Source organism: Dasypus novemcinctus, chromosome 12 (genome assembly GCF_030445035.2).
Source record: "Dasypus novemcinctus isolate mDasNov1 chromosome 12, mDasNov1.1.hap2, whole genome shotgun sequence".
Taxonomy (NCBI): Eukaryota; Metazoa; Chordata; class Mammalia; order Cingulata; family Dasypodidae; genus Dasypus; species Dasypus novemcinctus.
In genome coordinates, this window is record NC_080684.1 from 75,249,107 (window position 1) to 75,321,195 (window position 72,089).

Consider the following 72,089-nt stretch of genomic DNA (forward strand, 5'->3'; position numbering starts at 1 on the left):
CATTGCTACGAATAAACCTGGAATGGTGGTCATTGTCATATCTCCATTGAATTCACCAGTCTGATCCCTGCAAAAACAAAATGAATCCTGGATAATGATAGCAGAAAACTACTGCAAGCGCAGCCAATTACTAGCGGCTGTGCAGAATGTGGAGTCTTTGCTAAAGCTGATTAATAAGGCCTCAAGTCTATGGCCTGGAGCCATTGATTTGGCAAATGCATTCTTTTGTATTATCATTAGAAAAGGGCTTCAGAAACAACATTCGTATCCGAAAATATTCACTTACAGTTTGCCTCAGGGATCACCCTCCCCTTCCCTGTCATGATACAGTGTGAAGAGATTTGGACCAATCTGACTTCTAACAGATTATCACATGGATCCATTATATTGAAAGCAACATGCTGATTGGGCAGGAGGAACAAGAAGTGGCTAGTATACTGGAGATCTTGTTAAGATAACATGTACTTCAGAGAATGGGATATAAACCTTACGAAGATTTGTGATCTGTTGTAATTGGATAGCCCTTGAAAAATAAAAGGCAAGTTGTTGCATCTTGCATTTCCTACAATAAAAACAATAGCACGGTGCTGGTAAGGTTCTGGGGCAACACATTCCACACTCGTGAATGTGTAAGTATATGACCGAGAATGGTTCATAAGCACTTGACATAGAAGGTCCATCAAACATCCCCAAAATATTGATACCCTTAATTATCTCACATTATATAAGACTCTAGTCTAGCAGACTAGAGCGAGATTCCCGCACTGACTTTGGAGAAGTAAGCTGCATGCTTCCCTCCATCTCTCCATTTCTCCCTTTCTTCCTACCTTCCCTCCTTCTTTCCTTCCATCCTTTCTTCTTAGATCGTGGTATTTATTTAGCTGTTACCTAAATGCTTGCATTTTTTTCCCTTTGCCATATAACTTCAGTAGAGCCTTACAAGTATTTATTTTAAGGCTTTGATTATCCACTTGCTCAGGAACAATGACCTAATTAAGTGTTTTCAAATTTTATTCCTTTATTTAGTAAGTATAAATGAAATGCTAAAACATAGATCGACTGCAGAATGAAGAAAATGGAATAACTCCCCATTATTTTTACCACGGAGAGGTAGAAAGCTAAAAAGAAATAAAAATAAAGGACATAGATACATCCAGAATTGAAAAATACTACAGGACATTTAGCTTTAAGGAATGATTTAGCCTAATCAGTACAATGTTAAAAAATGGAAAAAAAGAATAGATGAATAAACACATGAATTGTGTAAGATAAAGTGTTAAGAAAGTTGCCATCAATTAATATACATGCATGTTGAAGGTAAAGTTAACCATGATAAGTCAGTTAGTGGGCTTGAGTAACTGTTTATCTTATAAATTTTATTTTTTATATGCAGAGGACTCACGTGACTAGAGGATTAACATAGCAATCCGTTATTTTTAAAAAGAAATAACCTTGGGAATAAGAATGGACACAAGGATAATCCATCCCTTTGCCTGATTTAAGTACTGAAGCCACCTACATTTACATAACTTAATTATTAGCACTGAGAACTGAAGCTCCTTGTGTCAACATGACCTAAGTGTGTGTTCCCGGAAAATCATCACTGAGAAAGTTAAACTATAACCAATAATTTCACTCTTTGCTTCAGAAAATTTCTGCAAACAAATTTAGGCAAATAGCTTGCTCATCTGAACTTTTATGCCATGAATTTTGCCCATTCCCAAGGAGGTCCCCATCTGAAAAGACCCATCTTAAATGAATTGTGAGCAGACCCCAAATCCTATAACATCCTGGTCTGACCGTGTCCTTCAGAGACAGAATTAAGATCGTCCAAGTGATGTTCTCTTACTGCAGTAGTTTTGAAAAATTTAGCTTTGCTTCATTGACAGATACTGGAGAAATCAATAATGCTAGCTAAACCCTCTACTCCTTCCCCACTGCTGCCCTTACTACTCACACAGTATCGGCTCCATCAAACTTTACTGAGTCCTATTGGACTAGTAAGGGAGGGGTGGGGGGAAACAGATTAAAGTTGAAAAGAGAGAAATTCCTTTATATTCACTCTTTCTTGACCTTCTGAATAAGGCTTATTGAGTAAGTAAACTTTGTTAATTTTACACTTAACTGATGCATGTGGATGTGAACAATATACAGGAAATGATATCTAGATTCAGTCAGACCCAGGCTGAAATCCTGGCTCCTGTACATTCTAGCTTTGTGACCTTGGGCAAGTTACTTAACTTTTCTAAGTCTTAGTTACCTCATCTGTAAAATCATGATAACAAAAATAATGATAATTGCTAATACATATGCAGCACACACTACATGAGATGTGAGAACTGAAACTAACACACTTTCCTGTTTGTCTGCTAAACAATACTGAGACCAAGCAAATTAACTTAACTGCATGGACCAGGAAATACTTGTTCCTGGAAGATAAACAATCTGGAATATCTGATTTAACAAGACTAACAACGTCATCATCAATACTTGTGCAAAGCCCCTTGCATCACTGCAATCCAAAACTCTCATGTCATAAACTATCCAAACCCAATCAGTATCCTGCCTTTCAAGACCCCTCTAAAACCCATTAGTCCAGATTCTAATACCTGCTATATATTCTACCTTGACTTTTCCCTTCTGAGATTCTTCTAAGACTCTGTAGAATGGAATTCTTCTTTACTGCATTAGGTTTAATAAATTCATTACTACTATCTCAACAGGTTTCTCTAGGGTCCTTTTGGGTTTTGACAGCTAACATAGGCCTCATCTTAAACACCCTACTGGTATCTAATATTATTATGCCCATTTTACAAAAGAGGAAACTGAACTCCCTAGAGTTTAAATAACTTGATGAAATGTTTCTGTGAGGATAAAATACAATAATGCATGAAAAAGCCCAGCATAGGTGTCCAGCATAAAGTAAGGTTTATGAAGGCTGGTTATTATTTTTATATTAGTAATAGAGGGAACAAAATGGAGGAAAAAATAACTCTCCACCATCAATACTTTAGTGCTAAAAGAATTATATACACTTTTCAAATCCCTAACATGTTTGGTCATAGCAAAACCAGGAATTGGGAAATGTTATGTTAATGCTAGTTTTTCACTGTTATGTAAATTGTTTTCTAATAATATCTTCTTTTCTTTTTAATAAAAATCTTCTTATTGTTCATCCTTTATATTCTTCTAATCCCTGATCTAGAGTGGGAATGTGACAATCAGAGAAGTTTTGTATTATTGCCAAAGTTAAGAATCTGAAGTTCATTAGCCACATATTGTCTAGACCAGGAGTCAGTAAATTTTTTCTGTAAAGGGCCAGGAAGTAAATATTTTAACCTTCGCATGCCATATGTTCTCTGTCACAACTATTCAACTCTGGCATAATAGCTCAAAAGCAACCACAGTTTACACATAAACAAACAGGTATGACTATGTCCCAATAAAACTTCATTTACAAAAATAGTTGGCAGCCTTTTTTTTTTAAATCTGAAGGCTATAGTTTGCTAGGCTCCTCATCTAGATACAATTTTGAAATAATCAGTAGAGTTGTCTTTTACACTCCTTGGATTCCTACTCAAATTTGACAATTTTGAGAGGTGTGCTTTCACACACGAAACATTGCTTCTCCATTATATGCCTTATCACTAACTTTTCTGGGTTGTCATGACATTTAATATTGTTTGGTGTCTTCAGTAACAAAATAAAGATATTATAAGTAAATCCTGGCTAAGAAACAACTCAGCAGGCTGTGACATATAAGATCTGAAAGTCTGGACAGTAAAATGCTGGCATTGCTCTGGGCTGTCCTTTGGAGAAGGCAACCTCTCTATGAGCTTAGACAACAATTTCACTTGGGATAAAATAACTATTTTGTCAATGCAACACTCAATCCAGTTTCATTATTTTAGAATATAAAGCTGTTTGGTGATTAACTTTGTTTACTCTTGGCAAAGTATTGCTTCCTTTTCTGAAGGGGAAAAAAAAGACACAAAATCTTATAAAAATTTCAAAAAGCTTTTGACTTCAAATAGTTCTTACAAAACTGCATTTTGATGAGTTAAGTGTGGAGGAATCAAAACCATATGGATTATACTTCTTTTAAAATAAACACTCATTTAAAAATTGAGGGGGAAATTCTTGGAAGAGTAAGCTTTTAGTCTTTACAGACTCCAAATAGTCAAAAACAACTTTAAGAAATTTGATAAGCCCAAAGCACAGCTGGGTTTACCCATTCTTAATTATAGTGTTTTCATTGTATATCATGTAAAAATACCCAGCCTCAGGAGTGACCTATATTCAGCTATTTTAGGAGAGTTTGAGGATTTACATATATCTCGAGAGTAACCTTTCCCCAAATCCTGGATTTGAGGTAAATCATATTATATAAGATTTGAAATGTTAAAATGTTAAGTACTTATCATTCATCAGGTTTTATTTTCAAATACCCAGTCTCTGCCCCAAATCAGAATTAAGAAATACCTATATACTTCTCATAAGGTGGTTTACTCTGATTAGTCATCAGAAAATGAGGACTTGGTATGCTTATTTAATTAAAATAAATGATATTTCTGTATGGGGATTAATGTTCATCACAAATAATCAGAGACAACTTTTCTGAACCACATTACTTATTCAAGTTACACACATTCAACTATCTACTTATTCATTGCCTATCATGTTGCAGAAACTTTGCTAGGCTCTGAAGGTTCATAAAACAAGAAGATAATGGTCTCCTAGAGGAGCTCATGGAACTAAGTTGAAGTACAGATAGGCGAACTATTATAATACATGCAATATTTCCAAAACACATGGAAATCTAAATAATTATGGCTCCAGATGAGAGATGACTAGTTCCCTGGAGGAGAAGGTAAAGCTTTCTTAGATGATGGGACATTTGAATTGAGTCCTAATGGGTCAGTAGGATTTTGCCTCAGGGAAAAAGGAAGCAAAGAATCACATATAAAGGAGACAGCATGCACAAAGGTCAAAATGATTTGGGAGATTCTGAAGCATTTCTGCTCCATGTGGCTAGACTATAAAGGAGATGGGGGAATGGTCAGAGATGAGGTTAGAATGTCAGGTCAAGGCTATATAGAAAGAACTTTGAAGAACATGCTACAGATTCTAGAGTGAATGGGTAGTTGTGACTTTTTAAAAGTCACTATCAAACACAATGAGAATGACAATTCTGATAGCTCTTCGGAGAATAATTTGCAGGGTATGTGTGCATGTGTTTGTGTGTGCAGGAATATGGAGTCATGGGTGTTGGAGACAATATGGCACTTACTGGGACATGGAGACTGATTGACCACAAGCAAAGAATTTATTGAGACGCTTTCCCAGTGGAGGAGGTCTGAAGAACAGACTTCGGCCCCCCGTGGAAAGGGGGAACTTGCATTTATACAGAACTTTCCTAGGCAGGGAAATGATAGATGGTGGGAGGGGTTGAGGCTCTGAGTGAAGTACAGGGGCCAATAGGAAGCCCTAGAGGTGAAAATTTTTCCTGATAGTGAGTGGGTTAGGGAGTGGGTTAGGGAGAACAGATGTTTCTTTGTTCTGTAGGAATTTTATCTCCCTATGATACATAGGTAGGGAAGGTTCCATTTCCCTTTACTCCCCCTCTATGTGGTTTCTTTGTTTAACCTGTGGGAAAGTGCCATGCCCTTAGGCACATAGGCTTATGGGGGATGGGGTTAACCTTTTCCCAATGCATATTAGGGGAAACTGAGCTACAGCTTGTTAATTAATACAAATCTCTAACAATGGGCAAGCTCAAAAATAGAGAAGCTCATTATGATTCTCCAGAAATACAGACTGACAACGGCAAAATGGCCAGTTTTGGCAAATGCAGCTGCTACACTCTGTCTCCTGAGAGCAGGATCTGTGAGGGTCTAGCTTATTTCCTGCTTTATCCCCCAAAATTAGCAAAGAATATTGCACATTCATATATAGTGTGCAAAAGAGCTTGCCCAATGAATAATGACAAATGTGGAGGTCATGTTTGAGAAGACAGGCTCCAGTTTAAAATCCTATACATGATCTTTCAGGCCTGACTGGGGGCAATTGCAAAGGCTTCACCTGGCAGGACTCACAGGCAGATGTTGTCCTCCCACACTAGAATTGGCACACTGGCTGTAAGGAGTAGTAGTCAAGAGCTCAGTCCTGGCCAGCCATCTTCTTAAACGTAACTGCATTTCTAGACCCCAGGCCTTTATTTAGAAATCTCCTTATCAAGGGGCCCTAGGACAAAGTCTGCCTGTCACCTCTGTCAAGACCTCCTTATGAAGACTGGGCCGAGAACACCCTTTACTCTGACTCAGTACTCACTACTTTTCCAATCCTGGTTCTTCCCTCCCTGCTTTCCCTCTGGTCCCCAGGTCAATAAAGCATCAGCAGTCATTTGTTTGGTGCTTCCTTGGCAATGAGATGATTTCCACCATTAGCACTGATACCTTCGACCCTCACCCAAGGTTGGGGAAAATGGAAAATTAGAGAAGCCAGCACCTTCTTTCTGGCCTCGACAAGTGTTAGCAATCTTATCCCTTTATTTCACATCTAATTGCCTACTGCCTACTATGTGCCAGCTCCTGAATTCCTTTTAAAATAGAAGGGTATCTTCAGTTATAAGTTATTTGCTCTTAGAGGACTTTATGTCTACTTGTGAGATAAAAGACTTAAAGGTTTTAGCTGCTGTGCTCCAAAATCCATCCATGCCTTTGTACTGAGGCCACAACTCCCAGAGGCTCTACCCCAAATCCCCTCCTTCTCTCCATCACTAGGACAGCTCACTCAGTCTCTCCTAGCTCCTTTCCCCTTTCTTCTAGTACAACTTTATTTCCTGAATCCCATCTTGGTCTCTACTTCTTGGAAGAGTGGAATAACAATAAAAGATAGTTATAAATTTTCCCACTTTCAGAGGTCAAAGGTGTTAACAACACTTTTGGCAGTTTACAGTTTCAAAATGAAAATGTGTCTTTGCCCTTATTTTCTCTTGCGTTTAAAGCAACCCTTCACTATTCCAGCTCCAGAATTCAAGGTCTATCACTATTCCTTCTCTCTTAGACCTCCTCCAGTTTCTTAAGCAGAAGAACCACCGATACAATTGTTTCATTCCACTGGCATATGTCTGAGTATTGGAGCTGGTTAGATGTATACAATCTCTGGCCACTCTCTGTGTGATTCTTTTTGGGTTCTGCACAGTGCTTAACTGAGTGTTTGAAACACTATAGGGGCCAAGTTCAATTTTTAAATTGTCCTAATTCAATAAAAGGTCAAATCAGACAGTGTAATATAAAGGAATAATGTATAGTCAAAGTACTACAATTTGGGTTTAAATCCCGTTCTATCTCATACTAGTTGTATGACTTAAGGTAAGTCACTTAATTTTTCTGAAGTTTGTAAACTGGGGATAATAGGCCTCATATTGCAGAGACTTTATGAGGATAAAATGAGAGAACCCATTCATTTGACAACAAACTGAAAACACTACAAGCCAGGCACTGTTAGGTCCTGGGGATACGGTAGTGAATCAGAAAATCAGGGAGCCTTACCTCAGAAACTTTTACCTCAGTGTGTAGAAAGACAATAAAAATTAAACAAATAAAAAATAATTGCATATTATCCTAATTTCCATGAAGGAAATAAACATAGTCCTGTGCTAGATAACGTGGTAAGGGGAGGATACAAAATTTAGGTTGATAAGGGAAAGTGACTGAGAAAGAGCTAGGCACTGCATAGTATGTGCTCTGTTAGTAGTCAGAGTTCCACCAGACAAAAAGAATTAACTGGAGACTACCTTAGTTTTCCAGTGCTCCTATAATAAATACCACACATGGGTTAACTTAAACAATAGGAATTTATTGTCTCTCAGTTTTGGAGGCTAGAAATCCAACATCAATGTACTGGCAGGGCTGGCTTGCTCCCAGAGTCTGCGGTGTTCCAGCAATCTTCAGTCAAGTGGCGATCTCTCCCTGTATCGGCTCCTCTGATTTCCACTGACTTCTGGCTTCCACTTCTGTGTCCAATCTCCTGTGCTTGTAAAGAGTTCAGCTATAATGTATTAAGGCCTGTGCTCATTCAGTTTGACCACATCTTACCTAGTAATAACATTCTCAAAGGTCCTATTCACAAATGAATTCACACCTACAGGACCGTGGGTCAAAACCTAGACATATCTTTTGTGGGGGACAAGATTCCATCCCTAACAGTGACATACACACATATTTATTTATGTGCAGATATACACATTCATCAGTTTTAAGAAATTGATTGGAAGGGATTGGCTTAAGCAATTGTGGGGTCTGGCTAGACAAGTCCAAAATCCTTAAGGCCACCTGTCAATAAGGGAAGGCTGGAAATGCTTGGGCAGGAGCTGAAGCTACAGTTCACAGACAGAATGTCTTCTTTTTTAGAGAAACCTCAGTTCTGCTCTCAAGATCTTTCAACTGACTGGACCAGTCCTACCCAAATTATCGGGGATAATCTCAATTACCCAAAGCCAACTAATTGTAGAGGTTATTGAATCTGCAAAACCCTTTCATTGCAACATCTAGATTAGTCTTTAATTGAATAACTGGATTCTATAGCCTAGCCAAGTTGACCTGTAAAATAGACCACCACAAGCTCTATGTTGTTCATTCTTTTACTATAAATTGCTCAAGTTAAAGCATAACTTTGAGGATCTGGATATATAATCAGTTTTACAGTGAGAATTCTTCTCCCAGAGCTTTTAGTACATCTTTCACATCAAAATCACAATACATAAGGCTTTTAAAAAGAAATGTTTATTTTTCTGAAATTGAAAAAACACAGCAATCAATCTTTCCTGTAGTAAGATTCTATACCCCAACAGCTGTACTGGCTGAATTCTGGGCTATTTATTGTGGGTAAATAGGAAAAAAATATGAAAAAAGATTTCATTTGTGTAAAATACCACACAGGCAGCATAACTATCAAATATCTTTAAATGATTAATAAGGAAAAACTCTATTTCCTTTTGTGTGGCACCTCATATTTTTTATTCTAGATAAATATGTTTTTAATACTCATTTTATCTTGATTAAATACCCAATGCCTTCCATATTAAAACTAAATTGAAAGCATATTTATTTTGCAAGTGAATATTAAACAACATGTGATTTGAAAAATTCAACTTAAAAATCAGGGTAGAAAGTTAGTTAAATAAATTTACTTGTAAATTGAACACAAAAACATATAATCTTATTCCTCTTCATTTATGAAGCATGAATGCTTATGCATTTTATTTTCTTCAAATGAAAAGAAAGTTATAAATAACAGATTTTTTTTTCTTTGTTCTTAAATTCCAAATAGTAGGGTAAACTCTTGGTTGTATCAGTGTGGACCTCGGTACTTGCTGCCAACTTTTCAGCTGATAGTCAGGGAGCATCACTTCAGGCAGAGCTCCATAAAGATGTGAGTTATCACATTGATCAAGGAAAGCGGAATGGTCCCATACTCACTGCCATTTAATAGTGAACAGCCCACTCTTTCACATCAACTGGAAACAAATGTTTTCCCTAGAGTTTGCAGTCATTATTCTTTTGTGTACAAGGAAGTTTTGATTTAGTTCAGCTGTCAAAACATTTTTAAGTGCATATCTAGCACCTAGTCTCATCACAATATTCTGCATCTTTTGAGATAGTGTATCTAGTAATTTTGAACATGCTGGTTGTCACCAACAGTCAGAACCATGGGGTCCTGATTTTTTCTCTGGCCACAGAGCAGAAGATTGGGATATTTCTATCATTCAGAGTTATGCTCTCCTCTAAAGTTATTTTGTTTGCCTAACATCATTTCCACCTCTGCTCCCTACTCCCCAAATTATTTTTTAAAACATGTTTTAAATTAAAAGTAATCCCATTACAACAAATGCAATGAATATCTCATGATGATGGAGGAGGTCGTTGTTATGGGGGGAGGAGTAGGGGGAGGGAGGTGGGGGGTTTTGGGGGACCTCATGTTTTTTGAATGTAACATTAAAAAAATAAAGACAAAACAATTTGAAAAAAACAAACAAACAAGTAATCCCATTAGCTGCAAGAGGAAAACATCTCTCAAGTTAAAGAATATCATGCTGGAATTTTAGGATTATTATAATTGCTATAAAGATAAATAATTCACAGAAGATGAAAAATAAAGAATATTTTATTGAGTAATAAAACATATGCTGAAATCTAAATATGAAATTGGAAAAATTATGCCAGAATAAAACACATGAGGAAACAAAGGAATTTGGAAGATACCTGAAGGCCTCGGCGCACTGGGAGGCAGGACGATTTTTAGTGACTCATTACTTGTCCAGGGTTTACTTCATGAGGCTGGTATTTTTAAAAGCCTATTCTGAAAGTGTCCACAAAATTCTCCATGGAAAAAAATTTTAAATTATGCATGTTTGGTAGATGTCATATATGGTAATTTCTCCCATATGATACATGATACATATTAGCATATTAAAATCTCCAAAGGTAAGAATGTTGAACATGTGTTTCCTAAACTTATTTGACTATCCCTTTTTTTTTTTTTTTTTTTTTGGCCAGTTAATATCCTGAAGAACTAGAGTTCTCTGAAATACATTTTAGGAAATATCATGGTAAACCTTGCAGTTGTTGTAAAGGAGAGTCAAAAAGCCCTAGGGGCAGAAGAGGGAAAATAATATCCATAGAATCCAAGGTGAAAGGAAAGTTTGAAGGGGGGAATGACAGTAGCAAAATACACAGAAAGACAGCAAAAAGAAGAGCTGAGAAAAAGAAAATCAGTTTTTAATTGGGATGGGAACACTAGTGACTGGTAGGGTAAAGGTGAAGCCAAAACTAGAACCTGGGTATGTAAGCGTGATGAAAATATATCAGCAGCAATTTTGGTCCATTCATCTGGCTATGGGCAGAAACAGAAATAGGAAAGATAACTGTGTTAAGTGAATTGGGTATTGTTGTTTATTTTAATGACAGTTCAAGTATTTCATGTTAGAAGTCAGAATGGGAAAACTAAGGTAAAAGAAAGTAATTAAAGATCATAAATAAAGCTTCTAGTAAAGATATCAGATTAAAGCACAGAGGTTTATCTTCTTTCCCTTCTGGAAGTCAAAATTGTTAAGCTTGGATTCAGACTCATTATTGTTAAAATATCAGTTCTTCAAAATTGGTGTTTAAAATCAAAGCAATCCTAATCAGAATCTCAGCAAGATTTTTGTAGAAATTCACCAGCTGATATAAAATTCATATGGAAATGCAAAGGAACTAGAATAATCAAAACATATATATTTAAAAATAAAAAATTTAGAGGACTAACATGACTGGATTTCAAGACTTGTTATAAATGTACAGCAATCAAGACAGTACAATAACAGCATCAAGATATAAAAATCAGTAAGTCAATATTCCAGATATAAGGGAGTACTTGAGTTTATTGCAAAAACTCCATAATTCATTTTCAGCATAATCCATATTTATGCAAAAATAAGGAAATTTTAGAACATCCAGATTCTAATTCCTGATAGCTGAGCACAATATCTAGATCATAATTCCTATTACCTAAACATAACATCTGTGAGCTCTAAACTTTCCCACTTTTATATATAAATCCTCTTAGGAAACAAAATTATTTTAAAATCAGAGTTCACATATGAGACTGCAAAAAATAGAATTAAAATATGTAAAAAAATGGGGACATGTTAACCTTTCTTTCCACTCCCCCCAAAAAAGAGAGGTTTGAGAGACCACTTCATAATATCAATTTCAGTAAAAGACCATAAGGTCCAGACTGTAAGTAAGAATGTTAAAACAGAAATTTAGAAACAAGAGACTACATGGAATGGCCATCATGGGAAGAGAGACAAAAAGTCAATTACTCCAAATAAAAAATATCTTGGACTAAGCACAATGTATGTCATCTGTGATGCCCTGTTTTGCTTAGTTGTTGTGTTACCACATACCAGCTCAGTGTGTACCACTAGAGAATTGGATTGACTCTGCTTTGAAATCAGGACCTGCATGGCTTCTTGGACATTATTTTTAAAGATGTCATATAGTCTAAGAATTTTGTGCATGTTGAAGATAATCTATTCAGTGCCAAGTGTTCAGTATTCTCACAGTCCTTAACTGCTGGCAGTTCCTAGAGTTTGGATCACTCTTCATCATGCATCAGAGGATTTTTCAAGAGTTTGTTCATGAGAAAGATCTGCAAATCTTCTCATGATGGCAGATGATGTTGTTTTCACAGGCATCGCACAACATTCTGCCTCATCATAGCATAAATTGTGTTCAAGAGGAAAAAAAATTCTCGGTTCATTAACAACTCCATGGAATTCCTTATTATTCGAGTGGTTTTCTCTTATTAAAAGGTATGTCATTAACTGATTTCTTCTCAAAAACATTTTTTTAATGAATTCAGGAAACATTCATTCTTTTTTTTTTCATTCATTCATTTTTATTCAATCAAGTTACACTTTATAGAGCGCTGAAAATGTGCTTGGCAATGTGAAATGTTCTGGAGAAGTCACAAAAAGTTTAAGAAGAGATAGAAGTATAACCAAATATTTAAAATAACATTGACAAACAAGTTGTGTAATAGAAAGATGTAAAAAGTGTTAGAAGAGCACAGTGGAAAGACATTAGGAAAGGCTTTCCTCAGAATAGAATATTTGACCTGCTTCCTGGGGCATAAATACAAGTTTGCCTGAGAAGGAATGAAGTGAGTCACAAACAGAAAGATGAGTAAGTGCAAAGGTACAAGATTAAGATTTTGGTGTTTTTAGAAGAGCATGGAGTTAACCAGAGTTGAAACATACATGTACCTGGGGCAGGTGGGCAATGCTTGCTGACTATCCATGGAAAGTTTTGCTTAAAGTCAACTGATTGCATGTGCTGACCACGTTTACAAAATAACTCCAAGCAAAATCTAGACTAAGGTTTGTTGAAAACAACTGGACACCATAGCCTAGCCAAGTTGACTACATAAAATTGGCCAACACAAGTGGTAAACAGGAGGGGCAAATAAAAAATATGAATCTCTGACAAAAAGCTTTGATGTTGTTAAGATCCAGCACTTACGATAAATGTGCTTCTGGACTATTCTCTTTCTAGGGCAGGGGTTCTTAACCTTTTTTGTTCCATGAACCACTTTGCCAGTCTGGTGAAAACCACAGACCACTTAGTAAGTCCACACTATACTGTGTATTATTTAATAAATACATCACATCCACACCAACACATCCTCACAAGAATGATGCTTTTTTTTTTTTTTATTTTAATTTCAGTTCATGGACTCTTTGTTAAGAACCTTTTTTCTAGAGGAATATACCCAGCAGTCCTGGAGTTTGGACAGTGTTCTGCCTGTAGTCCAGAACTAAAGAGAAGGGCATCTCTCCAGAGTCATTCAAAGAGGGAGTCAAGATAATTATTTTTATAAGTAAATAGTGATAATTCTGGATACCTAATTTGTTTTGTCTTAGCCTAAGAGAAATTTACATGTCTGAGATGTGTTCCAAGAATTGCTTTTCCTTATGGAATTGATTTATATTATGAAATTTTTTGTCAGCTTTCAGGTCTGATACTGTTTGGGTAAGTACCTCAAAAAGCTAATATGAAAGTGCTGTTGTTTAATGATGATATGGATTAGAAAAAATGCCATTTATTTTTTAAGAGAGGGAAAATTAGATTTCAGCTGATGAGGTTTTATTTATAGTGAAACTTTGCAAAGATCTATGTAAGAGGAATTCTTGGCATATATCAGGCACAGTCAGTAAGTACCCTGCTTGGTCACTCTAAAAACTTCTAATATTTCTTATTTCAGTTCTTTTAACTCCTAAATTGGATTGATCTTGTGAATCCGTAAGTGACTGCATAAAAGTTGGTCATTTATTTTTTTATTTTTTAAAAGATTTATTATTTTTTAAAATTTCTCTCCCTTTCCCCCTACCCCCCAATTGTCTGCTCTCTATGTCCATTCACTGTGTGTTCTTCTGTATCTGCTTGTATTCTTGTCAGAGGGACCCAGAATCTGTGTCTCTTTTTGTTGCATCATCTTGCTGCATCAGCTCTCTGTGTGTGCGCACCACTCCAGGGCAGGCTGTACTTTTTTCCCCGCTGGCAGGCTCCCCTTATGGGATGCACTTCTTGCATGTGGGGCTCCCCTTTGCAGCACTCCCTGCGCGCATCAGCACTGCTCGTGGGCCAGCTCATCATTTGGGTCAAGAGACCCTAGGTTTGAACCTTGGACCTCCCATGTGGTAGGTGAACACCCTATCCACTGGGTCAAATCCACTTCCCTGAAGTTGGTCATTTAAATAAATGGAGGAGAGGTGGGGCAAGTACCTGAGTGCCTTTTGAAATGCAGATCTTAGTTTAGCCTTCTAGTCAAATCTAAACCAAACTGCAGCAAGTGAGAAGCCTCATTATCTTTGTTTTCAGATTTATTTCCAAGTGTCCATTCCCCAAAAGCTGTTATTTTGGTTCTCTTCTTGATGGTGATGTTTGTTGTGTAAATAACTAAATTAAAAACCACTCAACTAATATTCATTATGGTTTAGACACCATGACTAACATTAATTAATTCAAGGATGACTAAGACATGCCAAGCATCTGTAAATGCTGATGGCAATATGGACTATTGCACCATCTTGGAGAGTTATTAGGAAATAGAGGTCCAGAATCCTTAATCATAATCCTGAATTCCAGAAAGTTCTGAAAACAGATTTGGTAGCAAAACTTGCTCTGAAATGATGAACATGAGGTTATTTATGTTCTTTATCACATTTTATGTGAATATTCATACATTTCTCTGTCTAAGTAATAATGTATTTGATTACTGGGGACTGCCCCAAACAGACCATGATGGCAGTGTTGCATGATATATAGCTCCTATCTTGCATTATCTTTCTGAAATCTGAAAAATTCTGAATTCTGAAATGTCCAACTTCAAGAATTTCATATATAAGTATTGTGGATTTATATTTCCTTCTTTCACTATTGTTAAACTGTGGATGTCTGGATGCACAAAATCACGTGTGCAAATAAATATATCAGCATTGCCCCCAAATCTTTTATTTCACATACTACATTTAAAAAGTAAAGTCTGCTCAGACCTCCTACTTAAATGCAATTTGCTAGGTAATGTCAAAAAAAAATAGCTTCTCTAAGATATTTTAAAATAAGACTTCATATAGTTTTCATAGTTTCATAGTTTTCTCCACAGTGCAAACAATGTTTTCTAAAAACAATCCTTTATTTCTCTATGACTGGATTCTGTATTATTGCCAGATTATTGGGAAAGACCTTCTTGGAAAGCCAGTGAGCTAGAGGAAACACATTGAGAACTGACAGTTCTCAAAATAAAAATAAAATAAAATAAAAACAAGAAAACAAAACAAGAAATAAATAGTATAACAGCAAGACAAGTTGTTGCCTCTCAGTTTCACAGGGGCAACAGTTTTAAACTAGGGCCCGAGTTAAATTAATTCCTTATGTGCCAGGTGTTTTTTAAGTTTTGCAGGTCATCCTGTGCCATCCTGAAATGAATAATAAAAGCAAAACTATGTCTAATCACAAAAACCCAACAGGATTCAAAAGCAGATAATTGGCCCTGTTGTGAGGCCAACATTTCAAAAATATAAAAAATTAGTCTCCCTTTTACATATTAGCACACCTTTTCTATTATCACTTGGATATAGCTCTTTTTTTTGTCTTTATTTTTTTAATATTACATTAAAAAATTATGAGGTCCCTATATACCCTCCACGCCCCTCACCCCACTCATCCCCCCATAACAACCTCCTCCATCATCATGAGACATTCATTGCATTTGGTGAATACATCTCTGAGCACCACTGTACCTCATGGTAAATGGCCCACATCATAGCTCTCACTCTCCCACATTCCACCCAGTGGGCCATGGGAGGACATACAATGTCCCTGCAGCACCACCCAGGACAAATCCAAGTCCCCAAAACGGCTCCACATCTCATCTCTTCCTCCCACTCCCTACCCCCAGCAGCCACCATGGCCACTTTCTCCACACCAATGTCGCATTTCCTTCGATTACTAATCACAATAGTTTATGAATAGAATAGAAAGAATAGAATATCAGTAAGTCCATTCTAATCCATACTCTATTCCTCCATCCTGTGGACCTTGGAATGGTTGTGTCCACTCCACATCTATATCAAGAGGGGGCTTAGATTCCACATGGATGCTGGGTGCAATCCTCCTGCTTTCAGTTGTAGGCACTCTTGGCTCCCTGGTATGGTGGCTGACCTTCTTCAACTCCATGTTAGCTGAGTGGGATAAATCCAATGAACCAGAGTGTAGGAGCTGAAGTCTCTTTAACCAGATCTTTCTTAATCATATGGTGAAGCTACTTGGAGACTCAATTCAAGAACTAATTTGTAGTTTTGAATTCAAGTCACATGTATTTTGAATTCAAAATAAATTAATATATAAACAAATAAACTTATAGGAAAATCCATTTTCCCCTGAATTAAAGTGTATCATGATCTCCAAATCCAAGTGTATGCATGTGTATGTATGAATGTTGAAGGCCCATCACTAATTGAACATTCTTTTCCATTAAGAAAATATATTCATGGAAAAAACAAAACTTGAATATACATGAGTGCCAGATAAAGAAGTAAAATAATTGACAGTGATCCTAACCTTCTCACCACATGGTCTGTGTGCTATTTACGTCCAGCTTTAACCACATTCTCTGTTTCATACAAATTATGTGTTCCATACAGTATTCTAGCCTTTGCTTTGGCCCATTGTGAGTCATTGAGTTAGGAATTTCCCATATTTCTCCATAATCCAATACCTTAAGGTATTTATTGACTATAGATTATTTAGAGAAGTTGTGTGTACATGTGTGTGTGTGTGTATTTGAATCCCTGATGTTTGGCAACTATCTGCTATGAAGATCTTCTGATTAGGCAAAACATAGACAGGATTAAAGTTATTATTAAATAAAAGGAGTTAATTGTGGAACTGATGTTTTGAGAGGAAGTGCTATTTTCAATGGAAACTTTGTTTATAAAGGTTTTTTGATAGGTCCATAGACAATTTCAATTTAACATTTTAACTGTAATAAATTGTTGAGGCTCACATTCAAATGTGTTTTAAACTAAAATTTAACACATTGCAGACCACCGTAGTATTGAGTTCTGTACCATGTTCATCACTTTTGAGCAGGCCTTAGCATAAAATCTTTCTTACCATCTCTGAAACTATATTTGAACTTGCAAACATGTGCTAAGGATTAAAACGATTATGGCTATGTGCTGGGATTTTTTGTAACTCTCATCTGTACATGTTTGTACACACACACACATACACACACAAATACAAGGTTGTACTTTCCTACTTGTCTATAAGAGTCAAGATGTTCGACTTTCTAAATAGCCAGTAAATTGCAAAATTAAATTGAATACCAATGGTGATCTAACTTCGACAGTTGTTTTAATTACTGTTTGAAAGTTTTACCATTGTCAAAACAGAACTTTCTGTTATTTATGTTTATGCATTTTCACATTTGAATGTTTACGACGGATATACTGCACTGTTATTGGCAAAAAAGAAAAATTAAAAAAGATAAATATATGCTAATAAAATGCAGTTTTAATCTCTTTTGCATAAGATTTATTTTTAAAATGGGTATTTCATGGTGAAAATATTTGAGAAACCCCTCTTGGGATGAACTGATTTTAAAAATTGTACTTATGGTCATCCTAATTTGTAACTGCTAAGTAGTACTAGAACAATGGATTGTTGTTCCCTCTCTTACTAGCTTCATGTACTTGGATAAGAAACTTAAAATCACCCCCATCAGTTTCTAGCTTACAGTAAGTCTTCAATATGTCATTGGTGTTTTTATTAGAACACATTTTAAATGAAGTAAAATGTGTTAAAACTATTTTTTTTAAAACCCCACCATATCTATTTAAAAGATATAGAACTTTGTAGCTTGATGCTGAAATGCATTAAAAAATTACTGGTTTACCAATGCACCTACTCAAACAAATATAGAAGGGTTCAGTGCTGAATTCTGCTGGAAATATGCTAAGATCAATTTTATTTCATATTTTCCCAACTTCTCTAAATTATATTTCCCAGTTTTCAGATAACATTAACCTTTCTCTGCCAGGTTGGAGGGAAGGCATTGGGAGTATAAAATGTACAATATTGCTGTGCATGGGTGGAAAGTACTTGGATGAATTTCATGGTAGAATGTACAGGTTGAGAGCGGGCCAAAAGTCACTACAGGATGCCCTTGATATGAAGGTTTCAGAGCAATCCCTCACAAAACGGGTATGGGAAGGGCAGCCACCGTGGGAGGTTCCCCAATGACATGAGCCCTCAGCACTGATGACAGTAAAATGATGGGCAAGAAAACAAGTTTCCTAGAAACCAACCAGAGAACTTTTGTAACCTGCGTTCAGAACCATGGTGTGTCTAAACCTAGAATACAATTTGCAAAGCTGACCACTTTAAAAAAGGAAAAACAAACAAGTAGATACAAGGGATTGGCAGTTGAATTAATCCTGGCCTAAGGGTATATTTATTTGAGTACGAAAGTAAAAGTCTCCCCCATTTTAACTAGCATATATGCTCATGATTATCAAAAGACATTTTTGGGTACATATTTCAAAGAAGAAGAATTTGGTCTTTCCCTTCAGACAACACTTAACAGTGCTTGGCAGGCAACAAGACAAGTTAATTTGACTCCAGTGTGAGTATTCACAAAGAGATTGTGTATATATTATCTCATCTAGTCCTTCAAAGCATTCTTAAACAGTTCATGTGGAGTGAGGGGAAAGACTGGCTGGTAGGGAGTCATAATGCCTCAAACCAGATTCCTACTAGAGGGTTCTGCATGACATACTCATGGCATCTGTATTTATTGATTATTTTCAATAACATTCTGTGGATAAACAGAGGCATCTAAGACAAGAAAATGTGTTTTATAGATTAGGTCTAAAAAATTAGTTATTTTACCCAAGTTTCCTGTGTGTGTGTGTGTATATATATATAGTTTCTTAAGTGCAAAAAGTAATTTATTGCATGTGATTATTTATGTCTTCAGCTTTTTAAAGTTTTTTTTCTGGATTGAAATTTAGATTTAGGAACATTGTTTTGTGCCTCTCCCATGCTGTTTTTAAGCTTAGATAAACTTCCATATATCTGGCTCTCTGGCTGCTTATTTATATTATCTAAGATCATTCAGAATACAATTTTCCATTATGTGAGTTCATTTTTACATTTATGTTTGGTGGTTCTGAGTGATGGGATCCAAACTGAGATGAAAACCAATTAACCTTTTGGGTCATTGTGATGCAAATCAGAGTTTTCTAGACTGGCAAATGGCTCAAACTTCTTGTTTCTTTTGGATTTAAATAATTTCTGAATATTCTTTATGTAGGTATGTGTGTGTGTGTCAAACTGATAGTATACAAGTGGAATTAACTGGTCTGGCTGAGAAAAAATATCTTTGATTTTTATTTGAAACTTCCCTACGTGAGGAGAAAAGAGTTATATTTCCTGGTATAAACAAACCCACAGATGTTTTATCAGGATGCTGGAATGCTTGGATTATCAACCTTTGCAAAAAAGGGACTTATCATACACCTAGCTCTCTGTGGGTTGGCTTTTTAACATCTTTCGATTGTCACAATTTACCAGAATCATACCAGAAATTCTCTTTGCTGTACACTGGCTGATGCAGCAATTGTGACATAAAAATTGTGTTGAAAATGACAGCAAACGAACAAGCACACAAACCAAGAACCACAACAAAAAAATCCAGCTGGATTTAAGAATAAGGGCAATGCTTTTATAAAACAAATTTCACCCCTTTATTTTTGCCTCTTTGTTTTCTAAATTTATTTTTATTTGTGATTATCATGCCCAGTTTCAAAATTTGGACCCAGTTTTATATACTAGAAGCTCAAGATGTTCCATTTACCAGGCAAAGCCTTTAGGTTCAGCAACAAAGCATGAGAAAAAGATTTCAAACATAAGGAATGAAAAATTCATTATAAAAGTCAGAAAAGCTTTCTAAGCACAGGCTACTGAAAGGGTATATCCCATGTCCAGGATTTTAGAAGGGTAGAATTTGATATTTTGATGCTGAAGTGGTCTGCAGAATCAGTTAACTCGCTAATATTTCCAGCTCGTGTTAAGCATATACAGATGGAATGTGTTAAAGGAAACAAAGCTAGTTCAGTGGTACTGAAGGGTATTCAATTCTTTTCATTCTTGAAATCAAGCATAGCAATAAATAATGCACACACTTTTGGACAAAGCACAGTTTAATTAGAAAAAAATGAATATTCTGCCATTCTCTAAGAGAAGAGTACTCGATAATATAATGTACATAATATACATTATTAATTGCCCATTTTGGTATGAAATTAATTCCTTTTGGAAACTTCTTTTTTCCTCTTAAGTCAGCAGAAAGTAAAATTATGCACATTTTGAATAAAGTACAATATTTTTATTTATGCCCATAGTGTGTGAGAAAGAATGAAATATTAACATATAAGCAAGATGGATTACAGCAAGGCAAAATAGATAAGCATGTTCAAATGCCTTCCTTGACTCAACATGCATTCATGAAAAGTGTGAATTTAGACCCTTCTGCATAGACTGAGGAAGTACCACAGAGGAGGATGCAGGAGCTGAATCTTGCTCACAGGCATAAATAACCTGAGTAGTGGGGTTTCAGAGCCATTTCAGGCTTGGGGATAGGGCATAAGGGGGAATGAGAAATTTCAGAACACTGACTTGCCTTGTTCCCATTTCCTGAGCATGCCATGTGCTTTCCCACCTCCACACCTTTCCTCCATGCAATCCTGTCAGCCTGGGAAACTTACCTATTTGGTCCTTAGAGACTGACCATGTGGAAATTGGAAATTCTACCCCTATGCCAAACTGAAAGTTAAAGGCCACATTCTCCACAAAGATTTTCCTAATCCCTCAGCTATGGGCTCTGCCATCTCTAAACGCTTAACACTTTATGTACCACTCCACATTAACAGTCATTACACTAAACAAGACCTTTACTTATGTACATTTGCTCACTGAATTTTTGCCAAATGTTCATTATTCTTTTCTGAAAGATGGAAAAATGGGCTTAGCAAAGTTAATAATTTGTTAAAAGTCACTCAGCTGGGAAATGGAAGATTTGGATTCAAACCAAGTTCTGTTTTATGTTTTTTATTGAATCCTAAGTATGTAACAATTTTCTATGAATACTGCATTTCTTTACCAATTGAAGTAATTTGGGTTGAAAGTAAGGGAAGCCTAAACTAAATTACGCACTCATAAGGATGTTCTATTAGTAATACAGAGTTGCATCACAGAACTCAAGGGCAGATAGGGCAATGGAACCTCATGAAAGAGGGGTAGAGAAAGAGGCAGAATTATGAGACAGATCTGAATCTCCCAATCTGGAATTGTTCACCTACATCTTTTGGATGAGATCCAATCACAACCTTTTGGTCAAAATCAACCAGGGTGATGGGCACAGTGATGGTTTCTGGGGTGAGCTTGTAACCCAAGTAAGTCCAATTAGAATGAAGCTCAAATGTTCTTCTGATGGTTGAGGAAAGAGAATTTCACTTCAGATCATTTCTGGATATGAAGCCTGTAATGATTGTCAACTTACTACCATGAAGAAAGCTGATCTATGGCAGTGCTACTAATAGGAGTGAGGTGGAGACTCACAGGGAAATGAAGCGAGCCCTATCAAACTGCACCTGCTCCTTATTCTACATGGTGGATTGCACTGTGGTTCCTGAAAAGTCACAGTCCCTCTGTCTAAGAATTATACTTACCTTCCCCATTGACAGCAGGCTTTGCCATGCAACTTGATTTGGTCAATAATGTGTTAGTTGATAATGTATAATAATGTATGCAATGTCTAAGAAGACGTTTTAAATATCAATATGTATTTTACTGTTGCTCTTTGCATTATTCCATGGCATGTCTTAAGTAGGGGCTTCTCCTGAATCCCAGAATGAATATGACACATGGAACAGAGCAGAAGTCTATGTTGACATGTAACATAAATAACATTATAAGGCACTGCAATTTTGGCTTTCTTTCTCTAATATAGCCTAGTGCAAAATGACTAATACTATCAAATTTGAACTTTTCTATTATTGGAGCCAATGAATGCCCTTCATTTTTGAAGCCAAAATGAATTTTCTGTTATTTCTATTGAAAACAGTTCACTTGACAAGCTTTTTTTAGTTAACAAAATAATTTTATCAGTTTTAAGTGGTATCAGGAAAGTCAACATGAAAACTTCCCAATGATGCATCTGTCTACATAATTCTGCTTCTGTAGTGCCCAATACTTTGTGGTAGTGGCTACAAGGATGGAAGACTACCATTTCTGAGACCGTCTCCATGAACCCTCAGATGAAATGCTAAAGGTCTTTCCAGTTTCCATAAAGATTTTAAGGAATTTGAGTAGCATAACTTTAATAAAATATGTTGAATTTTACCATTTCATTGTCAAGACTACTATCTTTTTAATTTTTTCCCATGCAAAATATGTTCTCCCTGATTAACAAATAAAACAAAAGCTATGACACAGTAGTGAATCTCTTTGATGCTTATTTCAAAGTATTAATTATGGCAACACTGAGAAATATTTGAGTGCTGTTATTTCTCTTCCATACATGGGGAGGTAGAAACCCTCAAAGTTTAAATCTCTTTCCTGAAGACCACACAGCAAGTCACTGGCAGAACTCAATGTTCCTAATCTTATTGACCTCTGCAATTTCAGTGTGGTCCATAACCTTTTTACATCAAAACATTCTAAGAAAGAGGCGACTTTTTTATAAAACACTCTAACAACAGTAGCCACAGAACTTCTTTTAGGGCTTATTGCCATTTATGGCCTGTTTTGAGCTTATCCTTAGGATCAAGATATTAGAATTAAGTTACTTCAAGTCCTCCAAACCAGACAGTGTCTACTTGAAAGGTCTTCTAGGAATCAACATAACTGGAAAGATGCATTATTCAAGTGTCATTTGGACACATCCTTTTCCTCCTTTTAACTCAACTGAGTGGCCATAATAGGACTGAAAGAATGAGATTTAGAGAAAATAAGAATTCCCTTCCCCCAAGAGAATGTGTTACCCTTATCAGAAATGATGATTCACCTTCCATTTACTGAGGCATATTCCAAGTGTCAGAATTATAACTAAGACTTGTAACCTTTCACAGTCATCTTTGACCTTACCTTACACAACTATTTCATTTCTTCTAGATCCTGCAGCAAAACATTACAATACGAATCAAAAAGTACATATTAACATGCTTTGGTAATCATAAGCATGGTATTGCTTAGTGTTTAAATTGTCATAATTGTACATACAGTTAAGTCACAAGACTATTAGCTATTGCATTCTAAAATTTGAAATTTCAGTCTTAAAAGGAAGAACTTTTATATTGTTGTATTAGCTTAATTATTTTAATCATCTAAAGCTTGCCAAAATTGCACTACTGAGCCCACTTTTACAATATAATTCTACTTATTTAATTCAAGTAAAATAAAACTGCTCTTAGATCTTCCTAAGGGAAACTAGTGCTGTTTCTCAGCTCTCGATAATTCTGTAGAGTATTCCATGCAACAACATCTATGTCTTGCTTTATTTTTCCCATTGTGCTAATTTTACAACAGCCTAAGTAAATTTTGCCAGCATCATTAGAGGAACCACGGAGGTCTGCTAAAGCCACAAAATCAGAGAGACAACTTATGTGTATCCAAGAATGCAAGTCCAAACATTAAAAAAAAGAAGTATCCACTGCAAACCTGGAAAAAACAGTATAAATATCAATCCAAAAGAGAAACAGTCAAATTAACATGAACCTTTTCTAATACCTGCATCTGATAATAAAACTAGAATATTTGACAAAAGTAATTACATTCTGCCATACTATTAAGTGTCAATTTTATGATACATTTGGAGGTAAAAAAATCGATTATTCCATTTCATATTATCAGAAATTCTCAGTCTGAATATAAACTCTTGTCTTTCAAATGTTACTCTTGGAAGAGCTAGAAATTACATAATACCTTATTCATTTTAACTAACTAATTCATTATTCATATGCTTTTACATAAAATCTGAGCAAAGAGCTCTAGTTTTGTGGAAGAGAGGGCCAAGAACAAAGGTGAATTTTAGAGGAGGCAAAAAAAGCTATGCTTTCCCATAGTTTTGTCAGTAGACACTTATCTTTGATTATGGAGATTTACAATGTTATGAACTTAGATTTTTGTTTTCATGTTCTGTGAACTGTATGGAACTGGGTAAATTTGGGATGAATTTATGGTAAAAGATAAAGTCCTGAGAGCAGAAGCAAGGGGGAAGCACTGGCCTTTAAATTGGAGAAGAGTAATCACATGGCATTTATAAAAGACATCACCAAAATTTCATATGTATTTTGTCAAAACATAATAGCAGCTCTGGCAATTGTGGATGCAACTGTGGACATCACTTTTTATCAATTCTTTTGAAATATTTACCATTGCAAAGAATGAAGGTTTCTAACAGTTCCTTTCAGCACATCCCTGAAATGCTATTGTTTATATTTGAAAGTAAAGATCATTTTCTTAGGGGAAAAAATGCATGATGTGAATGAAATGGAATTTCAGAATCCTGAGAACACTGAGGAATTTCAAGAGAGAGAGAGGGCTCACACAGAAACAGGTATGCACAATTTTACTAAAGGTATTGGTTCTTTCAAAATGGGTATTATTTTTAAAAATCTACATTTTAAAGACTTTTTTCACAATTCCTCTAGTAAAGATGAATGTGGATAAGAATGAATATATATCCTTTGTGCATGCATTCACTCTTTCATCAGACATTAATTTGGCTTGTGCTATGTGCCAGGTCCTGGGGTTAAGAAGTGAAAAAACACATGATCCCTGGCTTGGGAGTTCATAATCCATTCACGGGAAGATAGATTTTTCCAAAAAAATTTACAGTTAGAAAAGCGCTATATTATGGGTATATAAAGATTTCTAAAGTGGCTCAGAAGAGAGATACCTTGATCAAATACAAGTATTAGGGAAATATCAAAGGCATTATTTTGGGTTTTCAAAGATTTACCAGTATGGATTAAAAAGCAGAAGAAGGTTAGCAGTAGAGCACGCCAGGCAGAGGAAGCGGCCTGTGAAAGGTATTTGAGGAGGTATAACATGCAAGTGACTGGTGCCTAGAGATGTGCTTCAGGTAATATTTGAATTTTTGAAATGGCATCCTGGGAGAGGAAGAGCAGACAAACCACTGAAGAACCAAACAGCGGGCACCTCTCTGTTATTCTGATTATTTGTCCTATCACATTAAGCAGCACACCCAGTTAACACCCAATCTTCAAAAGAAAGATCTATTTACTCAGATTCTTCCTTCTGTAACATATATAATACAAATTCTGTACATAGAATTCCCAAGATGATGTTTCTGAAATCCCCTTCACTAGCACAAATCTGAAAGGTTAGTTTTAAGAAACTGAGTTAAGGCAACATAATATCTAGGAGGACTTGAATATGAGTTAATTAGCATATTTCTGTCCATGCCGTGTTGCAGAGATCAGAAGTTGGAGGGAAAAGTCAGGAATTAAAGTTTTCTCCTCAGCCTTCAGAGATTGCGAAAGAATGAAGAAAGAAAGGTTAAAAAAAGAAAAGAAAAGAAAAGAAAAGAAAAGAAAAGAAAAGAAAAGCAAAGGGAGAACTGTGGACAAAAAAGAGAGAGTTGCATCATGAAGTCTCCCAAGAGATGGGGAAAATAAGAGGGCAAAGTAGGACAATAAGGGACAGTGGGTCCTGACAGGAGTTGTGGCAGTCCCCAAGGCATGCTTGAGTGGTATGATGGGAAGACTGGGATTTTGATTCCTATGTGGGAGCTAACTATCTTTTCCACCAGAAGACTTAATTCTGTTTCTAGAGATGAATGACCTAAGACTAGAGAAACTCTGAAGTCGTTCTGAGTTCTAACATTCTAACAGTCAATTATTTCTGAAGCTGAAGGCAGCTTCTAATAGTAATACATATTCTCTATCCTTGGTCCTTTTTTAGTAAACTTCTTTTATACTCTTCTTCCTAAAATGTACAGTAGTGGTTAAAAAGCATTAAATTCAGTGAATATTTCAGTGTTGTATATGCATTTGTAAGAGATTGTTTTTTAAAGGGGGACTTATTGGAATATTTTAGCAGATTTTCAAAATTAAATTATAAAGAAAAAAATAGTGGCACGTTTCTGCGATTAAGCTCTCTAGAGTGTCAGTCTTTTATTACAAATCCATGAAAGAGCTAAATGTTTGTAAGACTGAAGTACTGAGCTTCCTCAAAGGTTGAATTAAAATTTTTGAGTTGCTGAAAGAAGAAAGGATTGAATGAAGAGATAAGGCCTTTTGCAACAATCAAACAGAAAAAAGGACAGAAAAAAATTTTAATGGGAATTCAAACTTCCTATAAATTGTTTTCTTAAAGGAAGCTTTAGAGTGTATGGTAAAAAGAAAAAATAAGAAAAGTTGATAATAGTGTTCACCAGAATATTACAGAAGTTCAAGTAGGAGAAAACTTTAGGGTACAGGTCACTGGAAGAGCATTAATTAGATTTGAAATATCTGGTAAAAGATGGGTGCAGCAAGATTTCATAAGAAATTTTACTAGAGGATAATTTTGGAATTCATTATAGTAGTGAGATATGATTGCAATCCACCTAAAATAAAATATGGGTGCTATGGTTAAGCTTATGTGTCAGCTTGGCCTGCTTATGGTGTCCACTTGTTTGGTCAAGCAAGCACTGGCCTGATTGTTGCTGTGAGGACATTTTGTGGACTTGGATCATGAGGAAATTGATTGCATCTACAATCAACTAGACATGCTTTCAACAATGAGTGATGTCTCATTCTATCAGTTGAAGGCTTTAAAAGGAGAAGTGATGATTTCAGCAGTCAAAAGAGAGCATTTCCATCTCTACTTCAGTCAGCCAGCTTCTCCTTAGGAATTTATTGAAACCTTCATCAGATTTCCCTGCTTGCACCCACCCTATAGAATTTGGACCTGCCCACCGCCACAGTGGTGAGAGACAATTCTTATAAAAATCTCATATCTATAGATATATCATGTCAATTCTGTTTCCCTAGAGAACCCTGACTAATATACTGTATTTTCCCATGTTAGAGAATTAATTTTTAGAAAAAAAATGCCAGTCCAAACTGGTCGACCTTTTCACACAGTTAAACCTTTCAATTATGGAAATAAGCTGATGCGATGGGTAGTAATTTTCGTGAGACGATGTAATTTTGACTTAAGATACTTTGAGTCACCATGTATTTCTTATAAGAATATTATCCAGTGTTAATGTGTTTAAACATTAAAAACAGTGTTTTAAATATTTTAAAACCTATAACTTTTTTTTTGGGAGTACTAGGGATTGAACTCAGATCCTTGTAAATGGGAAGGAGGCACTCAACCCCTTGAGTTACAGCTGCTCCCCTATAGCTTTTTAAGAACTATTCTAATATGGACATGCATTTACTTACATATTTATGTTCTTCTGGAACATCTTGCTTAACAGATTTAGATTTTTCATATTACTCATGTGTGTGTAGGTATAAATAAATATATATATGCAAAGAATTTTAAATATATATATATATTCACTTTATATCTGTTAAGATAAAAGCTTAGTTTCTTTAACAAGGAGAATCCAAATCACAATGGCTTAAATAAAATAGAAGTTTTTAGCCTTTACGCAAGAGTCTGTAGGTGGGTGTTGAAGCTGATAAGACTGTTATGTTCCACAAAATAATTCAGAGAATTTGTTATTGACAAAATTATTTCTTCTCCTTGTTTACCCATCCCCTAGGATGCTGAATTGTTGAAGCTGGGTCACCTAGTCCCTGTTCCAGTTCAAAGTACAAAGGAAAAAAGGTTAGAAGAACATGCTCTTTATTTTAAAGCTAATAGCTAGAAGTGCCAACTCATCATTTCACTACTTGGTCCCTAAACTTAGTCACATGGTCATGTTCACCAGCAAAGGAAACAGGAAATGCAGTCTCTAATAGAGCCACCAAGTGCTCAGGTAAACATCTATTACCATGGAAGAAGAAGAGAATGGTTTTCAGGGAAAGTTCACTCTAACTGCATATATTATGTAAACTAGCAAAGGCTGATACAGCAAGGATCCAAAGAGTAACTAACACAAATTGTGCCTGAATGTTCCTGCCTTCTCATGGTAGTATTCTTTTTTGGTCCAGCAGGAGACATTTTGATAGTTAAAATAAAAAGGGTAGGTTGCTACTGGTATCTAGTGCATGAAAACCAAGAATACTGCTAAGCAAATTATCATGCACAGAAGGACACAAATAATGAACAACCTCAAAATGTCAATAAGCCAAAATTGTGAAACTATATAAAGCAATATTTTTCACGTTTCTAAAATATTGCATGCATTTGGAAAATTTTTTGGAACATCAAATTTGTGTGAGGACAATGTGGTACAGAAGTTTATGTTTCTTATATTTGTTTACCTATGACTTTAAGCAAGTTGAGAGTAGAAATCTTGCTTTGTTTTTGCAGGCACCAGGAAAATCTGTTTATTTTTTAGAAATGAATAATGAACAAGGAGAATCCTTCCTGTGCATTCCCCATACTGGGCTCTGTGGGGATAACAACAAACGCATGGACCCTGTTATCAAGGTCTTTGCCATGGATATTTCCTGTTTTTCTTATTTCATTTTCTTTATCCTCACCCAATATAAATAATATCTCAACTAATTTCTATCATCCAACTGCAAATACTTGCAAAACTGTCTGTGATTAAAGCTTGTTTCCAAAACCACTGGCACAACACTTAGAAAGTCCAAGTTAGTGACACATAGCCTCGTCCACCGTATAATAACGGGGAAAACTGTGTTTGTGTGTGTGTGTGATATAGGAACTCTGTACTTTCTGCATGATTTTTCTGTAAACCTACAAATTCTCTCTGAAAAAAATGAAGTACTTTCTTCTTTAAGACCTCACACTGATTGGATAAGAACAACTCCCTCATTGCTCAGGGCAATTTCTTTTGTTGATTGCAGGCACAATCTGCCAAAAATGCAATCAACTGACTATACATGCAAACCCATCTTTCAAATATTCTCACAGCAACAATCAGGCCAGTGCTTGTTTGACCAAACTAATGGACACCATAACCTAGCCAAATTGTTACATCAAGTTAACCATCACAATCTCTAACCTAATTGATCATGAGAACTATGTGGGAAGCTGATAGACATATGGCTTTTTATATTCTGTTTCTATCTGGACCTACTGGATCAGAATGCCACATCTTTTTACTAAAAAAAAAAAAAAGATAATTAAAAATGAAAACCTTATGACTTGATTTCTGAGCCCAGTTTGGGTTCCATCGATCTAATCTCTTTTTGCATAGGCAGTGATTAAATTAGAACCATCTTACAGCAAACTCTCAAAGCCAAGAAGAGCTCATTGCAAACCACAGACAGTAACAAAGAAAGTGTGATCCCAACATCTCCCTTGAAAATTGAGACCAATAATAAAAAGTTAGGGAGTATCTTTAACTTCAGTCTAAATCCTTCACATTCTTATAATGACAAGATTTAAAAGAAAAAAAAGAAAAATTATTGCAATAACTATAGGATGGACAGTCTAGTCAAGTTTTGACCTTAGCCCCATCAGGCTACTTAGAGGTCAAGGCAAATTCTGGCAGCCTGCAACATTCCTCTGGGAGTCTGAAGAACACAGGCCTTGGTGCTAAGCTTGTGCTGTCATGATAATGTATCAAATGTATATTTGCAAACTGATTTCAAGATGTGGGGACTTCTTTTCTTGTTAGTTCCAACAAAGGCCAGGAAAAGAAGAGAAAGGAATGAAAGAAACTGGAGGGAGGAAAGGAAGGAAAGAAAGAAGAAGAGAAGAGAAGAGAAGAGAAGAGAAGAGAAGAGAAGAGAAGAGAAGAAGAAGAAAAAAAGAAATGTAAGGAAAAGAAATAGTCATGAAGAAAGGGAAAAATATTCTTGGATTAGGGAAAAGGGTATAGAGTAGAAGCTAAGGAGATCAAACTGAGTAACTTTAGGAACTCAATATTATCAGAGATTCCAAATGTTTTATTTTATTTTTTTTTAATTTAGTATGGTAAATTTCAAACATATTCAAAATTAGAAAGAAGAGTTTACTGAAGCCCATGTACCTATCTCCTTGTTTCAGATAATTTTAAGTCATGGCCAATATTGTTTCATTTATCTCCCTCCCTGAATTTTTTAAAACAAACTCCAGACTTGGTTATTCTGTAAATATTTCAATGTATGCCTCTAAAGTATTAGATACATTAAAAAAATAAGTACACTGTATTACTGTACCAAAAAATATTCATTAGGGGAAGTGGATGTGGCTCAACTCATAGAGCTTCCACCTACCATATGGAGTGTCCAGGGTTTGATATCCTGGGCCTCCTGACCAGTATGGTGAGCTGACCCATGTGCAGTGCTGCTGCATCAAGGAGTGCCATGCCACACAGGGGGACCCCTGTGTAGGGGTGCCCCATGCGCAAGGAGTGTGTCCTGCAAGGAGAGCCGCCCCTCGTAAAAAAAAGCGCAGCCCACCCAGGAGTGGTGCCGCACACACGGAGAGCTGATGCAGGAAGATGATGCCTCAAAAAAGAAATGCAGTTTCCTGGTGCCACCTGACAATGCAAGTGGACGCAGAAGAACACACAGCAAATGGACATGGAGAGCAGACAATGGGGGAAAGGGGAAAGAAATAAATAAAATAAATCTTTAAAAAAATCACCACAACAAAAAAAAACATATTTATAAAAAGTAAAATTAAAATAAAAAAATAGTTCCTTAATATTAAAAAATGCCTTATTTTCAAATTTTTTCTATCAAAGAGTAAGCAGGCCAAAGTGGGAAGCAGATCAAAATCATTAATTTAACAACCCTGCTCAGATGGAAACAGAAATTAAGATTATAGGACTATAAAAGAAATAGTTATTGTATAACTGTTTAAAACAGAAAATGGAAAGAAAATTCCAGGCTTTACTAGATCCTGTGGTGTAACAACATACTAAAAAGGCTAAGAGAAACGAATGAGGGAAATACTCAAATAGAATTTGGTGGATTTAATATGAACTTTGATCTCTCAAAGGTTGCACAAATGCTCTTCTACTCTATAAGGTCTTCCAAGCACCTTCCCTTCTCTCTCTCTTTCTCCCACCCTCCCTCATTCTGCCAACCTTTCTTCTCCCATTTTCCCTCCCTATCTCTTTCAAACTACCCTAGTCTTCGTTTCTGGACCATGAATTCGTACTTGCTTCTTCCTGACCTATTGACTTTTTGCAAACTTTCTTAACTCAAGTTTGAGATCATAAAGCATGAAGACTTCTCTCTCAATTTTCATAAATCCTCTAACAGACAAAGTTTGATATTTTCACCACTGCCTCGGTATTCTCCAACAGGAAAAAAACAGTATTATGACCATTATCAACAGTACGGTAAGGAATCAAGAGATGATATGAAAGGCAGCATTGTGCCTGGAGCTTACTGAATTGCAAACAGCCTTCCCAGCAATCAAGGCCACCCCCCCTACCCCTCTCCATGCAAATCAGATTTTTACATAATGCCATTTCCTTAGACAGTGACAAAAGAGTGATGGAATTAAGATGCCCCATTGTGGTGTGGCAAAGCTTTTCTGTCTTCTTGCCTGAAGCAGAACATTTTGATATATTAACTGGATAGGCACAAATTATAGCTAAAGCTATTGAATGCATCTATTTTTCTTCATAGAATTTATATCAAACCTCTTTCCAAGGGATTTGAAGCAGCTGGAAGGTGCGATGATGTTTCTTTTTTCCCCTTACCCTTCTCTCTCTCTCTCTCTCTCTCCATATTCCCTGCCCTTTCTATAACCCTTAGACATGCATATTTGAAAAACAGTGCTGGTCACAGCATGAATGAAAAAAAATCCATCTCTTTCTCATTGGATTTCATAATTTAGCATCATGTCCTACTATCAATTGTACACACATTTACTACAGTGTTGTTTTTGTTTTTTGTTTTTTGCTTTTGCTTTTACATTTGGTACATTGAATTAGGACCAGTGATCCTGCAGTCATTCTGCATAAAGCCAGATTTCAGTTTGAAGTGTACTATGCATCACCACACATCCTTAAGAAAAATACTCTGCTGTGTTTACATGTGTCTTCCCAGCAGTTGATTTTTGAATATGGGCGCTGATGCATGGAACGCATTAGAGATTGGAATATACCTCCTACTGTGCAATCCAAATGAAGCTACATGCATTTCCTATAATATTGCCTTACTTTGCCTTACTTTCCTTTTTTTTTCCTCCTTTCATCTCTCTCCTTTCTTCTCCCTATTTCCTTCCTTCCCACATCCTTCCTCCTTTAATACTTTCTTTCTTTGACCATATTTTTTCTTTCCCTACTAGTCTAAAGACCCCTTGCAAAAAGCATTATATCTTAGTCCTCTTACTTTTAGTGTCTGGCAATAATAAGATGTCAATATATGTTTATCAAATGAAGTATTGGTACTATATTCCTAAGAGTTTAATGCATATTCATTTAAGAGGATGGTATAATGTGGATGCATTGTAATTTTATCTTTGTCATTTTTATCACTGCCACCATTTCTGTCATCATGGACATAATCATCATCATTACCATATTGAGGGCTTACTCTCCATGCCAGGAGTGTTGAAAATGTTATATCATTTCATTCTGCAGTGACCTTGGTATTTTCTTTATCTGTAAAATGGAGATAACAATAGCACCTTCTCCATAGGCTTCTTGTCTGGACTAAACCAAATAATATACAGAAAGTATTTATCACATTGCCTGAATACTAAATATTCTATACATGTTAGTTATTGAGATAATTATTATTGTATTAATCTCCATTTTACAGTTAGAAAATATTGAGTTTGGGTAGATTGCCCAAAGACATTTTGCTGGTAAATGGCAGTAATTGGATACAAACCCGTTTCTGGCTCTATAACTAAGCCCATGTCAACACTGTCTTTTCGTTATCAAAGAGTCTCCACCTGATTTTGTCAAATCAGTGATCATAAGTCAAATAAGACAAATGAATAACTGTAACAGATTTAGAGATGGAAATCTTTTTCATAAAAAGGTGGGGGTGGGGGGGAGCCAAGATGGAGACAGAGTAAGGAGCTCCTGGAGTCAGGTCGTGATACAGGGCAGTTGGTGGTCACCCAGACCTACCTAAAGCACCTGTTTGGGGGTTCCAGGAGACAAGAGGAATATCCTGTAACATCATTGAGAGTGTGGAAGGAGGAGAATGCCGATCTGCAGAAAGAATTCATGAATAAAGCCCTCCATTGCATGGAGTTGGTGCCTGTGGTGCAAGCCACTTCAGGAGGTATTCTGAGGATAGAGTCGGAAACTCCATTTCCCAAAATATGAGGGAGGAAGACACAGTGGGGCACTGACTTCAGCTACTGATTAGTGAATTCAATGGGCTAAAGTATAATCTAGAAACAACTAGACTCTGAGCCTGTCCAGGTCAGAGGGAGGCTGTTGGTTGCCATTTCGACTCTACCCCTGGCATGAGGGGAACCAGGGCTGATTGAAAATCACAATGCTGGAAGGGACTATTTCTTTCCACCCAGGTCAGACTGCAGATCTAGTCTAAAACCCAGGCTCATCTCCAGCAGGGAGCACGGTGGGAGAACCTGCACCACCTCTCTGGGAAGCTGCAAAACACGCCACAGAGGCCAGGGCCCATCCTACTCTAGGGTGCAAGCTACCTCAGGAACTATTCTGTAGCTGGAGTTAGAAGCGCCATTTCCCATGAGTGGTGGAGGAAGAGACAGTTGTCTACCTACCTCAGCTACTGATTAGTGGACTCAGCTGGCTAAAGTATAATCCTATTAACAGCTAGGATTTGAGCCTGTCCAAGTGGGTAAGAGCCCAGTAGCTGCCTTTTTGATTCCGACCCTGGCATGAGGGGAAGCCTGGCTGACTGAAAATTCAGTGAAGTTAGGAACTGGCTTCTTTCCACCAAGATCAGCCTACAGCACTAGCCTAGCTCCAGACCCATGTCCAGAAGAGAGGAAGCTGGTGAGATCTGCACCAGGCTTTCCAGGCAATTGCAAGTGCTCTCTGCTGGCACAGACTGAATGTCAGTCAACTGAGGCTGCATGCCTGCACCCCAAAAGCCCAAAAGAATATGAGAGGTGCTAGGTATCCTTGGCCTTTCTGGGCAACAGCAGGAGTTTTCAGCCCACACAAACTGATTTGAGTGCCTTTGAGCCCATCTCCACCTTTGCCCCCTATTGGATAGGAGGGGACTAGTATTCCCTCAGTCTCTCAGGGCAACTTCAGGCAGTTTTGGCCTGCATAAGCCTGACCTTTATGCACCTGTGACTCCACCCCTATCCCCAAGAGGACAAGAGATGGACTGTGTTTGCCCAATCTCTCTGGGTAACTGCAGTTGCTCTTGGTCCACCCAGTCTGGACTGGTGTGTACTTGTGGATCCACCTTCACCCTCGATAGGAAAGGAGGGGGCTGGCTGGTGTTTCCATAGCTTTTCTGGGCAATGGCAGACCTTTAACCTACATGGACTGGACTATTGGATGCCTATGGATCCACCCCCACCCCAATAGGATAGGAGGGGTCTGGTGTCTCCATGGCCTCTCCAGACAATGGTGGGTGCTTTTGGCCTACAGAGACTGAACTGTTGAGTGCCTGTGGATCTAATCCCATGCCTTAATAGGACAGGAAGGGGCTGGTGTTTCCTCAGCCTCTCCAGGCATCAGCAGGTATTCTCAGCCTAAACTGAACTGTTGGGCACCCATGGAACCACCCCTACCACCCAATAGGATAGGAGGGGGCTGGTACTTCCTCAGCCACTCTGGGCGATGGTGCACACTTGCAGCTTACAGGGACTGAACTCTTGGGTGTTAGTGGTTCCATTCCCACCCCCTAAAGGGCAGAATGGACAGTGCTCCTTCAATCTCACAGGAAGAGTATTTGGCCCACATGGATTAGATTGTTGGGCACTCCAGAGGGTCCATTGGTAGGGAGACCCCCAGTAGGGAGAGAGTCTGGTGCTATGTCGGTTTACCTGAGCAACTGTGGTTATTTTGGACCCACATGGCATAGATTGCTGCCCACAACTATAGTCTCCATCCCCACCCAAGGTAAGGGAAGAAGGGTACGAAGTCTCATCAGTCTCTTGAGACAACTACAGACAGTCTTGTCCTGTCCAATTTGGATTATTATATATGGCTGCAGCTCAGTCCCTATCCCTGACAGAGGAGAAAAGTGGGAAAAGCTTCATCAATCCCTGGGGCAACGTGGGCAGCTTCAGTCTCCATAGCTTATAGCACCAACTACATCTTGGCTCCTACTATACAACCAGCAAGGGAGAAAAAACAAAAATGCCCTAACCTAAAAGGAGAAACTGCACCCAGAATAAATATACCTAACAAGCCAGATGCAAAAACACCAATAAAAAATTACAATCCATACCAAGAAACAGGAAGCTATGGCCCAGTTAAAGGAACAAGATTAGCCTGTAGCTGACTTAAATGAGTTGAGACAACTAATCTTAGATGTTCAAACAAATCTTAATAAATTCAGTGAGATGGCTAAAGAGATTAAGGATATTAAGAAGGCACAGGATGAGCACAAAGAATTTGAAAGCTTATATAGAAGAAGAATAGACTAAATGGAAATGAAAGGTACAATAAATGAAATTAAAAATACACTGGAGGCATATAACAGCGGATTTGAGGAAGCAGAAGAAAGGATTGGTGAGCTCAAAGACATGGCCTCTGAAAGCTAACATACAAAAGAACAGATGAAGAAAAGAAGGGAAAAAATTGAACAGGATCTCAGGGAACTAAATGACAGCAAGAGACATGCAAATATACATGTCATGGGTGTCCCAGAAGGAGAAGAGAAGGGAAAATGGGCAGAAGGAATATTTGAAGAAATAATGGTAGAAAATTTCCAAACCCTATTGAAGGACATAGATATCCATGCCCAAGAAGCACAACATACTCCCATCCAAATAAATCCAAATAGACCAACTCTGAGACACATACTAATCATAATTTCAAATGCCAAAGACAAAGGAAAAATTCTAAGAGCAGCAAGTAAAAAACAATGCATAACACGTAAGGAATACCCAATAAGATTAAGTTCCAATTTCTCATCAGAGGCAAGAAGACAATGGTATGATATATTTAAGATATTGCAAGAGAAAAACTGCCAGCCAAGAATTTTATGCCTGGCAAGATTATCTTTCAAAAATGAGGATGAGATTAGAATATTAACAGATAAAGAGAAACTGAGAGAGGTTATAACAACAGACCAGCTTTGCAGGAAATACTAAAAGTAGTGGTAAAGCCTGGAAAGAAAAGACAGGAGAGAGAGGCTTGGAAGAGAGTCTAGAAATGAAGACTGTATCAGTAGCAGTAACTAACAGTGTCAAAAATAAAATAACAAATAAAATGCAAGTATCAAATGGATGAAATAAGAACTCCCTTTACAGTAATAACATTGAATGTTAATGGATTAAACTCCCAAATCAAAAGACACAGACTGATGGAATGGATAAGAAAATATAAGCCATCTATATGCTGTCTGCAAGAGACCCACCTTAAACTCAAGGATATCAATAGATTGAAAGTAGAAGTTTGGAAAAAGATATTCCACACATGCAGTAGCCAAGAAAAAGCTGGAGTGGCTATATTTAAATCAGATGATAGAGAATTTAAAAGCAAAACTGTTCTTAGAGACAAGGAAGGACATTATATATTAGTAAAAGGGATGATTCACCAGGAAGAAATAACAATCATAAATATATATGTATCTAACCAGGATGCCCCAAGATATATGAGGCAAACACTGGCAAAAATGAAGGAAGAAATAGACATTTTACAACAATAGTTGGAGACTTCAATATACTAATCGTAGCATTGGATAAAACATTTGGGCAGAGGATCAATAAAGAGAAAGTATGAATAATATGATAAATGGACTAAACCTAATACACATATACAGAACATTGCACCCCAAGACAGCAGGATATATATTCTTTTCAGTGCTCATGCATCTTCCTCCAGGATAGACCATATGTTGGGTCACAAAGCAGATCTTAATAAATTCAACAAAATCGAACTTATACAAAGCACTTTCTCTGATCATAATACAATAAAGTTGGAAATCAACAAGTGACAGAAAAAGGAAAAATTCACATATACATGGAGATTAAATAACACACTTAAATAATCAGTGAGTCAAAGAAGAAATTTCAAGAAATCAATAAATATCTTGAGATGAATGACAATGAGAATACAACATATCAGAACATATGGGATGCAATGAAGGCAGTGTTGAGAGGAAAATTTATAGCCCTCAATGTTTACATTAAAAAGAAGAAAGAGCTAAAATCAATGACCTAACTAAACAACTGGAGGAACTAGAAAAAGAACAGCAAACTAATCCCAAAACAAACAGAAAAAAATGAAATAACAAAGACCAGCGCAGAAATAAATGAAACTGAGAAGAAAAAAACAATAGAATTAACTAAATGAAAAGTTGGTTCTTTGAGAAGATTAACAAGATCAACAAACCCTTAGCTAGACTGACTAAGAAAAAAAGAAAGAAGACGCAAATAAATGAAATAATAAATGAAAAGGGGAACATTACTACAGAACCCACAGAAATAAGAGAGATCATAAGAAGATATTATGAACAACTGGAAAATGTAGATGAAATGGAAAATTCCTAGGAATGTACAAACAGCCTACACTGACCCTAGAAGAAATAGAAGACATCAACAAACCAATTATAAGTAAAGAGATTGAAACAAAATGAAAAGCACAGGACCAAACAGTTTCACAGGTAAGTTCTACCAAGCATTCAAAGAAGATTTAATACCAGTCTTTCTCAAGTTCTTCTAAAAAATTGAACAAAAAGGACTGCTCCCAAACTCATTCTATGAAGCCAATATCACCCTAATACCAAAGCCAGATAAAGATATTATGAAAAAAAAATTACAGACCAATTTCTCTAATGAATACAGAGGCAAAAATCCTCAATAAAATACTTACTAATTGAATGCAACAACACATTAAAAGAATTATTCATCATGATAAAGTAGGTTTTATACCAGGCATGCTAGGCTGGTTCAACACAAGAAAATCAATCAGCATAATACATCACATTAATAAATCAAAGAAGAAAAATCACATGAAATTATCGATTGATGCAGAAAAGTCATATGACAAAATACAGCATCCTTTCTTGATAAAAATACTACAAAAATAGGAATTGAAGGAAACTCTCTCAACATGATTAAAAGCATATATGAAAAACCCACAACTAAAATTGTACTCAATGGTGAAAGACTGAAAACTTTCCTGTTGAAATCAGGGACAAGACAAGGATGCCCACTGTCACGACTGTTGCTCAATATAGTGTTAAAGGTTCTAGCTAGAGCAATCAGGCAAAAAAAGAAATAAAAGGGATCCAAATCAGAAAGGAAGTATTAAAACCTTCACTATTCGCAGATGATAGGATTGTATATCTAGAAAGTCCCAAAAAATCTACAACAAAGCTTTTGGAGCTAATAAATGATTTCAGTATAGTGTCAGGATACAAGATCAATATGCAAAAATCAGTATGAAATCACTGATTACATATACTAATAATGCACAATCTGAGGAAAAAGTTAGGGAAAAAATTCCATTACAATAGCAACTAGAAGAATCAAATATTTAGGAATAAACTTAACCAAGGATGTAAAGCACTTGTATTCAGAAATCTATAATGCATTGCTAAAAGAAATTTTTAAAAATCTAAATAATTGGAATAATATTCCATGCTATGGATTAGAATACTAAATATCATCCAGATGTCAAATATATCCAAATTGATATACAGATTCAATGCAGCCCCAATAAAAATTCCACCAGCATTTTTTAAACAAATAGAAAATACAATTATCAAATTTATCTGGAAAGGTATACAGCCCCGAATAGTCAGAAACTTCTTAAAAAGGAACAGTGAAGTTGGAGGACTCTCACTTCCAGACTTTAAATCATATTATCTAGACAATGTTAAAAACAGCATGGTATTGGCATAAAGATAGACACATAGACCAATGGAACTGAATTGATGGTTCAGAAACAGACCATCACATCTATGGCCATGTGATTTTTGACAAGCCTATCAAACCCACCCAGCTGGACAGGACAGTTTATTCAAAAATGGTGTTGGGAGAACTGGATATCCATTGCCAAAAGAAAGAAAGAAGATCCCTACCTCACCCCTTATAGAAAAATTAACTCAAAATGGATCAAAGACCTAAATATAAAAGCAAGTATAATAAAGCTCCTATAAGAAAATGCAGGGATGTGCAATGGACACAACCAATCCAATGTCCACAGAGAAAATGTGGCATTGGTGTGGGAAGGGTGGCCATGGTGGCTGCTGGGTGCAGGGAATGGGAGGAAGAGATCAGATGGGGAGGCATTTTCAGGACATGGAATTGTCCTGGGTGGTGCTTCACGGACAATTATGGGACATTGTAGATCCCCCCAGGGCCCACTGGATGGAACGTGGGAGAGTGTGGGCTATGATGTGGACTATTGACTATGGGGTGCAGTGATGCTCAGAGATGTACTTACCAGGTGCAATGGATGTGTCATGATGATGGGAGAGAGTGTTGCTGTGGGGGGAGTAGGGGGTGGGGGCGGTGGGGTTGAATGGGACCTCATATTTTTTGAATGTAATATTAAAAAAAAATAAAATTAAATAAAATTAAAAAAAAAAAAGAAAATGCAGGGAAACATCTTCAAGACCTGGTGGTAGGTGGTGGATTCTTAAACCTTACAACAAAAGCATGAGCAACAAAAGAAACATGGATATATAGAACCCCCTAAAACTTAAAACATTTCTGTGAGTCAAACAACTTCATCAAAAAGGTGAAAAGGCAGTCCACTCAGTGGGAGAAAATATTTGGAAATGACTTATACAATAAGGGTTTTATTTCCATACTATATAAAGAGATGATATAACTCAATAATTAAAGAGCGAGCAATTCAATTAAAAAGAGGGCAAAAGATTTAAACAGACATTTCTCCAAAGAGGAAATACAAATGGCCAAAAAGCACATGAAAAAATGTTCCATATCACTAGCTATTAGGGAAATGCAAATTAAAACAACAATGAGATATCATCTAACAGCACATAGAATAGTCGTTTAAAAAAAAAAAACAAGACACCAATAAATGCTGGAGAGAATGTGGAGAAATAGGAACATTCCTTCACTGTTGATGGGAGTGTAATATGGTGCAGCCTGTGTGGAAGACAGTTTGGCAGTTCCTCAGGAAGCTAAATCTAGAACTGGCATATGATCCAGCAATTCCTCCACTAGGAATATATCTAGAAGAACTAAAAACTATGACACAAACAGACGTCAGCACACCAATGTTCATAGTAGCACTATTCACAATTGCTAAAAGATGGAAACAACTCAAGTGTCCATCAACCAATGAATAGATAAACAAAATGTGTTATATACATACAATGGAATACTATGCTGCAATAAGAAGAAATGGAATTGGGACACTTATGATAACAAGGATGAATCTTGAAGACATACTAATTGAAGTAAGCCAGACACAAAAAGACAAATATTGCATGGTCTCATTAATATGAACTAAAAAACACGAAGAATAAACACATGGCGTTAAAACCTAGAGTATAGGTTATCAGCAGATAAGAGGAGGGTTGAGAAGAACTACTGATGCTTAATGTATGCAGAAGTATAATTAGCTTGAATGTAAAAGTGTGGAAATAAATAGAGTTGATGGTCACACATTATAGTGAGTAGCAACTGGTTTATAAATGGGATTGTGGCTGAAAATGGTCTGGGGAAGTAAATGTCAATAGACAGAAAACTAAAGAATAACTTAAGGACTGACTAACACAGTGAACCCAGAGGTGGTTCAGGTACAAATGAGGTTTGTGGTTAAGGGTACAAATGCAAGAGAGTCTTTCTGTGAGCTAGAGCAGGTGTACATCACTATTGCAGGGTGGTGGGAATGTGGAGAAGCATGGGAAAACTACAATTGGTGTGACCTATAGACTGTGATTAACACTGATACTATAATATTCTTGCATCAAAGCCAAAGATGTACTGTGTTGATACTGGTGGTACATGGAAAAAGTGCACCAAATGTATGCTATGGACCATGGTTGGTGGTAATAGCCTGATGATATTATCTCATAGTCTGTAACAACTCTTCCACCACAATGTAGTGTGTTGGTGAAGGGGTGTTTTATGGGAAATCTACATATATGTATGATTGTTTTGTAAGTTCACAACCTCTGTAATAAAATATATTTTTAAAAAATAAGGTTGGTTGGGGGGAAAATACACTAAATATAAGATAGGGACTAGAGTTGGTAGTAATATTTTGACGATGCTCTTGCTTAGTTTGTAACAAATGTTCCACAACAATGCGAAGTGTTGGTGGAGGAGTAATGTATTAGACCCCTGTATGATGTTATGTTTGTTTATTTTGTAAGTTCACAATCTTGACTACATATTTACTGTTTTTTTTTTTTGACAGGTTTATTTTTTTATTTATTTCTCCCCGCCCCTCCCCGTCCCCAGTTGCCTGCTTTCTGTGTCCATTTGCTGTATGTTCTTCTGTGACCGCTTCTATCCTTATCAGTGGCACCGGGAATCTGTGTTTCTTTTTGTTGTGTCATCTTCTTGTGTCAGTTCTCTCTGTGTGTGGTGTCATTCTTGGGAAGGCTGCACTTTCTTTCACACTGGGCTGCTCTCCTTATGGGGTACACTCCTTGTACATGGGGCTCCCCTAAGTGGGCACACCCCTATGTGGCAGGGCACTCCTTATGCACATCAGTACTGCACATGGGCCAGATCCACACAGGTCAAGGAGGCCTGGGGCTTGAACTGTGGACCTTCCATGTGGTAGGCGGATGCCCTATCCATTGGGGCAAGTCTGTTTCCCCACACTTATTGTTTATGCATGTTCATGTATGAATGATAGACTTCAATAATTTTAAAAAGGCAGGGGGTGGGGTTGTTTCAAATGCATTTCTAAAAGAAAATTATTCTCAAAATGCTTTTTATTTTAGCATTAAAGTCTTCTTTACCATGGGTTGGGAGAACAGTGCAAATACCAGAAATTAATACATGAAGGTACTTTTTCTTCTAAAGCAATAATATTCTATTTTTGTAATTTGTATGTTTTGACATCAAAAAAGTTTTGAATATGAACCTCATTTCTTTTTTAATGTCTAAATAATGAAACCTGCTTGAAAAGCAATGCTGACATCAATTTATCCTTCTTGCTTGCTTCCTTCCTTTCTCCTTCTACTATGATTTTTTTTTTCAAGGTTTATTGGAATTGATGAAATTTTATGTTGTCACATAAGCAAAATATATAGAAGTTTAAAATTTTAAGTAAATATTTAAAATTTTAAGCAAATATTTAGATGGGGATAAAAGAATAAACACATTTTTAAGGTTGTACTGAAAAAGGATTTGGTTTATAAGGAAAAGCGAGTTCAAAAGAGATGAATAGCTATGAGCTAAATTACTACTTGGAATTATTAAAAATTACTATCTATGAACAGAACTTTTATCAAAGATGATATTTCACTGAGACTGATGCCATTCCTTATAACATTCACCTTTATTTTCTTTACAAGTAAGTAAAAAATTGAAATCAAATGACAGAGTGCTTTCTTATCATTTATTTTGTTTTTTTTAGGCGATACTAGGGATTGAACCCAGGGCCTGGTACATGGGAAGCAGATGCTTACCCACTGAGCTATATCTGCTTCCCAATCAGAGTTGGATTTTTATTTGTTTTTAGGGTACTGGCGATCAAACCTGGAACTTCATACATGGGAAGCAGGCACTCAACCACTTGAGGTACATTTGCTCCCTCATTTAAAAATTTTAATTTCAAATATGAGAGCTTTTTTAGACTTGCTTAGATATTGATTTTTATCATATATATCTTGTGTATACATGAAAAGAAAATATCAGCAAGTTAAATAAAAATGTTCTTTTAGTGCCTTCATATTCAGAATTTGAGTCTGCATCACTTTTTGAGTCATTGATGCCATGTTTTCTCATATGATATTGTTTCCTGTACCCAAAGAAATTTGGTCTTGTAGCATTTCTTTAGCAAGTCCACACAGGAAATTAGAATCATTTGTGTGGGGCTTTTAAGCCATCTTGTAATTATGTAGGGTTACCCTACTTTGGATTTCAGTTTTAGAAATGTTTCTAAACTCATCTATTTTATCACTTTTCCAACCCTTCCTCACCACAAAAATGTTATTCAAAATGGAGGTAAATATAGGACTTTCTCTTTCAGCTCCAACATATGAAGAAGCTAGATGTCATCTCTCTCATCTTTACAACAACAAGAAAGAGCTATACATCAGTGTCTTTCCTTGGGTCCATCAGAAAGTTGAAGTTGCCTGATAAACCACCACCCTGACATCTGGAGAAATAGGTATATTTAGAAAGAGTCAGTACCTGAGATCTGATTGCCTACAGCAGAAGTCACAATAAGCCATAAGTGGTAGGAACATGTCTCATTAGTAATTTTGATGAGCTGGAAGCTGAGTATGGCCGCTGTGAGAGTAAGAAGTGACTAGGGTCCTTAGTCACAGGAGGGTCACCATTCTTACTCAACTTTCCCCCCAGGAGTCTTATCAGGTTCTCACAGTGAGGCTCTGAGAAAAATCCCCTCGTGGTCCTGAAAGTGGAGAGAGAATATTCATGTGTAAATTTCTCAGGTCCTCCACTGTAACAAAAGGATACACTCTAGGGAAAAGACTTCACTATAGGGGAATACTTAAAGTATATCACACACTGGATTCCATCCCTTTTAAGTCTTCTTGATAAACCTTAGGAAACAAACAAACAAATAAATAAAAGAATAAATAAATAAATAAAAGTCATCAGGGACAGGGCTTCAAAGAAACTTATTGGGAATGTTGTAACTAGGAAAGGAGTTGGAGGTGGGAGGGGGAGTTGTGACCTTGGAGGAAGAATAGAAACACTTGTGAAAGCCACATCCCTGAGACCTAGGCCCAGTAAAAGACTGATAAATAATCAGAAGATTGTAGAATTCTCCTCCCCACACTCTGCCACACTCTATCATCATACCAACAAGCTTCCAGTAAAACAATGGATTACAATTGAAGGAGCTACAATATGCAGACTCTCCCAGGAGCAGTGCAAAGAGAAGCCCAAAGTCAAGATGGGAGATAAAAACAAGGACACAGAAGAATTTGAAGTTTTAGTAGCTATAGCTACTAAAATACTAGGCATTAAATACAACCCAGCTCTTAGCTAGATTAGTGAAAATCCTCACACTAAAGGCCTTTATGCCTTGTTACCTATCACTGATTCAATATGTCTAGCTTTCAACAAAAAATTACAAGGCACTCCAAAGGTCAAGATAAAATATTATCTGAAGAGAAAATGAAATGATCAGAAACTAACTCAGATATGACAGAGATGTTAGAACTATCATAAAGGAAATTTAAAATAACTATGATTAGTGTTAGGGCTCTAATGGAAAAATATAGCAACATACAAATCAAATGTCAACAGAGAGAAACCATAAGAAAGAATCAAAAGAAAATCCTAGAAATACAAAATAATTATAGTAATAAAGAATGCCTTCAACAGACTCATCAGTAGATTCAGTATTGCTAAGGAAAGAATCAGAGAACTTGAAAAAGAGTCAATAAAACTTCCCAAGCTGAAATTCAAAGATGGAAAATATCACTGGAAAACAGAACTGTGGTTCAATATTAAAAGGTGTCACATACATAAATTATTATATTAGAAGAAAGAGAAAGGGACAGAAGACATACTAGAAACAACATTAGTTGAAAATGTTCCAAAAATAATGACAGATACCAAACCACCACAGATCCAGGAAACTTAGAGAACATGAGGGAGATAAATAACAACAACAACAAAACAAAATCAAATAAACCCATAAAACCTAAAATTCAACTTGTATTAGTATGTATTAGTAAATATATGTATTAGTATTTTATGTATTAGTTTCCTATTGTTACTATCGTGTATTCATAATTATATGTATTAGTATTATAGGTATTAGTTTCCTATTGCTACTATAACAAATTACCACAGACATCGTGGCTTAAAACAATTCATTTTTTATCTTACTGCTGTGGAGGTAAGAAGCGTAAATGTGTCTGCAGGGCTGCCTACTTCCTGGATACTCTGGGGTAAATCCATTTCCTTACTTTTTTTCAGATTCTAGAGGTCACCTACATTCCTTGGCTCATGGTCGCATCATTTATTAATATAGCCAACAATATAATATTTTCTCTCCTTTCTAACCTCCTTATAAACATCTTTATGATTACATCGGGCCCACCCTGATATGGAAAAACAAAAGACCCAGAATAGCCAACACGATACTGAAGAGGAAAATGTCAAAAGACTGACACTACCCAACTTCAGAACCTTACTCTAAAGTTACAGTGATCAAGACAGTGTGACATTAGTGAAAGAAAATCAAGTGGAAGACAAGATTGGGAGCATAGAAATAGAGCCAGACAAATACATCAACTGAGTCTTGACAAAGGCGTAAACACAACTCAATAGGGAAAGGATAGTCTTTTCAACAGTGGTCCTAGAACAAGTGGACATAAATAGGGAAAAGAAAGTAATTTAGACACAGATATTACTCCTTTCACAAAAGTTAGCTCTAAATGGAGCATAGATCTTAATGTAAAATGAAAAACTATGCAAATTTTAGAAGCTAACATAGAAGAAGATCTAGGTGACCTTGGTTTGGTGATGACTTTTTAGATATAACACTGTGGCAGTATGAGATCATTTATAAATTTCAAAAAGAGAGATTATGTTTGTAAACTGATCTGCTCCTCTGGGTGTGATACCATTTCATTGTATTTAGATTTAGCTGAGATGACTTTGATTAAATTATGTTACGATTGGGACTTTGATTCTACCACATCATTAGAGTGACTCAGTTTCAGTCTCTGCCCCCTTTGTGGGCTGTATAAATGGATGCACAACCAAAGAGACACACAGAAATAGATACACAGGAGAACACAGAAAAAGACAGCAGAGGAGAGAAATTAGTTTTGTTGCTGGAGCTCCAGGAAGAGATGAGCCATTCACCTGATAGTTTGCAGCTGAAGAGAACAGAGCACCTGAGCCCCATGCCTGCTTATAACTGAGATCAGAAGAAGTTGGGCCCATGGAACCTTAAGAGGAAAGAAGAAGACTGAACCCTTGTAGATATCACCCGCCATCATACTTCAACACATGGTAACTGACTTTGGGTGAGGAAGTAACCTGAGTGTACTCATTAGGGCCTTGTAACTCTAAGTTTTTACCCCAAATAAATAGCCTTTATAAAAGTCAACAGATTTCTGGTACTTTGCATCAGCCTTTTGTCTAATACAAACACAAAAAACACTACTGAGAAAGAAAAAATGATATTAGACTTCATTAAAATTAAAAACTTTCTGTGAAAGATACTTCAAGAGAATGAAAAGGAAAGCCACAGACTGGAGGAAAATATTTGTAAAACTCATATTTGATGAGGACTTATATCCAAAATATACAAAGAACTCTGAAAAATCAACAATAAAACTAGCAACCCAATTAAAAAATCAGCATAAGATCTGAACAGATACTTCGCCAAAGAAGATATACAAATGGAAAATAATGAAAACCATAAATTTTTATTATTAATTGAAAGAAGCCCTCTGAAAAAGCTATAAAACATTCTGGAAAAAGGCATAACTATAGAACAGGGATTCTTAATCTTTTTTGTTCCACAGATCCCTTTACCAGTAGGTAAAAACCACAGACCCCTTCCTAAGCCCACACTATACTGTGTATTATTTAATAAGCATATCATACCTGTACCAACATGTCCCCAGAAGAATAATATTATATTGAATTTCAGTTCAAGCTCACAGACTCTTTGTTAAGAACCCTTGCTATGAAGATATTAAAAAGTTCAGTGGTTTCCAAGGGTTCAGTGGAATAAGGAGGGGGGTGTTGTAAGGCAGTTTTAGAGCACTGACACTATTTTGTATGACACTATAGTGATGGATATATGACAATGCCATTTGTCAAAACTCATAGAATGTACAAAACAAAGAGTAAACCCTAATGCATACTGTGGACTTTAATTACTGATAAATATTGATATTGGTTCTTAAATTGTAAGTAATGTGCCACATTAATGCAAGGTGTTAACAATAAGATACATTTTGTAGGGGGCAGAGATGGGGTATATGGGAACTCTCTCTACTTTCTGTATAATTTTTCAGTAAATGTAAAATTACTCTAAATAATAGTCTTTTAAAAAAGTAAAAGGATGAAGAAAGAGCTAATACTAGTCAAAAGAAAGCTGCAGTTGTTATAATAATTTCAAACAAAGAAGATTTCAGAGCAAGTAAACTTATCAAGGATAAACACTGGCATTACAGCATTACAGAATGATTAAAAATTTAATTTGTCAGGAAGACATAATGATACTAAATGTATATGCACCTAACAATAGAGCTTTAAAATACATGAAGCAAAAACTGAAGGAGAAACAGACAAATCTACTATTGTAATAGATTCCAACATTCCTTTGGTAGTAACTGATAGCTCAAGTAGGAGGAAAATCAGTAAGGATATGGATGACATGAAGAGCGCTATCTACTCACTTGACCCAATTGACATTTATAGAATTCTCTACCCAATAACAGCAGAACACACATTATTCTCATGTGCACAATGAACATTCACCAATATTGATCACATTGCAGGAGATAAAATGTATTTTAACAAATTTAAAAGAATAAGTCATACAAAGTATGTTCTTACACAAATATTCATAGTGACATTATTAAAAATTGCCAAAAGATGGAAACAACCAGGTGTCCATCAACTGATAAATGGATAAACAAACTGTGGTATATACACATGATGGAATATTATTCAACTGTAAGAAGAAATGAAGTCATGAAGCATATGACAACCTGTATGAACCTGGAGGACATTATGTTGAGTGAAGCAAGCCAGACACAAAAGGACAAATATTGTATGATTTTGTTATTATGAACTGAATATAATGAGCAAACTCCTAAAGTAAATAGCTAGAATATAAGTCACCAGAAAATAGAATAAGGTTTGAGAATGGAAAGCCAATGTTTAATCTGTGTAGAATTAGTAAAAAAAAAAAAAAAAAGTTCAGAAATGAATAGAAATGGTGAAAGCACATTGTAGTGTGTGTAGTTGGCAGCAATAATAAATGATAGTGGTTGGTTGAAAGGGAAAGTATAAGATTATATAGAATACCAGAAGGAAAGCTAAAAAATGTAATGTGGGAAGATGTAGTACAGCTAACTCTCTTGTAAAAAATAAGCATGATTAATAGTGTATCTATAGGAATGCTTTTCTCTGAAATAGACCAACTGTACATTAATATTACATGTATTAATATCAGGGTCATATTTGGGCATAAATATAACCAAAGCAAACTATCGGCAATAATATACAGTAATATATTAATAACCTTCCAATTATGGTTTTAAAAAAAGAATGCGTGCTAAGCAAAAGAAACTAGACAAAAAGTACTCTATATTGTTAGACTCCATCTACATAAAATGCAAATACAAATAAAGTATATATATAGAAATAGGTTCACAGTTATGTATAGCAGGAAAAGGATAGAGATATTGAGAGGTTATGACTAAGGGGTAGAATTTTTGTTCGCTTGTTTTTGTTTTTTATTGTTGCTTTTCTTCTTTTTCCTTTTTTTGGGAGTAAGGAAAATCTCTAATATTGATTGAAGTGATGAATGTACAACTCTGTGATTATACCAAATGCCACTGACTGTATACTTTAGAAGGATTATATGGTAGAATTTTTGTTCGCTTGTTTTTGTTTTTTATTGTTGCTTTTCTTCTTTTTCCTTTTTTTGGGAGTAAGGAAAATCTCTAATATTGATTGAAGTGATGAATGTACAACTCTGTGATTATACCAAATGCCACTGACTGTATACTTTAGAAGGATTATATGGTTTAGAAGGATTTATGAATATGTTTCAGTAAAATTGGCAAAACAATTTTTAAAGTATGTTCAAGGATCACAACAATATTAAACAAAAAATTTCAAAAACAGAACATTCCCTAATATATGGAAATTAAACAACATACTTATAAGTAAGACATGGGTCAATGAAGAAGTCTCAAGAAAAATTTAAAAATCAAATGAAAATTAAAATGCCAAATTGTTAAAATTTGTGGGATTCAGGAAAACAGTCTTGGGGGAGTGGAATTTATAACATTACCTGCATATGCTAGAAAAAAAGTTTTAAAATCAAATAACCTAAGCTCCTACTTTAGTAATTTAGAAAAAGAAGAGAAAATTAAATCTAAAATAATCAGAAGAAAGGAAATAATAAAACCAAGATAAATATTTTTTCAAACAAACAAAAGCTTTGAGAGTTTACTGACAACACATCTGCACTATAGGAATTTGGATTCATTTTTGGTTTTTTTTTTTGAGGCACTAGGAGCCACAGAATGAACCCTCATATGCTGGAAGCCAGTACTCAACCACTGAGCCACATCAGCTTCCCTGAGTTGGTTTTTTGCTTATTTTGCTTGTTGTTTTATTTTAAAATTTTTTCAGGAGGCCCCAGGAACTGAACCTGGGATCTCCCAAGTGGGAGGTGGGTGCTCAATAGCTTGAGCCACATCTGCACCCAGGAAATGTTTTAAAAAGCACTTTAGGCTGAAGATAATTATGACACCAGATAAAAATTAAATTTACACAAGTTAATCTAAAAAATCAAAGAAATGAAGGTAGATATGAAAGATATTTTTCTTATTTTTAATTGACATAAAAGATGTTTCTGCCTAAATAGAAAAATAGTAAAATTCATTATGATTTTTAACATATGTAGAAGTAAAATGTAGTACAAAAATATAATGGATGCAAGTGAGGGAATGGAAGCATATAGAAGTATACTTTTTTAAGAACTTATGGCAATTTGAAGATTTCATGATCCCAGAAAATCATATCCTTAGAGTAAACACATTTCTGTGCCTGTGAACCTTGTTGTAGGTGGGATCTTTTGATTAAATCACTTCAGTTAAGGGCCTTTGATTAAATTGTGTGATTTTGTGGTCCAAAGGTGTTTTCTTTCTGAGGAGGTCCCATTTATCAATTTTTTATTTTGTTGCTCATGACTTGGGTGTAAGATCCAAGAAACCACCAACTACCACAACATCTTGAAGATGGTTCCCTACATTTTCTTCTAGGAGTTTTACTGTCCTGGCTTTTATGTTTAACTTTTTGATACATTTTGAGTTGATTCTTGTAAAGGATTTGAGATAGAGGTTCTCTTTCATTCTTTCGGTTATGAATATCCAGTTCCTCCATGACCATTTGTTGAAAAGACTGTTCTGTCCCAGTAACATGGACTTGGTAAGTATGTCAAAAACAAGTTGGCCAGAGAGGTGAGGGTTTATTTCTAGACTTTCAATCCTATTCCATTCATCAATGTGTCTATCTTTATACCAATACCATGGTTTTTTGACCACTGTAGCTTTGTAGTATGTTTCAAGGTCAGGCAGTAATAGTTCTCCAACATCACTCTTCTTTTTTAGAATGCTTTTGGCTATTCAGGTTTACTTCCCCTTCCAAGTTAGCTTGGTAATTGCCCTTTCTATTTCTGTAAAGTAAGCTGTTAGGATTTTGTTTGGTATTGCATTGGATCTCTACATCAGTTTGGGTAGAATTGACATCTTCACAATATTTAGTCTTCCAATCCATAAACACAGAATGTCTTTCCATTTGTTTAGGTCTTCCTTGATTTATTTTAGCATTGTTTTGTAATTTTCTGAATATAGATCATGTGTTTCTTTGGCTAAATTGATTCTTAGGTATTTGAGTCTTTCTGTTGCTATTGTAAATGAAAATTTTTTTCCTGACTTCCTCCTCAGATACTTCAGTACTAGTGTAGAGAAACATTACTGATTTTTACATGTTGATCTTGTATCATGCCACTTTGCTGAACTAATTTATTAGCTCAAGAAACTGTTGTAGACATTTCAGAATTTTCTAAATATATGATCATGTAATCTGTGAATAGTTTGTTTTACTTCTTTTCCTATTTGGATGTCTTTAATTTTTTTCTTGTCTAATTGCTATAGCTAGAACTTCACACACAGTATTGAATAACAATGGTGACAGTTGTCTTGTTCCTGATCTTAGAGGGATAGCTTTCAACCTTTCCCTATTGAGTCTGATGTTGGCCTGGGTTTTTCTTATATGCATTTTAACAAATTGAGGAATTTTCCTTTTATTCCTATCTTTCAAAGTGTTTTTATCAAGAAAGGATACTGGATTTTGTTGAATGCCTTTTCTGCATCAATTGAAAAGATCATGTGGGTTTTTTTCCTTCAGTTGGTCAATTTGGTGTATTACATTAGTTTATTTTCTTATGAAGAACTACACTGCATACCAAGTATAAATTCCACTTGTTCATGGTGTTTGATCCTTTTGATAGGCTGTTGGATTCTGTTTGCAAGTATTTTTTTTAGAATTTTTACATCATGTTCTTTGGAGAGATTGGTCTATAATTTTCTTTTCTCCTAATATCTTTATCTAACTTTGGTATTAAGGTGATGTGGGCTTCGTAAAATGTATTGGGTAATGTGGCAGTTTTAGATTATTTATGAATTCCAAAAAGAGAGATTATGTTTGTAAACTGGTCTTTTCCTCTGTGTGAGCCCCTTTGATTGTATTAGATTCAGCTGAGATGTCTTTAATTATGTTAAGATTAGGGCTTTGATTGGACCATGTCAGTAGGGTGTAACTTGGTTTAAGTCCCTAACCTCTTGGTAGGTTATATAAATGGACACTCACTTAAGAAGACACATAGAAGAAGGCACAGGAAGAAAAAGAGCTTAATAGACTCAAAAGAGGAGAGCAATTGGTCATTTTGGTCCTGCCATGTGATAGAAAGGAATAGGCTCAAATAGCTAAAGCCTGGGGGAGAGCGGAGCCATTTGCCTAATAGTTTACAGCTGAAAAGACCAGATCCCTGAGTAGCTGAGAAGGCCAAGAAAGAAATGATCCCTCCACTCTACAGCTGAGATCATAAGAAGCTGGGTCCAAGAAGCCTTAAGTGGAAGAAGAAGGCTGAACCCTCACAGAGATTAGCAACCATCTTGCTGCAATACGTGGTGACAGACTTTGATGAGAAAATATCTCTAATGGTACCTTGAGTTGGACCCTTTAGGGCCTTACAATTATAAGCTTTTACCCTAAATAAATACCCTTTATAAAAGCCAACCAATTTCTGGTACTTTGCATCAGCACCCCTTTGGCTGACTTATGCAGGCAATTTTCCCTCCTCTCAAATTTTTTGGAAAAGTTTGAACAGGACTGGTGTTAATACTTCTCAAAATGCTTGGTAGAATTCACCAGTGAAGGCATCTGGTCTTGGACTTTTATTGTTGGGAGATTTTTGTTGACTGATTCAATCTCTTTAAATATGTTTGTTTTGTTGAATTCTTGTATTTCTTATGCATTTCTGTGAATTTTTCCATTTCATCTAGGTTGTCTAATTTGTGGGCATATAAACATCCTTTTATGATCCTTTTTATTTCTATGGGATCAGTCATGATGCCCCCTCATCATTCCTGATTTTATTTATTTGCATCTTCTCTCATTTTTTTTTTCTTAGTCTAGCTAAGGGATTGTCAATTTTATTGATCTTCTCAAAAAAAAAACAGGTTTTGGTTTTGTTGATTTTCTCTACTGCTTTTTTATTTTTGATTTCATTTATTTCTGCTTTAATCTTTATTATTTCTTTCCTTCTGCTTTCTTTGGGAATGGTTTGCTGTTCCTTTTCTGGTTTCTCCAGTTGTTCAGTTAAATCTTTGATTTTAGCTCTTTATTCTTTTTTTAATACAGGCATTTAGGCCTAAAAATTTCCCTTTCAGCACTCCTTCATTAAATGCCATAAGTTTTGATAAGTTGTGTTCTCATTTTCATTCATCTCAATATATTCAACAATTTCACTTATAATTTCTTCTTTAACCCACTGATTGTTTAGGAATATGTTATTAAACCTCTACACATTTGCAAATTTTTTCTGGTTTATTATTGATTTCTAGTTACATTTTATTATAGTCTGAGAAGGGGCTGTGTATAGTTTCAATCTTTTTATAGTTTTTGAGACCTGTCTTGTGATATAATGTGTGGTCTATTCTTTACTCTCTCTTTATCTTTCTTTAATTTCAACTGTCCTGTTTTCTTTATCACTTATTTTTTCTTCTGTCATTTCAAATCTGCTCTTGTATGCCTCTAATTGTGTGTGTGTGTTAAGCAAGCAAATAAAGTATTTATTGGAAAGTGAAAGAAAGAGAAAGTACACACCCAAATTAGGGGTGTGGATGTGCTCAAGAAAGAGATGCTCTAATGTGTTTGTTTGTTTTTTATTTCACCTATCATGTCTTTCATTCCCATGAGTGCTAATATTTTTCTATTCACATTTTTTTAAATTTATTTTTTATTTATTTCTCTCCCCTCCCCCCTCCCCCCCCCCAGACTTCCTATATCATAGGTGGATGCTCTATCAGTTGAGCCAAATCCACTCCCTTCTATTCATGTTCTCAAATTCTTTTTTGTGCTACTCGGTGTCCTCTTGATGTCCTTTGCCTCTTTAGCCCATATTGTCTTTCAATTCATTAATTTGCTTTTGGAAATTTGTACAAATCTTATTGGTTAGTTTTCTCAAATCCTCTGTCTTATCTGGGGCTGTGATATATTCCTTTTCTTGGGCCATTTCTTCCATTTTCTTAGTATGGTTTGTAATTTTTGCTGATGTCTATGCATCTGATTATAATGGTGAGTTTACTATGATGCTTAATTTCTCTCTTTCATAGGGATTTAGTGGTGGGAGGCTGTGTGTTACTGACATTCTTTGATTCTTGGCTCAACCTATTCTAGGTCTTTAGAATTGTCCCTCTTCATTGCTCAATCTGGACCATGGACCCAGTAATGGGTGCAGACCTGCTTCCAATAGTCTTGGGGAGAGAGGCGGTAAAGCCTGGGAAAAACCCTTCTTATTTGCTTTTAATTTCCATAAATGTACTTCCTTGGTTCACCAGTTGATGGTGCTCTTCAACAGCCCTCTTAGTTCAAAGCCTAGTCTGAGTGTGTTTGCTGCAACCACGTGGCAGAGGATCCTGCCTGAAGGCTATTCAGAGCTTTGCAATTCAAACTTTCTCAGAGGTTGCTCTCCAACCTTTGTTGACAACTCCCTCCCTTTTTGAAGGTAGGAAATAATTCTTCTCTGTGTCTTCAACAACCAGTTTTGGTCAGTGGGGTGTGGATGGTGGTGATTGAGAGGATGGGATCTCCTTAGTCCTATGCAGTTTCCCAGGCAAACAATGGTGCAACCCCACCCAGCCTGGAAGTGCTCATGGAACATAGCAGAACAAAATTGTTGGCCAAAAATGAATCAGCCTTAGAATAAAAAATTAATCTCGTTTCCTAGGTAGGTGGTTTCCTATAGCCCCTTCTCTCTGTAGTCACTGGCCCAAGGCCAAAGGATTCAAAATTGTCTGCTTATAGAGTGGAGGAAGGGGGCCTGCAGCTGCAGCTTCTACTCTTAATGTTGAGATTTTTTCCCCACCTCTGCTCCTCTCTCTTCTGGGTGGTATTCAGTCTTCCCCTAATGTTTTAAACACTAGAACATTTTTTTCCAGGCCATTTTTGCCTATCCTCTAGCTATTTTTCTGGGAGAGAAGAAAGTCCTGTCTTTCTAATCTGCTATCTTACTGGAAGTCCTTCTCTGGATCTTACCATTTCTATGCAACATTGTATAGGAGGTCCTAGCCAGTGTAATAATGCTAGGTAAAGAAATAAAAGGCCATTAAAATTTGAAAAGCAGACACAAAACTATCATTATTGGCAGAAAATTAAGATTATCCATGAAAATAATCTCAAAATCTTCAAAAATCTTCCTATAACTTAATTATGAGTTTATAAAGTTCACAGGACATATATGGCCAACCTTCAAAAATCAATTATATTTTTATATACTAGTAATTAAAAATGAGATTAAAATAAATTTTAAATCTTCATAATGTATAATAAAATAAAAAGCACATCACAAAACAGCTAGGGATGAACCTAATCAAACATAAACAAAATATTTTGACATGATGAGAGAAGTTTAAATGGTCTGAATAAATTGAGAGGTAAACTGTGTTCATAGATTGGAAGACTCAATATTATGTTGTCAATTCTTCTTAAATTGACATATAGATTCAAAGGAAAGCTCATTGCAATCCTTGATGTCTATTTTTAGGGACTCAGAAGTGAATTCTATAATTTAATAGAAAGGAAAAAGTCCTAAATAGCATTTTGAAATAGAAGAACAATTTTGGAAGAGGCAGATTACCTGATTTCATGGCTTATTATAAAGCTTCAGTATTCAAGACAATGTGGTATTACAAAGCGGATAGCCATATTGATTGACGGAACAAAATAGAGAGTCCCGAAATAAACCCTCCCATTTATGATGATATTTAACAAATGTAAAGTGCCAAGGAAATTCAAGAGAAAATATAGTTATTCAACAAATTGTACTCGAGTTAAAAAAAAAAAAAGAGCCTTGTCTCTTCCCACACACCATATGCAAAAATGAACTCAAAATTTATCATAGACTAAACCTAAATCTGAAAGCTAGAAACATGAAACTTCTTACAACAAAATAGAAGAGAAAATATTTGTGAACTTAAGGCAGGCAGATAGTCTTACCCACAAAACCACAAAAAGATTAAAAATTAATAATTTTTACTTCATCAAAATTAAAACTTTCTGCTCTACAGAACACAGAAAACACAATAAAAAGAAGATAAACAGTCCAATAAAATGGGTAAACATTTTGAACAAAGACTTTACAATATGTAGATAGGTAGATGACAGATAGGCATAGATGCCAAATAAGCACATGAAAAGATGCTTGGCATCTTTAATCATTAAGAAAATTAAGATTTAAACCACAATGAGATAAATCACTATACATTGGTTAAAATTACAGGAAAATAAAATTGCTGGTGAGGATGCAATGCCTCTGCACTCCCATTCTTAGCTAACAGGAATGGGAAATAGTACAGCCACTACTGAAAACAGTTTGTCAGTTTGTTATAAAGTTAAACACATACTTACCATATGGACCAACCATCCCACTTTCTTGTCAAAGATATTTTCCCAAGTGTGATGAAAACATATGTCCACACAAAGCCATGAGTCTGAGTGCTTACTGTTATATTCATAATTACCCCAAACTGGAAACAATTCAAATTCCATCAGCTGGTGAATGGGTACACAAATTGTGGTACATGCATGGAAGAGAATACTACCAAGCAAAAAAGGAATAAACTGTGATACATCAACAACATGATACTCTCAGCATTAAGCTAAGTGAAAGAAGCCAGACACAAAAGTTACATATCCTATGTTTGCATGGCATTCTGGAAAAAGTGGATTGATAGCCACAGAAATTAAATCAGTAGTTGTCAGGTGGTGAAGATAGGGCAAGGGCCAAAAAGATAACTTTTTTGGGGGTGATGACAAAATTATATATATTTATTGTTGTTGTGGTTACACAACTCTATACATTTCTCAAACTCAACAAATTGAACAACTGAAAACAGGTAATTTTTCTACTTAAAAATTTTATCTCAATTAACCAAAACAGAGCAAAAAAACTGAACAACACGAAAGGAAAAATAGCATGATAATTCTAAGGTGTCTCTACATTTCAGCTGTGACTGGCACAAACATTTTCAGAAATAATATGGCTAATAATCAAAAGCCTTAAATATGTTCATGCATTTTACCTATGTATCTCCATTCTTGCATCAACAGAAAAAAATTTAACATGTGATAAAAATATATCTATGAGGATGATTGCTGAAGCATTATATATAATACTTAAAACATGGAAGTAACCTTAAACTCTAACAATATTTTTAATTTAATAGGATTAAGTGTGATCTCTTGATTAAGACTTTAAATAGATATGAAGCCTATTGAGTAAAATGGAAAAGGCCATAATGTAATGTTGATTGAAAAAGGTAACATAAGCAGTTTTATTTAAGAGCTGCTATAAAATGATGGCCAACCAAACATACGTCTCCTTCCCTAAAATTGTTCAAACTGAAAGTAAGAGTGAAATCTCACCCAAAAGATCTTACATTTTTATTGCTTCTCTCTCCTCCAACCTTCTCCCAAGTCCAACCCTCTCCAATTTAGGCCATCCACCCACAAACCAAAATTCTATTAACCTAGTTTCAATATCACCATGATAAAAGAAATTTTATCATTTTGTATTTAAATAAAGCATGGTTATACAAATAAAACATACTACTACTAAAAAAAAAAGGCTGGCGGACTTGGCCCAGTGGTTAGGGCGGCCATCTACCACATGGGAGATCCACAGTTCAAACTCTGGGCCTCCTTGACCCACGTAGACCTGGCCTATGCAGTGCTGATGTGCGCAAGGAGTGCCGTGCCACGCAGGGGTGTCCCCCGCGTAGGGGAGCCCCACGCGCAAGGAGTGCGCCCCGTAAGGAGAGCCGCCCAGTGCGAAAAAAGCTCAGCCTGCTCAGGAATGGTGCCACACACACGAAGAGCTGACAAAACAAAATGACGCAACAAAAAGAAACACAGATTCCCGTGCCGCTGACAACAACAGAAGCCGACAAAGAAGATGCAGCAAATAGACACAGAGCAGACAATTGGGGTGGCGGGGAGGGGAGAGAAATAAATAAACCTTTAAAAAATAATAATAATAAAAAAAACCAAAAGCAAGTCAGCCAAACAGAAACAACCATCAGAAAAACTTCATAGTTGGAAAAGTAAGTTTTTAATGAATAAACAATCTATTTCATTGTAGCATTGATTTGTTATAATACTAATTAATCCATTGTTGATGATAAAAATGGCTAAAAATAGTTGATGTATCCATTCAACTTATATAAACTGTCAGTCTTTTGAACTTAAATGAAAGGGAACTTTTATTTAAAAGTTAAGTTAAAGGAAATGTTGTCTTTTTGTGTGTGTGTGCATACTTTATTATAAAAATAAGATAATTAGATTACCCAAAAAGCATTTAAGACTGTCAAAACAATTTCTGGACTTGATTTTTGAATAACTCTTAAGAGTAACCTAAATATATTCCAGAACCACTAGTCAAAACACAGTCTTCAAATATTGTAATTTCTATGAAATTAGGTCAGTTTTTGATTGATTTTTTATCAATTTGATAAACTTATTTTTGAACAACTATACAAACAAGACCAATTTTTCAAATGCTAGTGGAGCAAAATTTTATCAAAACTTACTAAAATGGAAGGTGGGGCAAGATGGTGTCTGAGTAAATACACTGTCGTCATCTCTCCTACAAAACACCAGCTATGTGGTGACGGAGTCCTACCGGAGCAGGCTGTTTTGGGAACCTGCAGGGTGGGAGGTGTCTGGACATCTATCTGGAGAGACTGCAGCAGAATTGGTGCTTGCTCAAAGTAGAACTGTGGGTTTCTAACACTGAACACGGAAGCCTTGGGAAGGTAAATCCCTCCCCCCAGGGCTAAGAGCCCCGGTGTTCATTGAGAACTGCCAGTTGTGGGGTGGAGAGTTTCCAAGCCCCATGTCACCCAAACACGTGAACCCCAAGCCTGTGTCCCCTGAACCCCCAAGGCCCACGCTAAATACCCTGAGTCCATATTCTCCTGGGCCTCTGTTTACCGAGCCAAGCACTCCTGGAAATCCAGCATTGCCTTACCCCTCCGGACATGGACTAACTCCGGAAGTGGGAGAGTTTGGTGGGAGGTGTAGAGGGGACAAGGAGTGCAGGTTCAATTTTCTGGTCCCCCCCTTTCTATTGAGTTTGGAGGAGATATTTCCTGACTTGGGGAGAGCCTAGGAATAGAGAAGAGGCAAATCTGGTGAGAGAGCCCAATTTACCTAAAAGCCCTGGAATAGGAAATTTGGTCTGGGAGATGAAGGAGTCAGAAAATCAGCCAGCCCCCTTGTAGCACACCTAAGAGAGAAGGACAGGAGCTGGTGCTTTACAGGATTCCAATAGCATATTTAGGGTTCCTGGCAAGGGGTGGGTGCTCTCTCAAGAAATTATGAGTCATTATTTTTTCAGATGAGTTGGTTCACCAGGGACCCATTTGAATTTCCTACAGGAGTCCTCACACAGCCTTCCTGCTGCCTTGGGAGAGAAGGAAGTGAGGAAGGGAGAAAAAGGGAAGGTCAGACTCCTAAGCAGTTTATTCAAATGCAAAGAGGATTCTTTGCCTGAGGTCTTGTCTGGTATTTTTGTTGGTCTGTTTTCTTGGTTTTTCTCCCTCTTTATTCCCCCCACTTCCTTTTTTTTTTCTTTTTCTTTTTTCTCCCCTCTCTATGCTTTTTTCTTCCTTCTTCTCTCTTTCTCTTTTTATTCCTTTTTTTTCTTTTTATATATTAGTGCTGCAGGCAACATTTCTTATTTGCTGTGCTTCCCCATCCTCGATTTTCTCTTTTCTATGTGTACTGATTTTGGCTACCAATGCTATCCCCTTTCCTTTAGACCTTTCTCTCCTCCATCATTTATTGCTTCTCTTACATTACACCTCTCTCTGTTTAGCCCGCAATATTTCTGACTTTTTATCTCTAATACCTTGTATCTGTTTTCTATCATTTATACACTTTATGTTATTGTCCTCTCTTTGCTTTTACCCTCTCTCTTGATCACACTGACCTTTTAATTCATAGTATATTCCTCCCCATATTCAGTTTAATATCTCATTATAGGTACTTCACTTTGTTATGGTTATAACTGTACATAGCTTCCATGAGTTCTATATCCATTCTCCTAGATCTCACATGGTTCTTCTGCTAAAATTCATTATCAATACTACCATTATATTTTTCTTTTCTTACCCCTTTTGCTTTCTCTGGACCTAATATTTACCTTTGAGGAAACTTAGCCAACAATAAGGAAATAGAATAAGAAGGAAAAAGCGACAAAGAAAAGACTTAACATGCACACAAAAACAACAACTAAATAAATCCCAAGGCTAGAATAAGAAGATAATCAACAGAATAAACCCAACAAGATAAAATGATGACCAGACAGCAACAAAAAACTACAGACCATACCAATAATCAGGAACACATGGTCCAATCCAATGAACAAACTAAAAACCAGGAAGAGAAGTGGAACACCGAACAAGTAATTAAAGTTCTCAAAACATGTATCAATGAAGTGAAGGAAGAGATTAAGCATATTAAGAAAACACTTGGAGAGAATACAGAAGAAATTGTGATCATGCACAAAAAAATCACAGAGATGATGCGGATCAATAGCACAATCCAAGAAATCAAAAATACACTCTCAGCAAATAACAGCAGATTTTAAGAGGCAGAGGAAAGAATTAGTGATGTGGAAGACAGTACATCTGAAATCAAACAGATAGAAGAGTTAATCCATAAAAAGATAGAATAAATCCAGCAGGAACTTAGGGACCTGAATGACAATGCAAAACACACAAACATACACATTATAGGTATCCCAGAAGAAGAGAAGGGAAAGGGGACAGAAGGGGTGTTGGAGGAAATAATGGCTGAAAAATTCCCAAACCTATGAGGGAGATGGATGTACATGTCCAGGAAGCACAACACACCCCGAGCAGCATAAATCCCAACAGGACTACCCCAAGACATATACTTGTCAAATTATCCAATGCACAAGACAAAGAGAAAATCCTAAAAGCAACAAGAGAAAAGAGAACCATCACAAACAAGGGAGGTCCCATAAGATTAAGTGCTGATCTTTCATCTGAAACCATGGAGGCAAGAAGGCAGTGGTATGACATAGTCAAGGTACTGAAAGAAAAGAATTTCCAACCAAGAATACTCTATCCAGCAAAGCTAGCATTCAAAAATGATGGAGAGTTCAAAATATTCACAGATAAACAGAAACTAAGACAGTATGCCAATAAGAAACCCGCCCTTCAAGAAATACTAAAGGGAGTTCTACAGGAGGAAAGAACCAAACAGGAGAGACAGAGTTGGAGGAGACTGTAAGAACAACTAATACTACAAAAAGAGAAAAAAGCAAACAGCATAAGACAAACACAAATCCAAAGAAAATATGGCTAATATAAGTAATTCCTTGAAAATAATAACACTAAATATCAATGGATTAAACTCACCTGATAAGAGACACAGATTGGAAGATTGGATAAGGAAAGGTGACCCATCTGTATGTTGTCTACAAGAAACTCATCTTAGAACCAGGGATTCAAGGAAATTGAAAGTGAATGGCTGGAAAACAATCTTACAAGCAAATAATAACCAAAAGAGGGCAGGAGTAGCTATATTAGTATCAGACAAAGTGGACTTTAAATGCAAAACAATTGTGAAAGAAAAAGATGGACACTATATATTAGTGAAAGGGATAATCTTTCAAGAAGAATGAACAATTATAAACATTTATGCTCCTAACAAGGGCTCTGATGCCAAATACATGAGGCAAACACTGGAAAACTAAGTGAAAGAATAGATGCCTCACAATAATAGTGGGGGACTTTAATACACCACTATCAACTTTGGACAGAGCATCTCAAAAGAGAATCAATAAAGAAACAAAAACTTTGAACAGTATATTAGAGGAGCTGGCCCTAATAGATATATACAGAACATTACACCCGAGTACAGCAGGTTATACATTTTTCTCAAGTGCACATGGATCATTCTCCAAGATAGACCATATGCTAGGTCACAAAGAAAGGCTCAATGAATTCATAAATATCAAAATCATACAAAATAACTTCTTTGACCACAGTAGAGTGAAGCTGGAAATCTGCAAGAGCCAGAAGCCTGGATTTCACACCATGATATGGAAATTAAACAGCACGCTCTTAGAAAAACAGTGGGTCAAGGAGGAAATCTCAAAAGAAATTAATAATTACCTTGAAACTAATGAAAATGATAACATAGCATACCAAAACTTATGGGATGCGGCAAAAGCAGTACTGAGAGGGAAATTTAGAGCCATAAAATCATACATCAAGAAAGAAGAAAGAGCAAAAATTAAAGAACTAACTGCACACTTGGAAGAATTAGTAAAAAAACAACAAAATAACCACAAAGGAAGAAGAAAGAAAGAAATAACAAAGATAAGAGCAGAACTAAATGAAATAGAAAATAAGAAAGCACTGGAGAAGATAAACAAAACCAAGGACTGTTTCTTTGAGAAGATCAATAAATTGACAAACCCTTAGCTAGACTAACAAAGAAAAAAAGACAGAAGATGCAAATACACAAAATAAGAAATGAGAAAGGAGATATTACCATTGACCCCACAGAAATAAAGGCTATCATAAGAGGATACTTGGAAAACTATATTCCCACAAGAAGGACAATTTAGAAGAAATGGACAAATTCCTAGAAAAACATAAGGAGCTTCTGTTGACGAAAGAAGAAATTGATGATCTCAACAAACCAATCACAAATAAAGAGATAGAATCAGTCATTAAAAACCTCCCAACTAAGAAGAGCACTGGGCCAGATGGCGTCACAGGTGAATTCAACAGAACATTCTGGAAAGAACTAATGCCCATCTTGCTGAAACTCTTCCAAAAAATCAAAACAGAAGGACATTGCCTAACTCATTGTATGATTGCCAATATTACCCTAGTACCAAAGCCAAACAAAGACACCACAAGAAAGGAAAATTGCAGACCAATCTCTCTAATGAACCTAGATACAAAAATCCTCAACAAAATAATTGCTAATCATATTGAACCACACATTAAACAAATTATACACCATGACCAAATGGGATTCATTCCAGGTATGCAAGGATGTTTCACCATAAGAAAATCAATCAATGTAATACACCATATAAACAGACTGGAGGAAAAAAATCACATGATCATATCTATAGATGCAGGAAAAGCATTTGACAAAATACAGCACACTTTCTTGATAAAGACACTGCAAAAGATTGGAATACAAGGAAATTTTCTGAGCATGATAAAGGGTATATATGAAAAACCCACAGCCAACATCATTTACAATGGTGAAAGCCTAAAGTCTTTCCCTCTAAGATCAGGACAAGACAAGGATGCCCACTATCACCCCTTCTATTTAACATTGTCTTGGAAGTACTTGCTCAAACACTGAGGCAAGAACCAGATATAAACGCAATCCAAGCTGGAAAGGAAGAAGTAAAAATTTTATTATTTGCAGATGACATGATTCTATGCATAGAAAACCCTGAAAAGTCCACAAGAAGCTTCTAGAACTCATAAATGAGTTCAGTACATCCACAGGTTATAAGATCAATGATCAAAAATCAGTAGCATTTCTGTACACCAATAATGAGCAATCTGAGGAGGAAATCAAGAAACAAATACCATTTACAATAGTAAATAAAAAAATCAAATACTTAGGAATAAATTAAACTAAAGATGTAAAAACTTATACACAGAAAACTACACAAAACTGTTGAAGGAAATCAAAGAAGACTTAAATAAATGGAAGAATATTCCCTGTTCATGGATAGGAAGACTAAATATTATTAAGATGTCTATCCTACCAAAACTGATCTACACATTCAATGCAATCCCAATAAAATTCAACACAACTTTCTTTAAAGAAATAGAAAAATTTGCTATGGAATTTATTTGGAAAAGAAAGAGGCCCCGAGGCCCTGAATAGCCAAAAACATATTGAAAAAGAAAAATGAAATTGGAGGAATCACACTACCTGACTTCAAAACACACTACAAAGCTACAATAGTGAAAACAGCTTGGTATTGGTATAAGGATAGACACACTGACCAAGGGAACTGAATTGAGAGTTCTGATATAGATCATCATATATACAGTCATATAATATTTGATAAGGCCACCAAACCCTCTCAACTGGGAGAGAATGACCTCTTCAACAAATGGTGCCTAGAGAACTGGATATCCATATGTAAAAGAATGAAAGAGGATTACTGACTCACATCTTATACAAAAATCAACTCAAGATGGATCAAAGACCTAAATATAAGAGCCAAGACCATAAAGACTTTGGAAAGCAATGTAAGGAAGCATCTACAGGACCTTGTAATAGGAAATGGCTTCATGAACTTCCCATCCAAAGCATGAACAGCAAAAGAACAAATAGACAAATGGGACTTCCTCAAAATTAAAGCCTTCTGCATCTCAAAGGAGTTTGTCAAGAAAATGAAAAGAGAGCCTACACAATGGGAGAAAATATTTGGTAACTATATATCTGATAGGAGGCTTATATCCTGCATATATAAAGAACTCCTACATCTTGAAAATAAAAAGACAACCGAGCCATTTAAAAAATGGGGAAAAGATTTAAACAGACACTTCTCCAAAGAAGAAATACAAATGGCTAAAAATACCACATGAAAAAATGCTCCAAATCTCTAGCTATTACGGAAATGGAAATCAAAACTACAATGAGATACCATCTTACTCCCATGAGATTGGCAGCTATGAAAAAAACAGAAGACTACAAGTGCTGGAGAGGATGTGGAGGAATGGGAACACTCATCCACTCCTGGTGGGAATGCAGAAGGATCCAGCCATTCTGGAGGACAGTTTGGTGGTTTCTTAAAAAACTAGCTATAGATTTGCCATATGACCCAGCAATTCCACTGCTGTGTATATACCCAGTAGAACTGAAAACAAGGACACAAACCAATATATACACACCAATGTTCATAGCAGCATTGTTCACTATTGCCAAAATTTGGAATCAACCAAAATGCCCATCAATAGATGAATGGATAAATAAGATGTGGCATATACATACAATGGAATACTACTCAGCTTTAAGAATGAATACACTTCAAACACATGTGATAACATGGATAAATCTTGAGAACCTTACGTTGACTGAAGCAACCCAGGCATTGAAGGACAAATACTACATGACCTCAATGATATGAAACAAGTAAATTAAGCTGCCTCAGAGAGGTAGAGACTGGATTATAGGCTTAAAGGAATTTGGGGGGTAGAGGAAGGTTGCCAGCTGGCACTTGCATGGGTGAAATCTATGATAAGCTGGAGGTAAGTATTTGTACAGGGAAGGGATAAAATGGGGATATAGGGATAACTTTGAGTGGGGCTTTGTGGACTTGAAGGGGGCTAGGGATGGGAGGATGGTAATATGGCCCAAGAAATTGGGGGGAGGGTGGGGAAACATATGAATATGGGAGATTGTCAGGTATGTGGTTGAGAGTATAATATTGAGAAAACTTTTTCAAAAATATAATAAGGAAGGTTACCTGTTTAAGATGCTTAAAGGGGAGAATCTGACACAGGACAGGCTTCTAGGGAGTGTGCGAGTGCTCATTTTGTCATAGTGGGTTATATCACTGTATGGAAACCCATACAATGAGAGTGAAAGTATACCCACATCCTGGGGAGGATTGATGTTCTCAAATAGAGGAAATCGTACCTCTCAAGAGAAATGGTGGCTCCCAATGCATTAGGGCAGTCGAGCATGTCAAGCCCTCAACATTGTTGCAAGTATCTCTGAACATGGCCCTTCAAGCAATGAAGAGTGATTGTCACTGTGGGCCCTGAGGGGAGGGAGAAAGAGGTATTGAATAGATGGAATCAGTGTAACTGTGGGGAAGTGGAAGTGTTCCACATGATTATTCAAGGATAGATATAGGACATGTTAAATTACACCAAAAATGTATAGGGGTCTATAGGCTAAAATGTAAACCATAATGTAAAACATAAGATAACTAAAAATTTAGAAAATTGTATATCCTAAAATATAAACCACAAGGTAAACCCAGGTGTAACCTTGTTTGAAAGCTATTGTCTCAATATCTGTACATCAGTTGCAGTAAATATAGTATGAACATGTAAAACATGTTAAAAAATTATTGCTGGGGAAGGGACAACATGTCTGATGTTGAATATGTGGGAGTACCGTATATTGGATATAAAAATTACTGTGGTCTAAAACTTTTGTGAAGACAAGCTTAATAATTAGAAAAAAAAAAAAAAAGAAAGGACATAGACACTGAGGAAGAGATGGAAGAAGTTGCCTTGCCAATGTGAATACAGGACAACATTTATTGCAGTGATAGAAGGCAAAATATCAAAAACAAAACTTTTACATTTTTAAATTTTTCAATACCCCAATTTATTTTTACTTTAATTTTTCTAAATTAGTATGTATTCTATATCTAATCTCTAAACCCATCACTATATTCCATTTTACTATTAATGGAACCTGGCAATATATTGGGCTTCATTTTTGGGGAGGTTTCGGACTACAGAGGGGTTCGACGGTGGCAGGGGAGGAATACTGGTGTGGGGTGTTATTGGTGGGGGGCGCATGATTGGAAGGGAGTTCTCCAGGGCATATGTGCAAGGTGTATAAAAATATTTGGATATTTTCATAGTGGTTACAGTTGGGAACAACGGCTGGGGGAGTGCTGAGTTTCTGGCCAGGGGAGCTCTGTCACATTCTCTAATGGAACAGCAACAATCTCCTGAGTACAATGGCTAAGACCAAAAAGGAAGAATGGTTCAACAATGAGCCCTTGATGCTAATGACTATGCTTGTGAGCCTGTGTGCCTGAAATAAGAACTAGGCCTAGAGCTGCAGGGTGCCTAAGAGTTATCTCCTGAAGGCCTCCATGTTGCTCAAAAGTGGCCAGTGTTGAAGCCAAACTCAGCCTGTAAATGCATTGCCTTCCCCCCAGCATGGGACATGACTCCCAGGGATGAGCCTCCCTGGCACCAAGGGATTACTGCCAAGTACCAGCTGATGATGTGACTGGAGAACAACCTTAAATAAAAGGGTCAACTCAGATCAGCAGAATATCTCAGCCTACATGTAATATCAGAAGTTAAAAATGCTTTTGACCTTGAATGAAAGGGGGAAATGGAAAGAACAAATGAGTTTATATGGCTATGAGTCTCCAAAAAAGAGCTGGGAGGTCATCAGAGGGGTCACCCTTATGCACACCTGAGCAGAGATCCAGAGACAGCTTAAGTAAATATAACCCCAGGTATGGGTTCTTCTGAGGGCTACAGAGACCCACAGGTTCTATAGTCATGGCAGATGGACTTCAGTGCCATGTCAGTTGGCCCTACTTTGGAGTTTGTGTTCCTGAGTGTGATGGAGTTGGACTCAGATGTGATCTTTGTTCACAAACCTCTCCTGTCACTTTTACTGGACCTGTGGTTGGTGCTGGAGTTTAGTGTATACTCAGGGTACCTGAATGTCTGGACTGTCCATGTGATAACCAGGCCCTGAGCCTCAACAGACTTTCAACTCCTACCCTCTTGGTTTATTGGACTTACCCCAGCCAGCTAACAGGGAGGTGAAGAAGGTTAACAACCACACCAGGGAGCCAAGAGTGACTACAACTGCAAACAGGAGAATTGCATCCATCATCCATGCGGAATCAAAGCACCCTCTCGATACAGTGGTGTAGCGGACATAACCATCCCAGGGTCCACAGAATGGAGGAATAGAGTATGGATTAGAGTGGACTTACTATTATTTTATTCTGGAACTATTGTGATTAGTAATGGAAGTAAATGTAGCATTGAGATGGAGAAAGTGGCCATGGTAGCTGCTGAGGGTGGGGAGTGGGAATAAGAGATGTGATGTGGGGGCATTTTCAGGACTTGGAGTTGTCCTGGGTGGTACTGCATGGACAGTTACTGGACACTGCATGTCCTCCCATGGCCCACTGGGTGGACTGGGGGAGAGTGTAAACTATAATGTGGACCATTGACCATGTGTGCAGCAGTGCTGAGAGATGTATTCTCCAAGTGCAATGAATGCCCCATGATGATAGAGGAGGTTGTTGTTATGGGAGGAGTGGGGTGAGGGGCGTGGGGGGTATATGGGGACTTCATATTTTTTAAATCTAACATTAAAATTAAAGACAAATAAATTTTTTAAAAAACTTACTAAAATGGTAAGGTAGTAGGATCCTCATTACTCTAAGATTGCCTTAACAAAAGATCAGATTTATACAGATTGCTTTAATATTTGTTGTTAAATGATTCATTTCTTTGCTCTATATAGTCAGCTTTAATTTATATAGTAAACAATTGTACGAAATATTGTTTATTTTTTATTGTATGTCTTTTTATTGTAGACATGCTATTGAATGTATGTGAAATAGTACCTATTTTTGACTGGGCTTTACTTCATTCCCTTGACATTATGATTGCTTATGTAAGTAATTAGATGACAAGCACTGAAACGGAACCATCTTTGTTTCCTAGTGCTGAGCACAATTCAAGGCATTAAATGCCATATTTACCAATATAGCATCTTGTTCAGCATAAATGAACCAGGTTCCACACTTATAATCCCTTTCACGCTTTTTTAAAATACATTCAATTTTTCACCTACTCCAGGAAAATGCTTGAGATAAAAAAATGAAGCTGGCTAAGCTTTTGTAAAGTTTTTGCATAGCTGGATACTAAAATTTGACTGAGTTTAATGTCTTCCAATGCATCATCATTGCCCTGAAAAATTCCTTAACAATATATGAAAGCCTCTCTCATAATCTCTCTTTGCCCCAGTTTCCTCATCTGAACAATGGGGTAATAGTAGTACTATCTCATGTGATTATTGTGGGCATTAAAATGAGTAAAAGTCTTAGGACACTTTCCTGGCATATTAGCAAGTGCCACATGTGTTAGTGGTGATTAAAATGGCCTCTGGCTAAATCCACCTCAATTCTTACCATTGACAACTTTTTAGTTTTCTAAATTTATTGTACTTCTTTTTACCCTGGCTGTGCTGTTTTATTTACTGCAAATACCCAATTGTCTTCACCAGCTAACCTATTATTAACTCTTCAAGATAAAGCTTAACATTGTAGGCTTAGGGAAGCCTTTTCTAGAACAGAAGCTCTGCTTTCTTACATCCTCCTGTAATAGTACTTATTACAATGTGTTATAATGATTTGCTTGTTTTTCTATCTTACCTTCTCATCTGAGTAAGTTCCTTGAAGACAAATAACCACTGTATCTTCAGCCTCCTAGAATTCAAGGTCTGGCACATACTAGATGTTCACATAAATGTTCAGCTGTTGACTGGATGTAATTCAAGAATATCCTCAACAAGGGAGAAATTTGATGAAGGCAGGTATAGAAAAGATGAATATCTAGCTTATTTATAGTTTATGATTTAAAGTTCCAAAAACAGTAGTTTTTAATGGATGTATATATCAGTATTTTTTAAGAGCTTTTTAAAAATTGAGATTCTGAGTCCTGCTATAAATCTACTGAATTTAAATCTCTGATCATGGATATTTAAAATAAAAAATGCTTAATTAATTTTCTAACAAATATTCATGGTTAAAAACCTCTGCTCTAAAATGAACTTTCGAGACACGGACTTGGCCCAGTGGATAGGGCATCTGCCTACCACATGGGAGGTTCTCAGTTCAAACCCCCGGCCTCCTTGACCCATGTGGAGCTGGCCCATGTGCAGTGCTGATGCACGCAAGGAGTGCCATGCCACCTAGGGGTGTCCCCGCATAGGGAAGCCCCATGCTCAAGGAGTGCCCCCCATAAGGAGAGCTGCCCAGTGTAAAAGAAAGTGCAGCCTGCCCAAGAATGGCGCCACACACACAGAGAGCTGACACAGCACGAAGACACAACAAAAAGAAACAGATTCCCGGTGCCCCTGATAGGGACTGAAGTGGCCACAGAAGAACACACAGCGAATGGACACAAAGAACAGACAATTGGAGGGGCCGGGAGAGAAATAAAAATAAATAAATAAAATAAATATTTAAAAAAAAAATAAAATGAACTTTCCTAATGTGATTTGAAGGTTCTATGCTTCAAATGTTAGCACAGTTGCACTATACTGCACTTTAGAAAAGCTTTAGAATAATTATTTCAGATTTTTAATTGAGAACACTTTGTCAATGATTTGGCAATAATATGTAAAATTATTCTAGCAAATTGCCAATGTAAAAATTCTACCAGTTTAAAGGAATTTCTATCAATTACCATTTTATTCACCCAACTCTGGCCCTTTAAAGTAGTTATAAATGACTTCCAGATTTAAAATGTACCCTGGCCATGGGCCACTCCAAAGTTAAAGGTTGCAAGTGAATTCGGGTGATTTCTTATGGAATAATTGTCTTCTTTTCAATCTAATAAAATTAGTCTCTCATGCCTACTTTCCCTGACTCATCCATATAACATAAGCAACTGGGTCAACATTTTGCTACCTTAAATATATGCCAGACACTAACACACACATAGAAAATGTTTCTGCGATTAATAACCATGTTATAAATGCTTCTATACTCAATGTACATTTAAAATGCCTATTTTCCCCTCTCAACAATGGCATGTGTTGAAAAGTAGATAAATACAGAAAATCTGTTATGTGTGTTGGCAATTGGTAAAACATTAAATAGAATGCCTTAAATGAAACCTAATGAAAAGATCATTTCACACCAAGTTCTTTCTACCAATTACCTGCCCTAACCCTCATTCTGAAAAGATATGACCTCTGGGTGGAAAAAGAAAAACATCACAGTTGGAATACTGTGGTGAAAAAGAATCTGTAAAGAAAAAGACTGAATACACTTATTTTAACATTTGGATGTAAATGAAACTTGTCCTCCATCCAGTTTTAAACTGGAAAACATGTGTCTGGAGTTGGCAATAGACTCTAGTGTTAAATGTAATATAGTGGCATACAGAGTTATTTTGGTGGAAAAACAGGTTATCATTCCTGTAATTTTAAGTGTGGCAACCTCTCTTGGTTAAAAAAAAAATCAATCATGAATGGATAAACAAATTGTAGCATATACACACGATGGAATATTATGCAGCTATAAGAAGAAATGAAATCATGAAGCATATGACAACACGGATGAACCTGGAGAACACTGTGTTGAGTGAAGTAAGCCAGACACAAAAGGTGAAATACTGTATGACTGTGCTATTATGAACTAAACATATTGCGCAAACTCATAGAGTTAATAATTGGAATATAGGTCACCAGAAAATAGAATGAGGTTAGAGAATGGAAAGCTGGGAGGTTTAATCTGTGCAGAATTGTTTAAAAGGTTGTTTGTAATTCTTTGGAAATGAATAGAAATGGTGAAAGCATATCATGGTGTTTGTAACTAGCAGTAGTTAAAAGGGAAAGTCTAAGGTCATGTATATTACTAGAAGGAAAGCTAAAAACTGTGACATGGTACTGTATATGACAGTAAAACCTCATGTAAAACATGAAAATGGGTGATATTGCATATATAAGACTGTTTATACAAAATATAAATACAAATATACTTAAAGAGAAGGAAAAAGAATAGCAGCTGTGTATGGCCCGAGAAGCACAGAGTGATTGAGTGGTGATGAGTTTTGTTTGCTTGTTTGTTGTTTATTATTATTGGAATAATGATGGTGCTCTACGAATGACTGAAGTGATGAATGCATAAATTTGTGATTCCACCAAATACCATTGACTGTATACTTTGGATGGACTTATGCTTTATTAATATGTACCAATAAAATTGATTTGTTAAAAAAATACAACAACAAAGTATGTGATATGCAGCTAAAGCAGTGCTGATAGGGATATTTATAGGGCTAAATGCTCCCATTAGAAATGAGGAAAGGTCTTAAATCAATAAAAAAAAAATCAGTCAACACAGAAATGTTATAAAATAGAAAGTGGAAGCCTTTCTTGTTGATACCATTATTATTAAGAGTCAGGTAAAAACTTTTCCAGAATTGTATGTGTACAAAAATACACACACTCTCAGACCTCTATATGCATATGTATGAGTGCATATGCATGTGCATGTGAAAAGATCCCATATAGAAA